This window comes from Hirundo rustica, chromosome Z (genome assembly GCF_015227805.2).
Source record: "Hirundo rustica isolate bHirRus1 chromosome Z, bHirRus1.pri.v3, whole genome shotgun sequence".
NCBI lineage: Eukaryota > Metazoa > Chordata > Aves > Passeriformes > Hirundinidae > Hirundo > Hirundo rustica.
Genome location: NC_053488.1, coordinates 38022288 through 38086647, shown reverse-complemented (window position 1 = coordinate 38086647; position 64360 = coordinate 38022288). Strand labels below are relative to the sequence as shown.

Sequence of the window (64360 nt, the reverse complement as noted above, 5' to 3'; positions counted from 1 at the left end):
TGTCGACAATTTGTGTTTACTTCCATGAGATGGTGTTTACTTCCATGATGATGTCAGAACTTGAGAGGTTTCTTTGGAAATTGAAGCATGTTCCCTGGAGAGGGGATAAAGGCAAATCCTGAGAAAAAACAAATGCTGTGTCCTTTTTTTTTGCCACAGTGTTGGAGAGGGGATCTCTTCTGGAAGAATGTTGTCTTGTCTTTTAATACATATCATGACAGGAGTTTGAGAGATGAGCTCTGCTGGAAATGTGATGGATTCCTTTGTGTGAGCTAAAATACTTTTTGAGCTACTTTAAGTTTTACTGCTCCTCTGATTTCTGCTTTAAGCAAAACAGCATCTGTGCCAATTAACTTAAGCACTGTAGCATTAATTTTCCTGGATTATTTTCCTGGTATCATCATGTCATCATTTGCCACAATGTCTTTGAGGTGTTCTCCTTTTCCACAGACTTCATCTTTCCCTGTGTATTCCAGTCTTTTCCTCTGCTGCTCCGCTGGCTCTAAATCACATCTCTAAGGGAACAACATTCATGCTTTGGGAACATTAGAAATATTTCCTCTGGTAATCAGACCTTGGCTGGGCTATCTTGTCTGGAGGTTACCGATTTGATCATCTTCTTCTAATGGGGCCTATTTCTGAAGGGATGGATACAGAAAAAGAAAAGGTAGTATTAAAAAACCCATAGTGCTTCAAGTTGACAAATATTTTGAATTTGACACCATCTTAAAATTATGTGTGATCCGTTCCTTAAGGCACTCAATCTAGACAAAGTGTTAGGCACTCAGCTGTGACAAAGTTAGATCCTTTTCAGTCTGTATCATATTTTGTTCTTTTCTGCTGATGGTTACAGTGGCATATCTAATGTGTCTGCCTTTCAGAAAAAGGTACTTCTCAATCTCTTGGAGGCACACATAGGCTGTTGATCTCCAGTGTAAGGACAATTATCAGATATCAGATGCATAATACTTGGGTCTTGTTTTGTTCTGACCACCCAGCTCAGACCCCCTTATACTTCATCTCTTCCTGTCCATACCAGAACAGAACTTCTACATGTGATCAGAGCAATTTTACAAGCTGACCTATGGTAGGAAGAGATCATTTAAAAAAGTGTTCTAAAACCAAATACTGCCCTTAGGGCCAGACTGAAGGGCCTGTGTAGCATTGCATATTCTTTCTGGTGACTGCATAGGGTACACATGTAAGATACTGAGCAACTCTGGAGTTATTAGTTGAAAAATTCTATCATCTTCCTCTGAACTGCATTCAGAGTGTGGATTATTAGGCGAATGGTCACTGTACAATCAGAAAACCAGAAATAATTCTATGAATTGATAAGGATTAATACAGCTGTGTGGATTAAAGGAAATTATGACACAATATAGTCTAAATATCTGATATCCCGAGAACCAGTGTTGTGGGTATTTTGGTGTGGGTCCTCCCCTGCCCAGCTCCCTTCTGCTCCTCTTCTATTCAACCATGGTATTTTAAATCTATCATATTAGAAATTGCATTATAATCAGAACAGTTTTATTTTAAGTATGCAGTTCTCACAGGAACTCTCTGAAACCATGTGAATACTGTAACTTTACTTAAGTTAACTCATGTGAAGCTGTGCAAATATTGACTAATTATTCTTACTAAGTACTAATTTTACAGATGGTTTATGCTATAAAACCTTTGAAATGAGGTAAGGTAAAGCCAAAGCAGTCCTTGGCCACAATGCTATACTTGAAAAGAATCACAGAATAGTTACGGTTGGAAGGAGCCTTCAGATATCATCCAGTCCAACCTCCCTGCCAAGGCAGGGTCAGCTAAGAGCAGGTTACAGAGGAATCTGACCAGGTGTGTTTTGAATGTCTCCAGAGAGGGAGACTTCACAGTATCTTTGGGAAGCTTGTTTCAGTGCTCTGTCAGCCTTAATGTAAAGAGACTTTTCCTCATGTTGAGGTGAAACTTTCTGTGTTTTAGTTTAGGGCCATTGCTCCTTGTCCTGTTGATGGGCACCACTGAAAAGAATCTGACACCATCCTCTTGGCACCCACCTTTAAGATATTTCTATGCATTAGTGAGATCCCTTCTCAGTCTTTTCTCTGGGCCTAAACAGGCCCAGCCCCTGCAGTCTCCCCTCATAAGAGAGAAGCTCCAGATCCAAATCATCTTTGTGACCCTCTGCTGGACCCTCTCCTTGTCTCTCTTGTCCTGAGAAGCCCAGAACTGGACACAGCACTCCAGATGTGGCCTCACCAGGGCCAGGTATGGGTGTAACTCCCTCAGCCTTCTGGTGATGCTCTTCTTGATGCACTTCAGGATATCTTTGGCCCTCCACGAGGGCACTGCCGGCTCATGGACAGCTTGTGAACCACCAGGAGTCTCAGGTCCTTCTCCACAGAGGTGCTCTGTAGGAGCAACCCCTGATGTGTGCTGGCACTTGGGGTTGTTCCTCCCCAGGTGCAGGACCTGACACCTGCCCTTGTTGAACTCACCAAGTCTCTCTCTGCCCAACTCTCCAGCCTATCAAGGTCCCACAGAATGGCAGCAGAACCTTCAGCTGGATCAGCCACTCCCTCAGTTTAGTGGCATCAGAAAACTTTCCTAGGGAACATCCTATCAGCAAACTTGCTGAGGGTACATTCTATCCCTTCATCTGGGTCATTGATAAACAAATTGAACGATACTGGTCCAGCAATGATCCCTGGAGAATGCCACTGGCTGTTGGTCTCCAGGTGGATTCTGGAAATGTCTTTAACAGTTTTTAAATACAGATCATTAATTGAATAATTACACATTTGAGGAGTTCTTTAACATTATATTATTTGTTCAGTTTGTAGAGCATCTGATCAACATTTGATCAACATCTGATGGTCAGATAAATCTGTTTGTTATTGTAACTGTATGTGAACCTCAACATTACTCTGTTTAGAATACATTTTGAAAAATTGTCTGCATGCATTGGAAGATACTTAATAAATACAGGGAAGCAGTAGCCTTTGTAAAGGAAATCCTTTGCAAGACAGAAACATGTATGTACATAGAAATTTCTCAGGCATCAGTTAATCTTTATCTCTTTGTGCTGCTTTTATGTTTCTCTGCCTCAAAATGAATGTCAGCATTTCAGCTGGAAACAAGTCTTTCAGTGTCCTGAAGCGATTAAATTGTTTAAAAGGGAATTTGAGCTATAGTAATAGTTATGGTACCATTTTAATAAAGTAAGTTAAACCTTCAATGGAGAAATCACATAAAAGAAGCAGAGTGCTTCAGCATTGATAATCAAAGCTGTGGAATTGCTTCAAGAAATGAAGAGAATATGCACTGATTGTTCATATCGTGTATGATGAAGGTATTAAATAGCACTACCTCCAGTGAAGATAGGAATATAAGAAGCTGTCTAACAAGGAGGATATTTAATCAGAGCTCAAGCTTTCATTAGCAACAAAAAGAGGGCATATATTTGTGATGTTAGATATAGTGTTAGACTGGAACTTGCAAAACATTATTTTTGGTTGTATTTCTGCTTCTGCTAATGTGTATTTCCTTATTACTGGCCTGTTTTCTTCACCTTTCTAGACTTGATCTTCACTGTTCCTTCTTTTTCCATTTGGTTTTTAAGTTGTTGAATACCTGTTCATGTTCTAGCATATGGTCTCTGTCAATCAGATTCAGTTTTCCTTAGGACAGCTAAATTCTGTTACAGAATATTTTTGGTGTGTTGCCTAATGTAATGCAGGAGTTGGAACCTAGCATGTAAAACAAAGGTTTGCTTGACATACCAGTAGCATGAACTGAAATCAGTGCTATTTATGTAGTAGTAGACTTTGTAATAGTGGTTTGGCTCTTGCGCTATTTTTTTATTATTATTATTATTTTTAATCTTGTAAAGGTTCTTTGCTCTGACAATTAGAACAGTATGCAATCTATGTTAATGAGTCCAGATTAAATAGAAATCAGAAAGTACTATTCTTGCTTTGAGGCAGCTTTTCACTGTGAATTTCAGGAGAACTTTTAACAACTAAAATACTTACAGAAATGTTTTCTTTCTTCTTTATGAGATATATCTGTCATTTTTCACATAAGGGTCATATACAGAACTAACTTCTTATAAAAACAGATTTGTTTGGGTATAGAACAGAATCATTTCTCTGAAACTGAAGAGCTGTATTATTTTGCCTACCGTCGACCTCCATCTCCTTTCTCTTTTAACTTGGGTAATTGGCATTCATACCCATTTTCAGTCCTTATGCAACCTCCTGAAATTTTCTTCACATATTATGATTAACATTACAGCAATCAAGAAACTTGGTATATATTGTGGGTTACTCCAGTGGCATTCTCCTCACGACACTATGAATAGAAGTATTTTTGTTTTGTTATGTTTTTTTCAATAGCTATATTAAAGCGGAGAAGTAGAAATTGTAAACATAATTTAGAAGAATTTAGACATACTGTACTGAGTGTTCAAAACCTGTATTTAGCTTGCTAAATTTTAAAAATAGGCAAAGAGGGAAATGTTAATTTGTAGCAAGTTTTTCAAGCCTGTAATTGTCCCAAACATTGTTCCAAGTAAGTGTATTAAAATGTGCCTATCTCTCTTTTTCAGACAAGAGCAGGTCAGTGTTCTGTATCAGAACATACACATAGCAGAACCAAGATTAATTCAGCCATATGAGCATGTCATTAAAAACTTCATCCAAGAGATAAAACTTCAAAGCTTAGAGATGGAAACTCTGGCCATAGCAGTAAAAAGGTATAGTGAATTATGTTTCTAACTCTGCAGTTTCTTTTTTTCTTTTTTTTTCTTCCTCTTCTCATGCTTCTTTTGATTAAACTACTGAGAGTTAATGCCAAAATATGCAACGCAAAGTATTTCCGTAAACTGAGTTCTGAAGTTAGTTTGTATGCATACCCTTGTGTATAAGTGCATACAGCAGCCTGCAAATGATAAGCTGTTCATACTTTCAGTAAATTCTGGACCAAATTATTACAGACTCTATTGCTAGTTAAATGCCTTAAAACATTTTGACTCCTCTTCCTTGGCTACTGCTTTGAGTTTTATCATACATGTTCACTTTATTTTCATTTTAGATTTTTTTTTTTTTTCTTTATGAGCTTCAAGGAGTGTATTTACCTGTTTTAACTACTTGGCACTGTCAGTCTCACATCGTAACTGCCAAAACCAGATTGGACAGAGATCTCGTTCGTATGTGTGGGTGATGCAAGTTGCTTTTGAAGTCTCTTCATAGGATATCCAGAGGCACCTTTTATCCATAGTAACTTAATTGTAAAAGTGCAGATGTGATGTATTTCATGCTAATCATCAGCTTGCAGCTATTATTTAAAATCTAATTTGCCAGTTATTTTGAATTATCTTCAAATTCCCATTCAGATATTTTGAATTATCTTCAAAATAATTTGGAATTTTGGTTCCCAGCTGCACCATTTTCAAGGTCTGGGAAATGTTAAACTGTTTTCATGTCTGTCTGTCTAATTTGTTTCAGTTGAGGTAGGCAGATGTGTTTCACACAGTATTTCTTTCAAGCCAGAGGGCAATTCCTAAGCAAATATTTTCTTTTGAATTTTAGAGCTCAGGACAAGGCTGCAGTCCAACTCAGTGAGTTAGAGGAAGAGATGGAACTACGGATACAAGCTGCAGAGCATAAAGTTAAAAAGGAAGTGAGTATTTTATATTTACAGAATTTCATAATTACTAAACTCTTAGTGGTCTTAAGTAGGATTGATGGCCATGTGTGGTTTTGATCCCGATGGACTGACTCAAAGCTGCTGTAGGCAGGGCCTGGATAAAAAAAAGGCTACCCATGAGATAAAAAATGAGTTGTCGTAATGCTTTCCTAAAGAGGAATATCTGCTTAGGTGTAATAAACCAAGAAAAAGAAGTCTTTCCCTTATGTGAGAACATGCTGGCCAGGAAGAGTTTCTTTCTGAGATCAATATTGGAAACAGACTGGAGAAAATGATATTTCAGCACTAAAGCATGCAATCTAGTTCTCCTAGTAAAAGAATTTAATGCTTGGATTGTTTGGTCCTGCTTTGTATATATGCCTGGAGTAATGATCTTTCTTTCCTCAATTCTCCTGCAACTACATTTTAGAGAGTGAAGAGAGGGTAACTGTGATAACAGTTTGTGAGGGCCTAGGCCTAGGCCTAGGCCTCTCAAACTTCATGGGAAATTCTCTTTTGATCTGCTCAATTTCAATTGTTGTTTCAACCCACCTGCTGTCTATATGAAAAGGTGTAAAAATCCTCTTCTCTTACCCAGGGAGATATGTTAGAGTCACATGTGACTGCATAATTCAAAGGAGCAAGACCTGCTCCCTGCTTCATTATGAGTTGTTACTACATTTGTGTAACAATAAGCCAAACTTTATATAGGCATAAGAATAACAGTTTGTGGAAGTGTTTTAATGTGGGCATAAGAAATGCATTAATTAAAACATATACTATAGGCACAATGATTGCTCTGTAGGACACAGTGTACTGAACATCTCTATATATTTGCCATGGGTTCTTTCGCCAGAGTATTTGCAGAACCAGAAGCAACAAAGTGCTATCTGCCAGCTTGCTGATTTTAAGTAGTTCATGGTAATTGATATGTGAAGGTCAATGGTATTCTGATAGATATACTTCAAAGAGCTTTTTTTTCCTGTACAAGAGAAAACAGCCCTACCACACCCTAAAAGCCTGTTGTGTTTCTGGAAACAAAATATAATGGCATAAAAATGTTAAAGATATCACCTCTGCCAAAAAAAGAGTATGTTTTAATATCTTTTAACTAGTGGTAATGCAGCTCTTAGTAGAGATAAATTTTCACTTCCAGAGAAGCTAAGTTGTTGATGTTTAGAAAACAAATACATTTCTCTGAAAAATTACTGTTCTCAAAAAATGGTAAATTACTGGAAAAAGCCCTGAATACCCTTATTCACTGCTTTAAAAAGATGACTGAGATGTGTGTGTTACTCTGAGAACATCTACAGTTGTGTACTCGCATTATGCAAAAGTCCATCTTCTATGTATTATCTACATCTAGTCTGTATTCTCAGTCATGGTTTGCATCTAGCCATAGGTATATGAAAGATGGTCTGTTAACTTGTTTCTCACAAGGCTTTTTTGATTTTCACTCTCCAGTGTCCCTTGTAGCTCCTAGCCCCACATACCGCACCTACTAAAACGCCCTGAGAGTAAATGTTAAATTATTTACTTTGTGGGAATGTACTAAGCTGTTAATCTTAATGTCTGTAATCAAGGCTATTGTTTGTCAGAGTGATCTCACTCACGCTACCGGGACACCTGCTTCTGCATGAGCCTATCCTGTATTTTGTTTCTTCAAAGGAAGCAAATAGTTACCAAACATATTTAGGAGTCTATGTAGTTGGCAACAGTAGGGGAATCCACCTTAAATTGATTACTTTGATTATTGTTTTAACACACGAATGTCAGTGTTACCAACAGGAAATTCTTATTCTGAATACTAAGCAAAGTCCATACAGGCCTCTTCCATGTGAAAATTCAACCTGTCTCATTGGTTCCACCTCTTATTGCTGCCTTCTGTTTTCTTGTGTTGTGAGACTGGAGTCCCTGGGGCGTGACTGGAGCAAGTGAAACATACCAGTCTACAGCACACTCTACGCACTATTATTCTTATTGTGGTTGATGCAGCCTCTTTTCAAAATCTATCTGTTTTGATTAAAATAAATTCAGAATGCTGTACTTGGTGTGATACTCAGACTGAGTACTTCATACAGATACTGGTATTTAGACTGTGCACCTGTGCTGGTTTCAAATACAGTGAGAAAATTAAACTCACTACAGTTGCCACTTTTTACCTCCTCTGTTCCTTCCATTAACAAAGGAAACTAGGAGAAATGATGAACTAGAATTTCAGTTTGCTGGAATGCTGCAATAATCGCAACAATATTAATAACAGAGAGTATACAAGGCAATGAGAGTTTTACCCACTAAAGGGCATTCACCTCTGAAGGTTCCTGTGGGCAGTACTTTCTGCAATCTCTAAACACAGGCAAAATGGTGACCATCCTGATGGGCTCCCTGTTCCACAGAGAGGAAAACAAAGGCAGCGTGCCCGGATGCTCCCAGAGCCCAGTCCCCTCCCCCTGGACCTGAAGAAAGGGAAGACAGTGAGAACCCAAAACCTGGAAAGAGAATTTGTCTGAATAAGGAGTTAATGCTTCCAAGATGCTGTTCCCAATGGTGGTGGCAGTAGCAGTGCAGTCTCTCTCTCGCCCTCTCTCTCTCTCTGTCTATCCCAGTGTTCAACAGCTGTGCAGTCCTGATTCCAGCCGACAACATACCCTTGTAAAAGATGGCACTGCTTTCTTTTTCATCCGTGGCATTTTTCTTGCTGAGACCATCCTGGTGATGTGGGTGGTACTGAATAGACAGCACTGACACCACCCCCTTTTCTCTGTTCCTGGGACAGTACCATTTGAAACTAGAGATGCTATTGTCTGATTATCTTTTACTGGCATGGGCCTGTAACGTTCCAACACTTGCAAGCAAAAAAAATTATAAGAAAAGCAGAAGTAAAAAAGTAAGTGACATTGAGAATGTTAAGCACAGGAATCATGGATGAAAAACACTGAAACACTTTGCTTTCATGCCACAATTTTATCTCTATGAGTGTTTCATAAGTGGGCTGCAATTACAGAATCAGAATATATGGATCTTAAGGAAGGGACACATTTGTCTACATGAAAAGTATGTGCTTTCCAAACTGATGAATGAATTTTTAATAAGTATTTAAACCTTGTCTCAACTTCTAATGAGACTGAAAATATTGCAGGAGAAGCAAAAAGCCGAAGAAGCACTAAATGAGCTGAAGCGCCAGTATGACATTGAAGTTGGGGACCTTCAGGTGACAATAAAAAAACTTAAAAAGGTGAGTTGAAGTCTGGTGAGTTTTTTAAGTGTTTTGAGAGATTTTGACCTTATGAAATGCCTCCCTCAAGAGGGATAATCATAATTGTAGGTTTCTAATTTAATATTTATTAGTAAATGGCAGCTGAGGATAATTTTAGGTTATGTTGTCATTCTGTGCATTTGTATTCATGCTGTGTAATTTGTTGAAATACTTAAGAAAGGGAGCAGCAGCTATTACCTAAATTCTGTAGCTTAACAATTTTCTAGGTTATTAACGTTGCAGTTACCTAGTCTTGTATTTGGTCTGTTAGAAATAGTCCAATATATTGCCACTAAGTATTTGTAATTTATACATAAAAATGTAATTAGCAGCCCAGATATAGTAATTTACAGTACTATAGGGCCTTTTAGAACCCATCTGCAATCTGATCTTGTAATTTAATAGCTAATAGTAAACTGAAATCTCAGGAACGATGTTTTGGGATATTTTGTAATTTGGGTTTAATTTTGACCTTGGTTTTTGCTGTAAGTTTTACCAGAATTATAGCAAGCAAAGTGTATATGTTTTTTGGGTTTTGTATTTAATTGCACTTAAAAGAACATTTTTAGAGATGGAAATTTTTCGCAATAAGCGTGAGATCTTTTTGTCCAAGTACTACATAGCTGAGGTGATAATAGTTTTTTTAATATATTTTTAAATTCATGTTTCTATCTTAGTAGCTTGTCTTCTGTGTCACTAGTTACGAGTATCTTATACTCAAAGAGTGCAAAGTGCATATCAATTTTCTAGAAAGCCAGTAATTTTTGAAGTAATGCTAGTCTGCTAGTACATTCAGAAAAAATCTTAGGTTTTAAAAACTTTAGTAACTGTAAAATCTTTTAAGGATTATTTATTGTGATTTACATGGAGTTGCTTTTTTTAATCAGAACAATCAAATACATTAATTGTGCATTTTTTTAATACTTTAAGCTGGAGGAGCAATCCAAATATGTCAGTCACAGGGAAGATGTAGTTGAACTGAAAAAAAGAATACATGATATGTTGCTGGTAAGAGATTATTATCATTAACATATTAATTTAGCTTCATAAAGCTTCATTGCATCTGTCTGCAATACAGATTGTTATACTCATGGGGGTTTGGATTTTGATAGGTGTTTGTTTGTTTGTTTTTTTTTTTTTACATTTAGTACTGGTAATCTAGAAAGTAAACTTTTAAAGTCTTGGGTAAGTGTATGTGGATCTTTAAGCTGAAAAAGTATGTGTTTAAATGTATACACATACTATGTAGGACATTCAGAAATGGTTTGAGATGATGTCCCATTTCTTTGTAACTGAATGGAAAAATGAAAGTTAAGAGATTCTTGCATGTTAATATACTGACTTCTCTGTTGATTTAGCATTCTTTCATATTCTTTCCCTCTCTATGCCCGATTTTATAGTGCTTCATTTTTATTTTATTTGATGATTTTTATTCTATTACTATAATATCTAAACATTTTGTGGAGGTTACTGACAGCTAACATATGTTATCTTCCCTTTTTGAAGGAAAATCAGAGGCTTAAGAAAGACCTCCTAGAAGCACAGACAAATATAGCTTTTCTACAGAGTGAATTAGATACCTTGAAAAGCGAGTATGTAGATCAGTCTTTGAACTCTGAGAGGTAAGTTACTTCTACATGATAATACTTTCACCAGGGAAAAACATGTATTTTCTGATGTAATTACTCTATATGCAGTTGGCAACTGTTATTTTCTAAATTTGCCTTAAAGGGTAGGTACATGTTTGACACTGTGTTCAATGCTATTCACTTTTCTTGTTAGGTTTCTGAAAGACCATGCTTTGGCTCTGATGCAAACTCTCACAATCATTCAAGAATATCCATTGATTTTAGTGGGACTTTATTAGGAGTAAAACACAAGCATTAGGCATTTTTTTTCTTCATGGCTTGCACTCACATGAGTATCTGTATGAATATTAGGGAGAATAGTTTTGGAATCCTTCCATGTCTATCTTAACCATTTGTTTTTCTAAAGTGAATGAAAGCTACTTCTTAGTTACTCTTTTAAAGGAGCATAAAAGGCAGTTTCATTGTGTGGTTATCTTCAGATAATATAAACTATATTTCAAGGGAAAAGGAGTTAGTCCATATGGGTATTTTGTACATGTTTCATTTTCTCATTCACAGCCTTTGTTGAGTTATAATGGCAGAGATTAATGAGACTACAAGTGATCTCTCTTTGCATTAAACTGCTCTCAGCATATTTCAGCATACATGTAAACTCTGCTAAAGGCAATATGGGGAAAATATAAGAATATCCTGTTAAGTATAACTTCAGTTAAGTTTGGTGGTTTTGTTTTTCCATTTTTTGGTTTTTTTTCAGGGATCTAGAAATTATCCGAGAGTATACTGAAGACAGAGATAATCTGGAAAGACAAATTGAAATACTTCAGTAAGTCTTTAGTAATTAGGTTTTTTTATTATCAAACTTTTTCCCAACATATTTGGGATAAGTATTTTTGTATGCAAAAGATGGGGTTGAAATTTGGGAAAAAAGTGCCAAGTGAAAAGACTGAAATTACCTAAATTATCATAGACATTGTTGTTCTTAACTGTCATAAATGTTACTGTGGTATTAAACCTACTGTGGTACTGACCCACTAACACTTCAGTTGGTTTCTTTCCATTTCTTTTCTTAGCGCCACTAACTTTCATTTCTTTATAATAAGCTGAATGCAATTTGAGTCTATGCATGCTATCGTAAAAATTATTGCCTGTCTCTTTTTTCTATTGGCTTTGCTTCTCCTTGTAACTACCTGTCTTATTGTTGTCTGGAAAGTACTAAGAGTGTGCAGTATTTTACAATAGCTACACAAGAAAGGTCACAATTAATCAATTTTTTGTATCTTTATATCTTTATTGAATTTCCTTATCTTAAACAAATTCTTTCTTTCAAGCCAGATGAATTGTATTTGTCTTCAGAATCGCCTCACCAGTATTTAAAGGGTAGTCATTTTGTACAGAAATGGCTGGACTAGTAGTTTTGTTGTGTGGGGTTTGTTTTGTTTTGTTCTTGGTTTTTTTTGTGACCATTCCTACAGTATTTTTTTTCTGCTCAATTGACCAGAGACCATGCTGTACAAGTGAAAATGGGCTTCCTGGGTTGCTGCTGAAGCCTAAAATTCACAGTGATTTTTTCAGATAATTTGTTCGAGTATCTGTCAATGTGTTTCTAGTTTCACGTTACTCTTTAGTGTTTAGCTAAAGAAAAAAAGGGTGTCTTTTAAAAGTATTTTTAAATTTTTTCTTTTTGAGAAGTTACATAGTTTTTCATGTTTTCTTTAATTCTGCAAGTTAAACTGTGTTTTCTTGTTAGATCAGCTAATAGAAAATTACATGACAGCAACGATGGTTTAAGAAGTGCACTTGAAAACAGTTTCAGCAAGTACAACAGATCATTGGTATGTATTTATGATTTTGTTACAGGGTCATGGAAGGTGTAAGAATCAACACAGCAAATTTAAATTGGCACCTCAGTGGGTACTCAGAAAATTGAGTTTTATTCAGTGGACTCACTGTGGGAATATTTCTGTGTAGTTCTGTTAGATTTTACTTATATTTTGTTAAATCATGTAAGTTTTGTTAAAACGTAACTGCTTTCCGAGGTGTTTTGCAAAGTTAACTATTTTTTTAATATGCTGTGATATTTAATGAAGTGAATAAATCAAGTTTCCCTTGCGCTGAAGAGAATGTGTTTGTGTTTTGTATGGGAATGTCCTATCGTTGACAATACGCTTACTCAGAAAACTGCCCTTTTTAGTAGCAAGGTCTTAACCTACCTTGAACTTTTATCCAGGCAAGTCACTGGGAAAATGAATAGCATGGGCTACTGTTAGAGACCTTAGTCAGACCCTTTTGGGCTCTCAGACCTGCATTGCAGTCTCTTACAACAAATGTCACCTGACAGCCTCCAAACTAGAGAAAGAAAGGCTTAAAAGTAAGAAGACACTGTCATTTTGCAGTCCTGTGAAACCTGTTAAAACTCTTAAAACTAATGATTGAGCATCATAAGGAAAGCAGATAACTTTTTTAGAAGGATAGAATAATGAGCCCACAAAGACAATACTGGACAGGAAGGAGGAAAATAGGGGTTAGGTGACTGCCTATTTTCAGTATTCATACCAGTGAATGTGAGTGCTTTTTGCTGATACAAGCTACCGGAGATGCACTACAGAGGCAACAACAGATACCATTTCCTACTGTCATACCTGGAAATATAAAATGAGCATATTACAGAGAAGACAGAAGAAGCTGTTTCCAGTGAACAAATGTATCCAGGCACTGCAGAATGTATAAAATACTTTGTCACAGTCAAGACCTTTCCTTCACTATCTCTCTCAAGAACTAGGAGGTAGCTCTCCTGAAACTATCCCTGCTACTGACAGTTCCTTTTTTTTTTTTTTTAGTTAGCATTCCATGGTCTAAATACGACATTTCACAGCTTAGCATTTTAGAGTCTTCAGGTGTAGTCAGTGAAATCATTCTCTTGGAAATTCTGTTGTCTTTTGTGGTTGAACGTGTTCAGTAAGTTCAGTATAAAGGCAGCAGTGAGGCCTAAATGCTATAGGTAGTAGGCCTTCTCACCCTCAGTAATATATAAACTATGAGGTTTAACTAAATGTTAAATGTAAGTAGCGAAATATATATATATAATATAAAGAAACATGTATTAAATACATCCAGTTTGTAATTTTGATGGTGCACACCTTTTTCTCAACAAATCTGGATACTTCCTCTGCGTTCATCAAAGTTGTAATGCATTTATTATGTATCTGTTGCAGCGGTTAGCAAATACCTCACCAGGAAGTACCATTTCTAGAAGTAGTCCGAAATTTAATGGTGAACATTCTCCTTTGAACCCACGGTATGACAGGTAAGCCAGGCTTGCTTTTGTTAATTCGAAAATGACTTGTTTTAGAAGAGCAGATGTTAAGTTAGAGACAGTAGTTCTGTCTGATTTAGAAGACATGTGTGACCATAGCATATGATCCAAAATATACTGAAGTCAATAGAAATCTTAATTACTTCAGAAAGCTCAGGATAACCCTCTTTAGTTGAAGCCATAAACTTATGGAGAGTTCAGACAGCCTCTTGTCTGGTCTTGGCCTCTTTTTATTCTAATTTGATTCTCAGTCTCTTTGTCTCTAAGAAGCTGTAAAACTCTCTTGAGGGCCTTTGTTAGTACTTGAGAAATAAAACATTTTTGGCTTTGCGTTCAGCTTGTGTGCCTTTTTCCCATGTAATAATTACTAAAAATGTGAGCCTGATTCTTCAAAAGAATAAACCACCTCATCTCATACTGACATGTGAGAGTAGTGAATGCACTTGGATATTAGTGGGATAAGAGTACAAAACCAGTAAGATACCTAAATGCAATTAGTTGGTCAGAGGTATTTATTTTTGTACTTACTGGATACAGATCATTGATCAGAATTTCCTCTCATCATATCAGAGACTCAGTGAAGACAGTGGGTATTGGAGGCAGCCCAAAGGGCTGTCATGTTATGCTGTCACACTTGGTTTTTTAAACAGTTAGATCCATCAGCAAAAATGTGTGGCCTTGCTCAATTGATAGATTATTTTGTTTTCTTTTTTCTTTTAGTGGTATTCCAAACCAGAGAGAGATCTCTAATAGAGATCTTAGGAATTAGTCTGTGTTTTACATTTTACTAGAAAGAAAAGTATCTTGGGTAGGAACGAAATTGACTTCTACTTCATGTTTATAATATCCCCATTCATTCAGTAGTGTCATTCTTACTCTGTTGTCTCCATGTGAGGTGTGTTTCCTGGCTGTAAAGTTTTGGTTGTCACATGCTGTTTTCGTTTTCAGAATGCACATAAGCCCAATTCCCTAATGCTGGACTCTGCAAAGTTTTGGAGGCATCCACTCTAAGTTGTGTATTACATTCAGTAATTTTCTGAGGGAGTAACTAAAACCTCTGTAGAGGTTTGGTAATATTGTTCTCTATGAATATTTATTAGTACCTGCCACAGTGGTACAATCCTTGCATTTCCACAAAAGTGAGAATTACAAGCTACTTTAGAAGAAAGTTTATGTGGTCGGAATAAAGCTTAATCATAACATTTGTGACTTGATAGTATCAAAAGACAGAAGGAGATGTGAATGTCCTAAAACTTTGGGAAAATTCTGTTTTCAGTACTTTGTCTCCTGACATCAGATCAGCATTAAGAGGTATTGGTTTACATACTACCACATTTTAAGGAATTTGTTGTAAAAGGTATGAGTTTTATATTTTATCTGTAGGATTCATCTTGGTCTAACCTGCTTTAAGCGTATATGAAATTCCCGGCATTGAATTCAGTGAAGTTGAAAATTGCCTACTAAAAAGCTTTATTTCAGGGAATGCCTGACAAGCTTAACTTTGTTATAGCATGCACTCTTCCTCAGTATTTCAATGATTTGATGTAGGCTAGTAAATGCATGAATACAAAGACCATGTACGCTTTGATATCCTACAGCAAAGATCACATGTGTTCTTGTGATTATTCATTAGCCTGAAGGGCTGTAAATTAAATTATTCTGAATGTTACTGCATGGGACAATGATGCACTGTCACCCCATTTGGCCAGTTGCAGGGAGGAATTCGACTCAGTAACGACTTCCTAATTTGGTGATTTTCCCCAGTGTACTCTCCTGTGCTCTGGCATCACAGACGCACCCCTCTGGGAGCAAGCTGTTATTACAAGGATTGATAATAACATTGACTGGTTTAGCAGTTCAGTGCGTCATGTCCATTCCCATCAGGGCTAAGCCAGACCCTCTCTTCTCTGCTATGACTTGAAAACCTTTACTGTCTCACTTTAGTTGGTGCCTGTCCCTGTCTTGCTGAAGAACCATGATAATGATTGTAGCTATTGTAACCTTTTTAAAAAGATTGGTATTGTTAAGATTCATTCTATTAATCTTCCTTTTCTGTGGTTTTATTTACATAAATAAAACCTTCTTTTTTTTCTGTAAGCTGTCATTACAGCATTCATTAAAATATTTTTATATATTTAAGTATACAGCATGAAAAAAACCAAAAAAACTTTGGAAGGAAGGTTAAGGGAAAAGAGAAGAATTCTGTATAAAGGTTTGTTTTGTATAGCCTACCAAACTGTAAGAATTTTTTTCAGTGACTTCTTCCACCATCTCCTGAACTTGGCTACTCCCTCTTCTACATTTATAGCTGTTTCTTATTGGCATGTGTGCCTCTGTGAGCAAATGCATTCATTTAAATGACATACAGTATGTCAAGGTCATTTTATGTCTTAGAATAGGCCAAAATTAGCTAATATGTAGTACGTATTTTTATTTTTCTGATTTCTTCATAGTACCTCACTTTCTGAATGTTTTTTTTTAGATACACTTTTTAAAATTAACAAATAGTCATCATTACTGAGATTTGGAAAGCAATCATCAGTAACATAGATTAAATAAATTTAATCAGAGCTTCCCAAGATATATGATTGAGAAAGAGAAGTTCTTTATAAAAAGGCAAGATAAGGATTGACATACACCTTAAACTTAACATTAGCATTTCTAAGAATTGACTGTTCCAGAAGGGCTCAGTTTTTGTTGGGAAGAGCAATTATTTATTATTGGAATTTATTATATGGAATAATTTGTTTTTTCCCCCTCCAATATTTTCTTATTAGGTCGTCTCATTCGTCTTGTGTCGATGAAGATTATGATTCTTTGGCCCTTTGTGATCCGATGCAAAGGATAAACTGTGAAGTTGATAGCTTACCTGAGAGCTGTTTTGACAGCGGCTTGTCTACCCTGAGAGATTCAAATGAGTATGATTCCGAAGTGGAATATAGGCATCAAAGGATTTTTCAAAGGTCACAGTGTATGCAAGAAGGCTTTGGTGGTGATGCTTCTGATACAGATGTAAGTGTCAGATTTAATCCTTCTCTGAGAAAGACCTTTGATTGGAGACAAAATTAGCTTCCTGTTTTTAAAATAAAATTTATCTTTGTCCACAGGCCAGTTAAAAGTAAATATGTGGGTCATGCACAATTAAATTAATAAGTGAAAACTTTTTGGAGAATGTAAAAATAGTTCTCTTTTTGTTTTTACATTTTTTGATAAATTTTTGAGCTAAGAACTTAATTTTTGAAGTTTGTGTGGTAAGCTCCTTTCCACATACAGTGTATTTTCTAATGATAAAAAAACAGATAGAAGTAAAATATTTTTCCATTCACTTCCTCTTACTGTGCTGTGGCAGTAGAGAAAAAAGCATGTATGAGATAGAATACTGGTAGTGCACACATGGACTTACAGGCTAAGTCTGGGAGAATTAAAAAATCTAAGGTGTTACTGTGTCCATTTTATTGTTAGTAAGATTGAAAGACTTACTGAGAACTACATAGCAAAAATATATCAAGCACAGTAGAATATGTTGTGGTTTTTTTTTTTTTTAAAGTAAATAATTTGCTGTGCATTTAGTAGACATCCATCTCTGTGGATATTTGCTATGAATAATGTTGATTGCAGTTGTTAATTTACCTTGAGTAGTAGTAGCATAGAGAGAAATGTCTTTGGGGAAGATGTTTGCAAAATAAGCTTTGAAATAAAGTATTGTCACAATTGTTTATTGTTACTGTATTTTAAGCTGAAGTTTTCATGTAGAAATCCATTTGCTGTATTTGAATACTGAAAGAATGGATGCTGAACAATGAAAATGTTAAAAGACAAAATGTAATTATAGTAAGCAGCAAAAATTAATGAGAACAGAACAATCACAGTATTTTGATTAGAATTGCACAGGTGTATCTGGTCATTTATTTCTGTTTAATCCAAACTGTTAAAATGTTTTAATTAGTCTTAGATGTGCCTTTCCAAAAAAGCACACTTTTCTCACCAGAGAACTAACTCGTACTTTCAGGTTCCAGAGATCAGGGATGAAGAAGCATACAGTCCTGCTAACAGCGCTGCAGTTTTAGACTGGAAGCCCTCACGACCAGTAAGTCGGAGCAGCTCAGTTGCTTCAGTGAGGAAACACATATCTGCTCTCACCCCTCAGGTAACCAGTATTCAGGGGGAAAATGGAAAATAATGGTAATTGATAGAGGTGGGTTTTTTAAAAGAGTTGTTATAGAGGGTTTCTTTTTATTTTCAGTCAGATTCAACTGAATTCACTCCAAAATACCCCAGTTCAGAGAAGGCTTACAAGATTGTTCTTGCTGGAGATGCAGCAGTGGGAAAATCCAGTTTTCTTATGAGGCTTTGCAAGAATGAATTTCGAGGCAATACCAGTGCAACTCTGGGTATGATTGGTGTTCTTCTTAAAGTATTGAAATTAATTTCATTATTATTTTGGAGTGAAGTGGCAGTTAAGCTTGCCTTTGTGATTGCTTGCTAGGGGTTCCTGGATATACACACGCATTTTCTTATGCAAGTTGTGAGATCTAATCGAGTACAAAGGCTTAGTAATAACATCTGTTTGTAGTGGACAATAAGGTACTGGTCTAATTTAGTTTCTCTTTACGAAGCCTTTTTCTGAAAAACACAAAGCACCAGGGAAGGAATGTCAGTGTAAGAACTTTCAGTGCGTGTATGAACTTTTCTGTATTTTTCATTGCATTCTTGTTTTCTCAACACTTCCCTCTTTTCCTTTTGTGTTTTGTACTATCCTTTGAAGTCTTTCCTACTATTTTTCCTGTTGTGATTGCTTCAAAGTGTTATTGAAACTTTGGTTTAAATACAGCTAGAAAGATTTCTGACTTCTGACTGAATTCTTGTGTCTACTAGTATAGTTTTCAGGTAACAAACTTCAGTCTTCGGAATGGTTAAGACTTAATTTTGTCTTCCAATCAAATGATACTTATATGTGTGTTTTATTGCCTCTTGTCAGGATTTTTGTTCTATTTTATCTTTTTCTTCCTTGGTATGTGAAAATCAAGTGTTTTGTAAAACATTTTTACTTCTTTGATAGAACTATTTAGCCAAATAAAGTTGCAAGAGATCTTATTTGTTGTTCAGAATGCAATTTGAATCAATTCTTCTGGGAAAAGACAAATACATTCAGGGGTTTATTGCAGTTCAGAAGTATGTGCATGACTGACTGAAATCTCATAACCTATTAAAAGAGATGAATTTTGGGAAAACTGTTGTATATAGCCCCTATCTTTTAGTTTTCTGTGTTTTCTCTAAGATTATCAATGGGGTTTTTTAGACTATACACATTTTTTTTCCCAGGTGTGGATTTTCAAATTAAAAGACTAATTGTTGATGGAGAACCTACAGTGCTACAGTTGTGGGACACAGCTGGGCAGGAGAGGTTAGTGATCCTCTGCACTCTACCTAATTTGAATTCTTTTGTTTGTAAAAGTAATTTGCCTTTTTTCATCTAGATAAAAAAAAACCCCGTTAATTGTATGGTCCATATATAAATATCTGTAAATAGATGCAGTTTTTCTCTGCTGAGGCCTCAAGACAGGTGGATTGTTTTTGTGTTAGCTTCGGTGATGCTTGAGGTGATCTTTTCTCGCCATAGAGAGGAATAGTTAAGGTTAACCACAGGATTAATTAATTAAATCTGAGTGTCTCCCCTTGGTAATTCTGAGCAATGGAATAGGTGCACATGGTTTCTTCTGTTTTTTTGATAAATTTAGCTTTCTTTGTTCTTATACCGCTGTATTTTTAAGCAGGCTTTTTCTTAGAGATTCCCTTCCCTTCCTCCCCATTTCTTATTCTTTCCTTGAAAATTCTCATCCTGATTTGCATTGTATTTAGGATATAAAAACTTCTTTCCAAAGACTTAGGAATTTTGCCAAAAATATATTTGCATATTGTTGAATTTTTATTCAAGTTTCTTCATGATTGTGAAAATCTTCCTCAAAATCCTATGATGTCTTTACTTGAGAGCCATTACTTCTTTACTGACATCTTTTAACCCTTGTTAGGAGGTTAATCTAGTGCTATGGAAGTTAATTTAATATGTTCATTGACCAAGATTTGTTTTGGGCTGTATGTAGGTAGAGATCCAATCAGTTTTCTCTCATGTAATAAATTTGTGAAGAATATTTTAATACCCTGTGTAAATACCTACTTACTATAGGTAACTAGGTTGGTTGAGTAGATTGTATAAAGTTGGTGACAATGATGATTGTAATTGATCATGAAGCCCGGGAATAGTTTTTCTGGATTTCTGTCTTTTTCAAAGGAGGTAAAGTGAGCCCATCGATTTAGGAAGTTAGGTGGATAAGTAGAATCATAGAACTGTTGAGGCTGGAAAAGACCTCCAAGCTCATGGAGGGGGTCCAACTGTTAACCTAGTACTGCTGTGTTCACCACTAAAACATGACCCTGACGCCACATCTATGCGTGCCTGTTGAACGCTTCCAAAACGATTCTGCCACTTCCCTGAACAACTCTTCCCAATGCCTGCCTACCCTTTCAGAGAAGAAATTTTTCCTATTACCTAATCTAAACCTCCCCGGCACAATTTGAGACTAGATTATCTGTAATAAATACACTGTAGATTGTTTTGATATACAAAATTTTGATTGTTGTTTAGGACAGATTCCTTTTGATCCTTAAGGAGCATTTGTAGAACTGCATCAGCAGTTTTCAAGAATACATTGTATTATATGGAGAGAATTTTTCTCAGTAGTGAAATTAAATAATGCTGTGTTCTTAATGATGTTAAACTGAACTATTATTTGATAACGTGGCCTTATACAAATAGTTTCTTTTTTCCTGAAAGATTTCGAAGTATTGCTAAATCATACTTCAGAAGAGCAGATGGTGTCTTGCTACTATATGATGTAACATGTGAAAAAAGCTTTATTAATGTGAGAGAATGGTTGGATATGATTGAGGTAAGACCCTTACATATATACAACTTACAAGTTATGTTTCACTGCATTCTAAGCCTTATTATTTATAAAATTAAGTTAGATGTAAATTATAATTATTCAGACTAGAAGCTTTCATAGAAATAAAAGCTACATGGAAGTCCTAAATATGTTCTGACATACTCAGTTAGAATTCAATCTGATACATCTTTTTGTATTAAGGGATGTTGATGACACTCTTCTGTTCACTTCCTTTTGAAATGAATGTGACAGCACATTTCTGATACCTTCTTGTATCTTGAATATTCCTTGGAGACTTTGCATTGTAAACCAATGTATTGGATTTTGAAAATTAGCTATAGCTCAAGTGAAATTTTCAGTATTTCTACTTTGTTTTTTATTTGAATATGCATTTGTATTTAGTGCAAGGATTTTTTTCTCTTATGCTGAGGATGCTTAATAGGAGGGAAAACGGCAAACAAAATACTTAGTTCATCCTCTGTGAAAGCATTTTCTTTTAATCATGGTATAGGGGTTGGTTACTTTTGCCTTAGTAATTTTGTCATTACAGCATTTGGATGCAGTAATGCATTCCATTAGATGAACTTAACACATTAATTCCTTTTTGGGAAACAATTCTTAAGGGAATGGAATCCCATCTTTGCAGGCTGATAGTTAAGCTGACTGCTTACATTATGAGCGGTTTATAAAAAGTTCCCAGCGTAGCTTTCATAATTTATCAATTTTTTCTACTAATGTGCAAGACTTTGTGGAAAGGAAATTGCTATGACATGATGATGTTAGCCACTTTGTATTCTGAGTGTTCTAGCACCAAGGAAATACAATTTTCTTTACAGGAAGCAACTCATGAGAATATTCCAATTATGATGGTGGGAAACAAGGCTGATCTCCGTCAAGATGTTATAGAGCAAGGGCAAAAGTGTGTGCCTATAAACTATGGAGAAAAGCTGGCTATGGTAATGTCCAAGTGTACCTCATTAGTATAAAATGGTCTTAGGAATTTTAATTTGAAAACCATGTGAGAAACTAGTAAACAAAAGTAATTTTCTGCTCATTTGTCTGAGTCAAGTAATGAGGATCCATGGATACTTTGCATTAAAGTATCGTGTTTTGATGGTGTTTGCTGCGTTAAATCACATCTCGGTGTCTACTGAGCAGAACTGCATTATTGGCTATTAAGGACTTCTCAGTCTTTTTCGTAAAAAAAGTGGATGGAGAGGACTGAGTTTTTTTGCTGCCAAACAGAAGTTGCCAGTTCAAATATGACACACACTATTGACCAGTTTGTGTCTGTCCAGACTTTGTCTGGAGTATTTTCGTCTTCAAGACTCTTGGATTCTGCCACACATGCAGAAAGAAAAAAGGAATTCTCTGGTATAAACAGATAAGTATGGACAAGGGTTTTTTGCATGTATTTATATGGGATAAAAGAGATGCACAAATCCTGTATTTTGTAGAATAATAGGAAGGGTCTTAAGGGTCTTGAATGTCTGAGTGCTTACACAATTGTTTGATTATACTGGGGCAGATAGCATGTCTGTTACTTATGGAATGATGTTTTTTGGTTAACCAACAATAACCAGATGCTGTAGTTATAGTGGCTAACAAGTTAGATTAAGTAACCTGTCCTGGCAAATTTCTTACTATTTTGTGGTCTTGTGCACAAGAAGATTGAGTTTGGGCATTAAGCTTATTATATGGCTTTTACACAGTTTATTAATTCAGAATATATTGATCATAAACCAGAAATAATTAAAAAACAATTGCTGTTTTATTTCATGGTACTAAAAAGAAAGTGTTGGACAATGCAAAGCACTAGAAAAAATCCTGTTCATTTAAATGTACTGTCATTCTTTGTGTCATTCAGGAAACAATTTGGAATTAAATGTTCCTATTCTCATGGGAACCATCTCAGATCTGTTAGCTTAACATTTTATTTTTACTCACAGACTTATAATGCACTATTCTGTGAAACAAGTGCTAAAGATGGTTCTAATATTGTAGAAGCAGTTCTTCATCTTGCTCGGTAAGTAACTGTGTTTCTATTTCACCTAAACACATCTGAGTATATTTTATAAAAAGGACATGGTATGTGAATGTACGTAAAAAGATACATACAGTTTTAAAATGGTTCCATTGTTAAAAAAGTTTTAAAAGAATACTCTGTAAAATCACTGTAGATCAGAGCGAGGTGGGATATACTCTCAGTTTAATGAAGTAGCATTTTTGCTTGAAAGTGTTACAGAGCTCTCTCAATAATTAATATTTAAACCAGGACTCAGTTACAAGAGCCCTCAATTTTAAGACCCATTTGCTGAATGAATTGTAATTTTAATTGTACATGGATTCATTTTCTCAACTCTTTCATAATTTATTTTGAAATGTAATAATTCAACGTGTAATTATTTTTTAATTATTTCACAAATATTAATATGTATTCAGTTTTATTACTGACCATTCTAATTACACATATTTTCTTTGACGTTCCCTTCTCTAAATTATTTACAAGACAGAAATTCTGTTTATGTTCATTTAGCACCCTGGTCTTTCTATGATGGTTTGTGAGCCACATATTACAATTTTACTACCTTTTCAGACCATTTTTGGTTGAAGTGTAATTTTGAAAGGCTAGTAGTCTGTAATCCATAATTGGTCATATGTGCACAGCTTTTAAGTTTGCATTTCCAAAAAACATCTAACAGCATGCATTTTTTTCTATGAAAGTAAATTTATACTTTATACTGAAGTTATTTGGTTTTATACTTAGAGCTATGAGCATACTCTTTTTCTGTAGTAAAATAAAGAAGCAAATAAGAAAGACTTCTCAAAAGAAAATGGAAGATAAATCAGAACATGGGAGAGTTATTAGATACTAAAAAAAAAAAATTATCTCTATGAATTGCATAAAAACATCAGTATAATTCCCAAAATTGAAAGAGAGACATGTTGATTCTGTGCTAATTTACATTGTTTTTGCCATACAATAGATGATGATGAACTCTGCAATATATACTGAGAAAAAATAAAAGAGTGAACCTGAATAGAAATATGTTAATTGAGCACTGTTTGTTTGTTTGTTTTGTTATTTTTACAGTGAGGTGCGAAAACGAAGTGATAATCAAGATGATACAAGATCAGTAACCAGCCTTGCTGGAACACCTGTCCAAAAGTTGGCACTCACGAAAAACTGTTGCAATGTTTAAATGACAGATAATTTTCCTTAATTGAATAACGTGTATATTTTAAGAAAACCAAGCCAACAACCAAACTGAAATATTTCAGTAGTGTTTTTATTATGGATTTATACATTTGTATATTTAGAAGCTACATATAATGTTCAAAATCCAGACTCTACTTTCTACTTACTTAAATTTGAGAAATTGCTTCACCCCATAGACTCTGGTTCCACTTTTCTTAAGTAATATAATTCAGTGCAATGATCTCAGAATCAATGCTACAGTAGTCACTGCGTACAATATTGTAATATATATTATTGTCTCTACTTGCATGTTTCTTTATGGCATCAGTATTTCTTATATACAGAACTTATTAATATCCAATATCGCTCACAGGTAAAGAAAAAATTTAATCTCTTTTTGATCATGTTTGCTTATCTACTTTTTGACAGCCTTAAGTATATGTTGATTAAACATTTCTTAAGAAAACTCCAAACCATTAAGGGTTGCCTAGGTTCAAGTAATCCCTAAGTTTAGGGGAACCAGAATGGTCTTTGTTAGGAGAAGACAGTGGCAGGTGCATGGTGTTCTGTTGTAATTCCTCAAAAGTTGTCTATTTAGAATGCATTTTATTTTGAGTGTTGGGGTGTGACTAAGAACTGAGAAGTAGACTTTACATCTGATCCTACACAGCTCAGAGGTAAAAGAAACATTTATCTGGACTGTTACAGTTCAAAATTCCAGAGAGATTGTAACACCTGTGATATGCAGGATTGCTGAAATTAGTTATGATCCAGTATCTATCTGCCTATTTAGGCTAGATCATTATTGCTACTACAGAGTGATATGAGTTGTAATTTTTTCCTTGTTTTTTTCAAATATCTTCAGTCAGTAATTGAAGGATTGTAATAGTACATAGGAGTCTGATTTAATAGATCTTTTTAATGCATTTTTTATCAGTTTTAAATCTGCAGGTGAAAGAATTGCTGCACATGCAAAAGCATTTATATAAATTTTTCATTAAAAGAGAACCCTGAATGAACAGCAATCACCTTAATGAGAGTTCCTTCACCTGATTTTAGAAAAGTTCTGAGAAACTTACCAGGCAGCTTTAGGTATCAACATCTCTAAACACTGAGTTATCATTGAATAAAATAGTTCCCAGGAGTTCCATAATGTAGTAAAAAACTATGGGCATTTATACAGTTAGCGGTCAAAATCCAGTTATTCTTAACTCCACTGATTTTGAATAAAATAGGGTAGGACCTCTTCAGAGCAAGCAAACTGTTGTCTCCTCTGTTTCCATTAGTAAAGCAGCTCCAGGCTGAAGCCTAGTTCAGTAAATCAAACTTGGATAAAGTTGTATCACCTGATGGAAAACCCATATGACTAGCAGCTGTTTCCTAAGCACTTTATCAGCACTGTGTGTGAACATTGTATGGCCTGTACTGTGTTATATCTTGTAAAAAATGTGGGGGTCTGAGAAACAGGATGGTTCACAATTTACAAATTTTCAACTAGGAAAAGTGTAAGTTTTAGGCATCCCTTCAAACCCGTAATCAGAGCAGCTAATCCTGGGTTAATTATCAGAAAACTTCTTAACAAGAGATAGAAATCAAATGCCAGAATGAGTAAGACATTTTATTTCACTGTATAATGGTTCAGCCTTAGAAGACAAAATATACTTGGTGAGAGTTTTTTAAGCACTGAGACATTCTTCCCATGCTGCTACCTAATTTCATGCAGGCCATTTCAAGGTTATAGCATCTTCCCACACAGCAGTACAGGAGGCCTCAATGTTGTTCTGAGACTTATCTGAAGCAAGTGCCAGAGAATGCAGGACATTCAGGTGTATCAGGAATATGCCTAATCACATACATACTGTTTGCTGTTAACCCTATATTATTAAAAGAAAAAAAAAAATACAGTTTCAGTTAGCTTCTTTGAGGAGAAAAGACAAATTTAACTGACTGCATTGGTGAGGGCCTCTTCTGTGTTCTTTGTGCGAACCCTTCCCTCTGTCAATATGAGTGAAATAGAAGTAAAATTAATTTAGGATGTGTTTGCAGTAGGGAGAAAAAGATGATACAGTGTGCTTAGTTTGTGAAGCGTGGGCTTTCAACATGTAGGCATTTGCATTTTCTCAGGATAAGATCATGGTTATAAGCTTTTACATTCCACAATGTTTCTCCTTCAGTGGTGTTGATTTAGAAAGCCTGGACTGGGGATCAGTGTTCTATGTATGTGTCCTGAGCTACTGTGTTTGACCATCTCTGTGGTCTTGGCCTGCAGTAAATGAGGTGCAATGTTTGCTTAAACATTATTGACACACATGCATGGGCAAAGTGTTTTGGCTGGATACAGAGAATCACATAAAGTGATATGAAAGAAGGATTTCTGTAAGTGGTTTTGTCCAACCTTCAAAGGACCCAAGCAGAGATGGGTCTTTGCCAGCCCTAGATTTGGGTGTCTGTGGGTTTGGGTAGCCAACCTGTGAAAATGCCCCAATAGAGAGGTATTACCACCATTCTTGGCAATATGTTCTCATACTTGTCCTCTTCTGGATAAAGATTTCTCTTTATGTCCAACTTCGGTTCCCCAAATGACTACAAATTTATACGTTTTCCCACATGATGTCATCTCCTGCTACTAGCAAGAATTTGACTACAATCTTGGTGACTTCCCTTTCAGTATCTTTAGATCTCCTTTGGCCTTCTCTCCACCAGTGTAACAACATCAGAAGTATCTCTTGCAAGGTATCTCTGGGTTCCCCGTCCCAGGATTAGCCACATGTTTGCATTAGATATGAAAGTAATTGCTTTCATATCTAATACTTTTATCATACAGAGGTTGCCATGTGAATATCCATGTTTGTAGAGAGGCTGGTTTAAAGGTGTGAGTTCAAGGACCTTCCTTCACATGTTTTTTCTTCTCTGCAAGGCTGCTGATGTTTTGGGTTTGACTTTTGTTTTTCATTTGTTTTAATAACCAAAACCTATCTTATGTTATTTAGCTAAATTATGTAGCCTGAATGAATCAATTTATTAAGTTCTGTAGTTTTTTTGTGTCATGTAAGCAACTTTAATTTGAAACAGTGTTGTTTTCTAAATAAGATTCAGGGTTGAAGGCTGTTAGCTGTTAACAAACTTTTACCTTGGAGTAAATTTATGATCAACGTCTAGATGACTGAAAAAGCACTATTAAATGGGGATATAGCTATAGCTCAGTTGGAACTCATTTTAGGAATGCTATGATGGTCAGCTCCATTGTGTCTTGAATGTTCACATAATACCATGTTGAATTCATGTTAAAGCAAAAGAACTTGGAAAAATACTTAAATCTAGAATGCATAATTTTTTCTGTTGTTTTACTTAAAAGGTTACCTTGTCTTCAACCTAAAAGGTAAAATGGCAAACATGAGCTTTATGCTTTGACATGGTTGCACTATTGTCCTTTGAATGTTTTTATGGTTTTGTTTAGTACATAAGAAATATTCATTTAATCGCACAACTTTATTTTTTTAGTTAGTAGAAGTGTTCCCTTAATATATGTATTTATTTGAAAAGGAAAGGTCTTCTATGTTTTTCCTCATGATCTGTAAATAAATTATTTTTATTCAGTTGATATGGAAAAAAATATTTTATCCTGTATTTTTGACCCTTTTTAATTGTAATTTATTACACATTTCTGAGGTAATAATTTCTGTGACACGCTCCAAAAATGTTTTGATCACGTAACTTTTTGTAAGCACTTTGTGCCTGTTTAGCATCTATTAATGGCTTCACAAGACAAACTGCAGCTTCTAAGTTCTGTTATGGCCTTACACGGCTTAAGTATTTTTCTGTGTAACTACTTTTGTATTGACTAGAAAATCTTCTTCTAGGGAAAAAAATTTACAGTTATAAATCTGCATAAGATGCTAAAATGTAGTTTAAAGAAAATATCTATAGGCCACTCCTTCAAGTAACATCGTTTATCTGTGCATACATGCAGATCTCCAAATAAAGTAATCAGTTCTGTGCTAGTGCAGGCAATCCACATATCCTTTTAAATAGGTTCTCTGGTTTTTCCCCTACCCACTGCTATACCGCAGTGGTAGGGGGTAGCATTTTAGGTAAAAATACTGCAGTCAATGATCCCCAGTTCATAAACCAAAGGGAGAAATATATTCATGTAGTCATGGTACTTCATTATATTATAAAGAAACTTATGTTCAAGATGTTTCTAGATGTGTTAGATAATTATAAAACTGGACCAATATCTCATGTACAGTTCCAGTGGCCTTTACCACTACCTCTGCCAGACTTGATACAGAGTGTAATTCTCTCTAGCCCTGTCTGGGCTACTTACGGATTAAAGAAGTTTTTTAGTTATTTTATTATTTATCTTCCTCTGTATTACTATCAGTCCTGATCCTTTCTTGTTGGTATACTTAGGATTTGTAGTATCAATATTTGTTATTATCAATTTTTTTAAGCTAGCTCTTATTTTGAGAAAACTTCCTGTAAAAGAAAACCTGACTCAATATATAAGGTGTTACTGAGTTTATACAAAGAAGTAGTTTCTCTACAATTCTGCTCCATAAGATACGGCTTCAGATAGCTGGACTACTAGGAAATTGGTAATTAAATGGCTGAGTAACAAATAAAACCAAACTGTGGAGGTTTCCCACTGAATATAAAAGGGAGTATGTAAAATATAAGTGTATTTTTATACTAGTATGAGAAAGAAATTGTGCCTATTGTGTGTTCATCTTTCAATAAAAGTCTCTATATTCTATAAAGAGGGTTCTAAATTGTGAAAAGTTTTTAAAAATTTTAGACTGTTTACAAGTAAAACTGGATTTAGTGCATCTTGTTCCTCCTTAAAACAACTGATCACTTCATTTACTGTGTTTATTTATCTATGTTTAAAACTGACACCTTTCCTGTATTACAAATTGCTGTATAGTAAAATATGCTTTAATAGCCGTTTTTCTTCAGTGTATTTTCTTTTCGTCAGTACTTAACGAACAGCAGTTCAGCATAACATCTGTGACCTGTCAGCTTAGTGTTGTTACGGTTCACCAACTTCTGCAGCCAGTTGGATGCAAGAGTGATGCAACCAGTCACTGGTATCTGGCTGTCTCCAAATTTTTAGACTCAATGAACAGTACTCAGCTTTGAGCTGAGACATGTCCCTCACTGTGATTATCAAATAAATTTTGCAGTACTTCCTTGTAGAGATGCTTTAGCTGTGCTGTCTCTAACTACTAAGATGTGATATTGGTAAAGTAAGAAAGAAGAAAAGAAAAGTAGCCCAAAATAACCAGCCTCTTGCAAATATACATAATATAGGGCTCTAGGCATCAAGCAAAATTACTTATATCAAAGTACATATATCAAAGACAAAAAGTGCCCCAAAATAAAAATTAAAAGCTGAATTAGGTAAAATTGGCCAATTTAAATGTTAACATGGAATCACAGAATCATGTAAGTTAGTAAAGACTTCCAAGATAGAGTCCCTTGTGTAAGACCAAGTCCTGTTCTAAGCTCACACCACTAGTGATTGGGTCTGGAGCTAGAGCATGAATGTATGCTGCTTTCTGAAGCAGAGCAGTAAGCCCTGGAAGGATGGGATGGGGGTGAGGAGAGTGTCACTGTCAAAATCCCATTTTCAAAACCATATTTCCTTTCTTTTAGAACACAAAGATAGTAAGATATCAAATTTAATTTTCATGTCATTTTCCTCTTAAGGTATTTTCTGCTTTTATTTTTGTAGCCTATTCTTCACCAGCCACAAAAGCAGTAAGAATTAAAATATGATTTTACTTTCTTTAATACTTGCACAAATGAAAAATTGTTGAAATTGAAACATCTAGCAATATTTAACACCTGATGTTATCAACATGTAATCAGAAACAATTTTTATAATCTTACACTGGGGGCTATATCTTCTTGCTGATATAACCAGCAGGGAATTCTTGTTCACAAGCTAGCGGTGTGATCCAAGGAAAATTTTGTTGTGCAGCAACAAAGGCTGTTCTTACTGCAACAAAAAATACACACCTGATAGTTTTCTAGTTAAACTATTATGTTACTTTTATTCTAATAATCACAGATTTGTTTAGAACATGCTATTGTTTCAATTTTGAAGAAGGCATTAAAAAAAAAAAAAAGACAATCAAGGATGTAGTCCTTAAAATAGTGGAAAAAATACTCCATGCATTGCTTATTTTTCTTGCTCCCCAGAACCAAATGAGACTTGTACAAGGACAAAAATTTGAAGTATTTTCACCAGAATAAAAGACCAATGACAAAATGTACAATACAGGAAAAAAACCCAGGGACTATATTTAGTACACCATACTGACTGCCTCATATTTGTTTTTCCTGAAAGTAGCTTTCCACTTCAGTCTGTATCCATTCCTGTGGCGTGCTTCCTTTTTGTAGCTTTTAGGGAATTGTTCTTTATGTGTCACAAACATATTTTTAGAGAGAGAACTGTAGTTGGAGAAAATCTTCAGGCATTTTGCAGTAAATTTATCTAAGTTCTCTTTATCAGTTGAATAAGTCAAAGTGCCCGAGATTTGCAATGGTTCCACAAAACAAACTCACTTAACATTTATATACTGAATAGATGCACATTCTAAGATAAAATAGAAAGCAAATTAACTGTGAAAGATGTCAAACTAAAACCAGGTCTGTGAGAGCAGATGGTACTGTGTTAAACTCTATGTGTAAGTGACAAAAATAAAAATAGAAGCTATTAATTGAGTGAAATGTTTTAGATTAATCTAAACCCTAAACTGTGAATTATAGTAACAGTTTGTGAAGTAGTTCATATTTTCCAAAATATTTCTGCTAGTGTTTATGCTAAAGTGAAGACATTGTTCTGGCACTATCAGAGCTGTAATATTAAACTTACCCATAGCTGAGTTCTGGGCCGCAAGAATCCTAACTGAACCATACACAGCCCTTGCCAGCTCTTGCAATTCTTATTCATTATGCTTGATCAAACTGGTGGCAATCTGTACCAAAGCTGTATAGATTAAGTAAATTCTACTAAAAGATTTCTGGAAATGCAAAAGAATCCACTTTCGCCTTTGTTTCCAAGTCATCAGAAGTGACCAAACATGCATGATAGTGTAAGGCTAAGCAGTGACTAGTAAACTTCCTTTGTATAGCAATGTTGCAGTTCTGGAAAATTAGGTTTAGGGAGGTATATACCTATACATACCTGTATACACATAAACATTAGAATATATACACTATTTCTTCTTTTTGTTTATATACAAACATGCACATGTATATGTATATATGCTGCATGTATACCTGCATGTGAAACAATGACTACTGTCTTTCCCTTAAAAAAATTAAAATCCTAGATCACAGGAGCCTTCCTGCAGTGGTTTTCATAAAAGATAATGGTGACATCAGTCATCTTGTCATGTTTTTCTCTCAGTATATGTCTGCTCTATATCCAAGGCTGTGTCTTGCTAAATGTGTACTGGCAACTACTTTTACTTTTGAAACCTAGAGAATTTTTAGTGCTTCATTACAAAGTGTTGTGGGCTGCTTTATATAGAATCACAGATTCATTGAGGTTGGAAAAGATCCTAAAGCTAGTCCAACCGTTAACCCAGCAGTGCCATCACTAAACTGCAAGTGCCACATCTACTTGTCTTTTAAATCTTTCCAGGGTTGGTGACTCGACCAGGTTCCCGGGCAATGTTGTAATAATTTTTCTATCCCATTCTCTATTTATCTGGAATGTGTATCAAAATTCGAGTATAGAAGTGCCTTAGAATGAATTGCTCTAAAGATTTAGGTGGATAATTTACACTGCAAGGTGGTCCTAAGGAACAAATAGTGGCTTTTCTAAAGAATTCATGGGCCATTTGAGCATTACAGCTCTCATAGAATAGCTGTGTTTTTTGAAAAGGAACATGAATAATTATAGCCTCAAAGTGCTGTGATGGATATAAAATCTGTCCTCCTAAAATGGGGAAGATACACAGATCATTTTATCTGCATAATGGATAGTCCTGGAGGGTTTTTTTCCTGCTAAAGAAAGTCTTGTGTCTTTTGATTGATTGATTGATTGATTGATTGATTTTCCCCCTCTCTCAGTGTATTTACAAATAATGAAGTACTAGGGTGGGTAGAAGTCATGCAGCCTAGGTGTATTTGCTTTCCCAGAAGAATGATGATAAATCAAGGTTTTATGTGAGTTCAAAAGAAATATGACACTCAGAGTCAATGTAGGGCAGAACAGATGGGAGATGAAATAGAGAGCGCAGCTGAGCTTATGGATCGAGATATTCTGGCCTTGGTCAGGTACAGACCATGGGATAAGCAACCACAGGTATGAAAAGAATAACTCGAAAAGTACAGCATATGCAGCTATCAAGTTTTTTAAAACTGTGTCGTTTTGTAAGGCAAACAAGTAATACAAACTGGTTGTGTAACTAGTGGGAAATTTCTGCTTAAGGATGTGACTGCTTGGGTCTGCAAAAGATCTGTGATAACAATAAAGTGACTTCTTTTTGCTTTGACTTCTTGCTTGGACTACTTCTTGCACTCCTCTTTTGAAGGCTCATCTCTCAGTCACGGCAATAATGAAACAAATAGGTACTTTAGAGTGTGAAATTATCTTTGGTGATTACTTACTGATAGGATTGTGTTGAATAAAAGTAGTAAAATTTTACTCCCAAAGAATACATTTGAAGCTAGATGAGGAGCCTTAAAACTCAACCAGTGAAGCATAGACATGCCTATATAACTTTGAATGAAAGATGTATAAGCCAGGTTTAACCTTTATCTTTTTCTTTAAAGAAAAGTTCTATAAACATTTTGTTAAGTCATGATATTTTTTAATTCCATCTTTTCCTTAAATTTCCTTTTTTTATCCTAAATTTGAGATTTAGGATTTAGGCAAGTGAGTACTTTATATATCAACAGTTTAAAGTAATTTCTTTTTGAAGGAAAGTAATTTATTGAAAAAAAATAAGAAAACATCTGAAGACCAAAAGCCTACACAGTGCATGGAAAGACTTTCTGTTCTGTTCAAGTCCTGGAGGTTTCTCATTCTTATTTTAATATTTTTATTTTTTGCTTTGTCCTGTGTCTCTACCTGTCTGTCCATTCCATACTCACTATCCTCTCTCCATGCTTTTCCGCACCTTCGATTCATCTACATGCAATTACTCATCTTTTCCGATTTTCTTTCACCCATAGTTATTCTTTTGAAAACATCCATCCCTTCTGTTTAACAATGCAAGGAGTTTTGTCTCCTGACACTCCCAGACCTGTGTCACAGCAAATTTTCCCAGATCATTGTGGTAGTTTCTTTGCCATGTTACTAAAAAGGACCCTAGGTGGTAGACAATTCCTGAGATATTTCAGGTAGGCAGATTCAGGTAGGGACATTTCAGATGTTTTTATCACTACTTCTTTTCAGATCACAACTTATTGGTGAAATAGAAAAGTGCAATGTAGGAGCCTAGAAGAGTGCATTTATGTGTCCCAGAGATTGTTTATAAGTTAGATAGCTGTTTAGGATTTAGCACACTTTGTTCTGCCAGGTTCATTGCAGAACTAACTAATGACAGAGGAAATAGTTTGCTGCATTCATCTGGAGCATTGTAGTTCTGAGTTAACAAAAAAAAAGGAATGTGTTCTGCTTGTCAGAGCACAAGTGCATGAGAATCCAAAAGCTGTTGGCTTTGATAAACTGAAAGACTACAAGTGTATGATCATGGAACTTTTTAAACTATTAGTCTGATTCAAAAGAGAATTTTGCTGAAGCTAGCTACAGAAGATAAGTCTGCAAAATCAAAAGAATGTTATGTTGTCAGGACTGACTGATCTGTAAGGCCTGGGTGTGTGTTCCAATCAGGTTCCCCATAAAGTACACACCTGTTTCCTGGTGAAACAGGTAGGTTTAAGATTTTGCATCTAGAAACTGCATCAAAGGGTAGGATTTTCATAATTTTTTGCTATATGGACAAGGCCCCATCAAAATGCAAATCTATAAGCTAAACAAAGAGAAAATAAGTCACAAAATACTGGAAATTTGGAACTACAATATTAAAGACTATCAAACAACTTGTCTACCATATGACACACTTTTTGTAAAAAAATGAAGGTTAATTTTTAGCAAACATGAAAGCAGTCATCTGTTCTGCCTGAAATGCTGGGCAATCCTGCAAATGTGCAATTTATGGAATTGAAATGATGCACATTTTTGATTTACACTGCTTTTTGTTGATATGTCTGACAATGCTTATTGTGAAAGTCCCTGGTAGTGTAAACACTGTCAAATTCATAAGAAGTTTCATACCTAACTTAGACCCATTTGTTATTTAATTGTCATGTAATATACATTTCTTGCTTTCAGCTTTTCTGGAATGTTTGTCATACACTGTTTTATTGCAATATATAAGTATATTATAAGTATTGCTGATTGTAATAGTATTGCACTACACATTCCATTTGCAGAAATATGTATTTATTTACATTCAAATGCTTTGTTTATTCAAACGATATTTTAAGGCTAAGGTTAATTAAGATTACGGTCTCATTAAATTCTGTCATAGTTCAATGGTCAGCTGATCACTTACCTTGATAAAAGAGAAACCTTTTGCAGCAAGTGCTCTCTTCCCCAGTTGCATGTCCTGTGTCGTCACTGGAGGGCAGCAATGTCCAACATGAAACTATTTTATCCCTCAGATTTGGCTCGTGTTGCAAAAGCTAGCACACAAACCTCCCACTTCAGAAACACATACAGTTCAGATGTTTGTATAGCAGAACATTTGCCCTATGTTAATTAAATTCAGTTCTGTTTTCAGTGAAACAGCCTTTCTGAGCAGTGTATTACTTGCTTTTGGAAACTCCCCCAAGCCTAAAACTTCACATTCAAGAATCCTACACCACCTTACCACTCTCCTTCCCACCCCCATCACATTAGGTTTTTGCTATAGGCTGGTTTGGCTGTTCTCTTGTTGGAGTCTGTGATACAGCAGATACTTTTGTGACTATGGGTGTCAGCTGCTGCCTTGCAAAAATGTTTAGATGAATTTTATTCTTTGATTTTTTTCTGTTGTCTTTTAGGCAACTATTATTATGAAAAGAACATTGCTTAGGGCATTTTTCTGTAATGACAAGCATTTCATTACAGCTTTGAATGGAAGGAAAAAGAAACCCCTTTTATCTCCTCTGACTGACATTTCACAGAATGAAAGACATGTGCTGCATTTTGTGTCACAGACCAACTTGTGAGCTTAAGAGATCACTTCTAAGAATCTCTTTATATGTGTATCTCGATAGCCTTACTATGTTAATTTTGAGTAAGCAAATTATAAAAATGTCGGAAGTAGAAGACATTCACTTTGAGATTATCCTGATTATTTTTTGTAGCATAGAGTCATGCATTAATTGACAATTAATGCAATTCAACTAAAACAACTGTAAATGTTGAGACAGGCTAGTCCCAAGGTATTTATTTATTCATTTTTCCATTTAATTGATGCAGAAATGTTAGTTCTTTACCCTACTGATCAACCTAGGATAATAAACAAATGTTTGCAGTCAGAAACAAATAAGCTCCATGCTAGCCTTATTGTGTGCACTGGAAAACACTTGCAAATATAGAAAAAATGACTCATTAAGTGGTGAATCTCCGACCCTGGAACAAAGAGACTGACCTGATACTACAGTAGCTTTTGCCTTTGCTGTGGATGCTGTGGGCTGAGGTGACAACTATCCCACTGCTACTCCCACAGCCCCTGCCAATGAGGTCTAGGCTAACTGCCTGCAGCTGTGGATGCCCTTGTGGGATCATGGTATCCTTGAATTTAAATTTTCCATATGCTGTATAAACAAAAGAGAAAATGATCTGCCCAAATCACATTTCTGGCTACCTATAAGGTCCCAACCCTACAAGGTGCTGGCCAGTGCTGGTGGGCTAAGGTGGGCTAAGGATCTTGGGAGCTGGAGAGTGAGGGTGAAGCAGGATCCTGGCTCTTGGGGCTCGCCCAAAGTTCCCCCTCACCAGAAGGCCTGCTGGATGGGGGTGGGAGGGTGGAGCTGTAGGGCTAGGCTACCAGCCAGTACAAAACATTGTCCCCTGGCCTGAGTGGTGTGGTGAGGGATGATATCTACTGCTAGGGATAAGCCCCAGGATGTTTTTTTTCTAAGCTAGTCCTCTCCCATATTGTGTGTAGATGCCCTTTCTGTGGGAGAAGAGCGTGAACATTGCTCTGTTGCAGATTAGTGGGGCTATGGTAAGTGTGGAGAGGAAATCAGTGTAATGAATGAAATAATTTCATGATTAATGAAAGGGAATAGGCTCAGAGGCTTGAAGAGAGATGGGAACAGAAACCACAAAGTGGCTGAGTGGAGGCCTTGAGAATGCTGTTAATATGGACAGCCTGCAACAGCACCACTTTTGAGAAGATGTCAGGGCTGTAGACTCTAAGCATGCTTTTCTGCAGTGCTGGGTGAATTGCATAAAGAGGGATAATGTTTTGTTCTCGGCCAGCCTGTCTATTACATGTGTCCTTGCCACACTTTGGGTGTTGGTGCTGCCCTGAGGTCTTGCAGAGCTTGTGGGGGAACAGGGCACAGCCCTTCTATGGGACTCTGCTGTATGGTTTTTTATATACTCCCAGTGGTTTATGTAAATTTTGGATTATTTTTTCCAACAGAGAATTTCAAGATTGTTTCATGTCCACTATCTGGAAGAGGCCCAGATCTGACATCATCTACCTCTCTGAAGGACATGTTGGTGGCTGCAGCTGCTGGGGACTGGGAGCTGGGGCATTTGGGTTTAAGTACTCAACAGACCTCTCCAGTCATCCTGGGGAGCAAGTGCTGAAACAATATACAACCTTGGGCATAATCTTGATGGTGTGAAGGTAGGGTATAATCCCGAATCAGATGCTAACTGAGTAGAAGTTGAATTAGAAACCCCTTGGACCCCACAAAGAGTTTGTAAGATGGTGGGTGCTGAAGCTACTGTGAGGTGATAGTGTTTCCTGAGACAAAATGGGTTGTGAATTGTTACTTTTCCTTTGCCAGAACTTAAACCATGGGAAAAAAGGTGCCTTTTTTTTTTTTTTTTTTTTTTTTTTTTTTTTTTTTTTTTTCTTTTCCCCGCCCCATAGAAAGCCTAAATTTCTGCCTTTTTTTCCCTGTAGTTTTTGGGAGGAGTTGATTGAGATAACATTATTTTGAAGCAAGTCCAGGTTGTATCTCCTGTGGAGTTTTGATGTTAAATGGCATATATATGTGTGTGTGCCTATTGATATATTTGCACACACACTTTTTTCCAAAATAAGTTTCTTATGAGGTTTCAAAAGCCATGTTTCTATGATTGTTTTTGTGTTGCTTCAGTAACTCTGGAGCATTTATCCATGTAATAGCATGGTCTTCTGCTTCACTGGTTATATAGAACTCATGCCTCAATAACTTTGATAGGATTCAGATGAAATGTTGCTTAGTATATCTTTTGTTTAAAAGCTTACTTCTAGCAAATAAAGAAAAGCAGGCATTTAAAAAGTCATAATCAGGTTGACTTAATAGGCTAATTAGGTTTAAACATATATATTAAAATAGATGGCTGAACCACTTGTTTTTAATTGATGTAAATGTTCCTTTCTATTGTGGTACAACTGAAATGTGGACTACTGCCAAACACAGTTTTGTAAATGAAGAGATCTTAATTCCTGTATAAATAAATAATTTTTAAAAATATCCTAATTGGCAGCATGTATTAGGAATTGACTATGAAAATTGTTTTAGGAAGACAAATATCCATGTGACTTTCACTGAGTCCTCACAAGATGATAGTGGAACAGTTACTACAGGGTATTGTGATTCTAATTTAAATTAGCCTACAAGAGCAGGCTTAACCCTTATATTACCAGTACCCCAAGATCAATAATCTGACAGAGCTGGCTGTCAGAAAATTGGCTGTCCTAGCAGATAAGTGAAACTCCATCAGACAAAAGTTAATCAAAGAGTGGGAGATACAGAAGGGTAGCCCCCATATTTCAACTAACTCACTGGTCATTCTCCAGTCACTTTCTTGCAGGTTCTTGCAGTTCAGGAGTTACTTTCATGTGTTACAGCAACAGATAAAAGTTGATCTGGAACAAGTAAGAAAGTAGTTTTTTTGAATGTGAGATGCTTACCAGCTGTGTCTTCTCATAGTTCATTGAAATTTCATCTCAAACTCTGGTGTTAGTAATTCCTCAAGTATGGCAGAGCAGAAGGGTTGTCTTTCAAGTGAGTTCCATAGATAAGAAGTTTAATAGCTTAAATTTCAAACCTAGAATTCAATCCAGATGTGAAACAACTATTGCACCTAAGGAAAGAGGGATATGACAAGTATTTCGGTAACTATTTTTGAGTGCTGGACTCCATAGAATCTATTAGATAATGTCTAAAAGATTGTTAAATCCACTTGGCTTGTTCCCTCAAAACTTTATAAGAGACTAAGAATGCCTGGCAGAGTTTTTTCCTAACAAGCAAATAACTATCAGTTAGAGAACTTATTGGGAGAAATGTGAAAAATCGTGGTTATTACACTGTAATACCCACTGTACATCCAGAGTACTCTCCAGAGGCTATAAGAGGTAGCTGTTTGACAAAATGGATAGAAATCTACACTGGTGATTTGCTTCATCCCTTTTAACTAGCAGGAAATTTCCTACTCAGTGGATACTGAACTGGCTGGACGGCCACACTCAGAGCATTGCAGTCAATGGCTCAATGTCCAAGTGGACACCAGTGATGTCTGGTGTCCTCAGGTATTGGGGTCAGTGCTGCTTAACAGCTGTTTAACAGCTTTGTTGGCAACATGGACAGTGAGATGGAGTCCACCTGAACAACACCAAGCCATGTGGTATGGTTGACACACGGGAGGGAAAAATGTTATCCAGAGAGACTGAGAGAGGTTTGAGAGATGGGCTTGTGTGAACCTCATAAAGATTGACAAGGTCAAGTGTAAGGTCCTGAACTGAGGTCAGGAAAATCCCAAGCACAAATACAGGCTGGGCAGAGAATGAATTTAGAGCAGTCATGATGAAAATGCCTTGGGGGTGCTGGGGGATGAGCTGCTGGGCATGAGCTGGCATCCCAGAAAATCAGGCTGTATTCAAAGCAACATGACTATTTAGCTATTTTAGCTAAGGGTTAGAAGCAATTTATATTGATCAAGATGTAAGTTAGTTAGGTAGGTTAATGATTATTAGATGCCTAAGCTAGAGCTAATTGTTATATTTTGAGTATGTTTATAGAAGAAAGTGGAGTAAGCAAACCATTATAATAACAGATTGAAACCAGTAAGAATAATGGCCACCACCTGGACTTCATAACAATCAATCACAAAGCAGGGGACCTTGGATCATGCCAGAGGGTCACAGAGACCTGATGAAGACTCTCCTGACTTCATCCTTTGAAACCACTGACCCAATTCAAGAGAGGAATTGCACGTGTGAAGGACTAATAACCTCATTTTAATACAGAGCGGGGATGGGAGGTGCTAGGGTTATGCATATGTATTGTATGTAAGATCTTGGAAAATAAATAGAGAGCAAAGAGCCTTGTTTGGGGCGGCCACGCCTTTTGGAGATGACTCCCGTGCTGTCCAACGGTGAATAAACATACCACTTTCTAACTTTAAAGAGTTAGAGGGTCTTTGTCCATGACTATATCGGTTTTCAACAACTAAAAGAGAATTTGTGGGTGACCTGGAAGTATTCAAGGCCAGGCTGGATGGAATTTTGAGCAACCTGGTCTACTGGAAGGTGTCCTTGTCCATGGAAGAGGGGTTGGAAGTAGATAGACTTTAAGGTCCTTCCAACCCAAACCATTCCATGATTTTACGAAATACTGACATCAGATGTTTGCTATTCTTTTTTTCTGTGGTAATCTTGGACTTGCCATTTCAAATACTTTTCCATTTATGATTGAGAAACATTTCCACAAGACATGCATGTATACTTGAGCTACGGAAACTAATCTTTTGGCTATATACCATGAGTAGGTGCACTTTAAACACCTGGAAAAAAGAACTTCCAGTTTGGTCACTTAACTCTGCAGACAAATAATTCTTCCTTATTGTCGTGGGTTGGCACGGTTTGTTTTTTAGTTAGGGAGGAATGTGGGGTGTTGCCCTGTCAGGATCTTGGAATAGTTTTAGAAAGGACAGGGACCTATCAGAGGCTAGTTTGGAATATTGGCATCCGCTTTGACCACTGAGAATGTTGACTGCAACTTTTGGGAAGCACCTGTATAAATCCTGATTTTGTTCAGGTCCACACTTTTCCTCCTAGCCAGTGGAACAGGTAACATCAAGTTTGGGCCTGCTGCTCTCCCTGCCCCCTTTTGTTGGAGGAACCGGCCCTGAGGCCTGGCCGGGCTCCATCGGCTCCCGGCGGGGGAGGAGAGACTGCAGCTTAGCATCAACTACCCTTCAAAACCTCCCCTGTGTCCTGGAGCCCCCAGAGCAAGGAGTGATCTCTGCCAGGCCCCTGATAACAACCATGGGCCTGGCTGGGCTGGGGCCATCCCGATTGTCACCGAGGGGTGGGCAGAGCTCTCCCCGTGTCCCTCCTCTGGTCATTCCCGGGAAGAGAGAAAAAGAGTGGAGAGGAGAAGCCCAGCTGATCCGAGATGCAGCAGGGGCAGAGAGCCTGCTGCCCAGCAGAGAGCACATGGCCACTGCGGGCCTGGGCAGATTTAATCCTTTCCTGGCAACATGAAGCTCCCAAGGCCTAACCCTTCTCTGAGAGAGAGGAGAAAGAGTCAGAGTGTACGTAGAAAAGATACAGCATGAAGTCAGTGGAACAAGAGTGAAAGGACTGATAAAGATTACTGGAAGAAGGAATTGAGGATGTGGACATTTTTAACTGGACTTCTCTGGTGTAAACTATGGAGAAATGGACTGTTTCTTGTAATATCTTAATGTTGTTTGGAGGAATGCTGGTTCTGGTGAAAGTTGGGGATTAATATGATTGAGATTTAAGTGGGAATCTTAAAGCCTCTGTTGTGGTTTCAGGCAGATTTTGGGAGAAATCCTCCCAGGGGGCCCCTTTCCCTTCCCCCAACCCCTTCAGGAAAAAGACTTCCTCAGAGAGAAGTGGAAAAAACCTGTTTATTAAACAGGCAAAGCACTCCCAGCACAATACCCGATGACAAGAGCTTCGTGCCACTTACGGAGGGATAACAAACTTTAAAAAAGTCTCCCCTTGAGGGTTGTTACTGTGCTCCACTGCTCTGTCTCTGCTGACGTTGGGAGAAAAGGAGATGTGCAGGGCTGGTCTTGGTGGGGTGGGTCCCCTGTGGAGGCCCCCGGTGCTTCCCCCAGGTCCTTAGTCCGGAGAGGTTGGAACAGTTCTGAGGAGAGGGCAAAAAAGCAAAAAGGAAGGAAAAAAAAGGACCAAAAAAAAGAAAAAAAGGCAAAAAGCTTCAGCTATTCTACAGTGTCTAACTACGCTAGCACTAAACTAACTAACTGCTGGGGAAAGAAACAACAGAGCTTCTTTCATCTTGCCGTGTTCCAACTCCCCCACTTCAAGGTCACTCCGATGAGCAGAGTTTTCCTGGAGAAAAATAAACCGCGCTTGCCCTCCCCCCTGCACCTAACAGACGATTGGGGATACACAGTCACCCCAGGACCTCTTCTACTCTTTATCCTCATATCGTCAACTTACAGACAGAACTAATGTATATTCTACATAAAACTTCTATTCATTCTCCCCACAAAAAAAAAAAAAAAAAAAAAAAAAAAAAAAAAAAAAAAAAAAAAAAAAAAACCCCAAAAAAAAAACCAAAAAAAAAAAACCCCACCCAAAACCCACAAGCAATACTCATTATGCTTTTGTCACGTTTTACATTGTGCTACTGAATTTAGGCTCCAGGCTGCAGGGCAGCAGGATTTTTCTCTTACTTACTCATACTTTCAATACTTGCTCATACTTTTAACACTTAACACATACTCTCTTACTTACACATTTCTTTCTATTTCATTCTGCGTGGTTTAATGTACAGACAATGGCAATACCATTTAGTAGACAGTGATGTTTATAAATGATCCTTACTTAACAATTAGATCTTTCTGAGGTATACATTGTGTTGTTCTATCTTTTTGCATTATCTACTATGTGCAACTTGGTTCTTGAGCAAAGACAACCTCACGAATGGGTTTGTCTATACTTGAGGCAGACTTGATCTACACTGTCTTTTTTAACAGACTTCTGACATGCACTACTGGGACTTTATCTCTGTCTATTGTATGCAGAGGCTTAGCCTGGGCAGGGCCTGCTCGGTTGGTGGAGCCTCGGGTGTTGACTAACTAGGTGGCCTTTGCTAAATGCTGCTCTTAATTTTTGAAAGATCTCTCCCCTAATGCTTTTAACTGGGTTTTTAACAATGCATTGTGCTTGCAGCTGGTGCATGGTAGGGAATATGGTACACTTACTTAATGCTATGTTCCCTAGCCTAGGTGTTAATAAGGCTGTTCTTGAAATGAGTCCTGTTGTCTGACTCAGTTCTCTCAGGGGTACTATGCTTCTACAGGATTTGTTTTTTAAGGCCCAGGATAGTGTTCTGGGCAGTAGCATGGGACACAGAGTAGGTCTTCAGCCACTCTGTGGTGGCTTTCACTATTGTGACTACGTAGTGCTTGCCTTGGCGGGTTTGGGGAAGGGTGATGTAGTTAATTTGCTAGGCTTCCCCATACTTATACTTGGACTATCGGCCGCTATGCTATAGGGGCTTTACTTGTTTGGCCTGCTTGATTGCAGCACACATCTCACAGTCGTGGATAACCTGAGAAATACTGTCCATGGTTAGATCTATCCCTCGGTCCTGGGCCCACTTATAGGTGGCACCTCTACCCTGATGGCTTGAGGCATTATGGGCCTATTGAGCTAAAAACAATTCTCCCTTGTGTTTCTAAACTAAATCAATCTTTGACACCTCTATTTTTGCTGCCTGATCTACCTGCTTGTTGTTTTGATGCTCCTCATTAGCTCTACTCTTGGGGATGTGGGCATTTACGTGGCGGACTTTCACAGGTAGTCTCCCTACCCTGGTAGCAATGTCTTTCTACTCCTTAGCAGCCTAAATTGGTTTTTCTCTACACTGCTAATTAGCCTCTTTCCACCTCTTCAGCCATCCCCACAGAGCATTGGCTACTATCCGTGAATCGGTATAGAGGTAGAGCCTCGGCCACCCCTCTCTTTCAGCAATATCTAAGGCTAATTGAACAGCCTTGAGTTCTGCAAGTTGACTTGATCTACTCTCTCTTTCAGTGGCTTCAGCAACTTGTTGTGTGGGGCTCTACACGGCTGCTTTCCACTTCCAGTTCATCCCTACAATACGACAGGAACCGTCAGTGAAAAGGGCATAATGCGTCTCTTCTGCTGGCAATTGGTTGTATGGTGGAGCTTTTTTAGCCTGTGTCACTTGCTCTTGTTCTTCATTTGTGAGGCTAAAATTTTTATTTTCAGGCTAATTGGTAATTATTTTTAAAATCTTAGGGCGATTCAGTTTACCCATACGGGCGCGCTGCGTAATAAGAGCAATCCACTTGCTCCATGTGGCATCAGTGGCATGATGGGTAGAGGGAACTTTCTTTTTGAACATCCACCTTAGCACAGGCAGTCGGGGTGCTAGGAGGAGTTGCGCCTCTGTACTAATCACCTCTGAGGCGGCTTGAACTCCTTTATAGGCTGCTAAGATTTTCTTCTCAGTTGGGGTGTAATTGGCTTCAGACCCTCTGTAGCTTCGACTCTAAAATCTTAGTGGCCGGCCTTGAGTCTCCTCAGGCACTTTCTGCCAAAGGCTCCAGGACAGGCCATGGCTCTCAGCTGCTGAGTAGAGCACGTTCTTTACATTTGGTCCCATCTTCACTGGGCTAAGGGCTACTGCATGAGCGATCTCCTGCTTGATCAGGGCAAAGGCTTGTTGCTGCTCAGGGCTTCAGTGGAAATCGTTCTTTTTGTGGGTGACTAGGTAAAGAGGGCTCACAATCTGACTATATTCGGGAATATGCATCTTCTAGAAACTTATAGCACTTAGGAAAGCTTGTGTCTCTTTCTTATTGGTTGGTGGAGACATCGCTGTAATCTTGTTGATGACATCAGTAGGAATCTGCCGCTGTCTATCTTGCTACTTCACTCCTAGGAACTGGATCTTACAAGCTGGTCTTTTAACTTTACTCTTCTTGATAGCGAAACTGGCTTCCAGGAGGATCTGGATGATTTCTTTTCCCTTCTCAAACACTTCTGCTGCTGTGTTCCCCCACACAATGATGTTATCAATGTACTGTAGATGTTCTGGAGCCTTACTCTTTTCTAGCGCAGTCTGGATTAGTTCATGGCAGATGGTAGGGCTGTGCTCTCACCCCTGGGGCAGTCGGTTTTAGGTACTGCACGCCCCTCCAGGTGAAGGCAAACTGAGGCCTGCATTCTGCTGCCAAAGGAATGGAGAAAAATGCATTGGCAATGTCAATTGTGGCATACCATTTTGCTGCCTTGGACTCCAGCTCGTACTGGAGCTCCAACATGTCTGGCATGGCAGCACTCAGTGGCGGTGTCACCTCATTCAATGCACGGTAGTCCACAGTCAATCTCCATTCTCCTTCAGATTTACGCACAGGCTAAATGGGGCTGTTGAAGGGTGAGTGGGTTTTACTAACCACCTCTTGGCTCTCTAGCTCTTGAATCATCTTATGGATGGGAATCACAGCATCTCGAGTTGTTCTATACTGTCAGCGGTGCACTATAGAAGTGGCAATTGGTACCCGTTGCTCTTGTACTTTCAGGAGTCCTACTGCAGAGGGATTCTTAGACAGTCCAGGCAAGGTGTTCAATTGCTGGATGCCCTCTGTCACTACAGCCGCTATCTCGAATGCCTACTTGAGTCTTTTCGGGTCTTTGAAATACTTACTTTGGAGGTAGTCTATGCCTAAAATGCATGGGGCCTCTGGGCCAGTCACAATAGGGTGTTTCTCCCACTCTTTTCCAGTTAGGCTCACATCTGCTTCCACCAAAGTAAAATCTTGTGATCTCCTTGTCACACCAGCAATAGAGACAGATTCTGCCCTTACATGTCTTGATGGCATTAATGTGCACTGTGCACTAGTATCAACTAAGGCTTTATATTTTTGTGGTTCTGATGTGCCAGGCCAACGAATCTACACAGTCTAAAATACACGGTTTTCCCTAGCCTCTACTTGGCTAGAGGCAGGGCTCCTCTAAGTCTGGTTATTTTTTTTTCCTTAAGCATATGTCTTAGAGGTTCCTTTAAGGGGGTCAGACATGTCATTATTGTCATACTTGGCAGTTCGGCTACGGGCAACTGGAGCCGCTTCCTTTTTGGTGGAACTCTCTCTTTGAGTCTTGACTTCTTTCAATTCATGCACCCGTTGTGCCAGGGCAGCTGTAGATTTTCTGTCCCATCTGTTTATATTTTTTCTGCAATCTCGCACGAAGAACTACAGCTCAGCATGTGGAGTGTATCTTCTCTCCCTAGCCGGCGAGTGTCTCTGTTGGGTACTAGAACTTTTGATCTGTACTGCTGAGATTTGGAGAAGGTCCGTTCTAATCTCCTCCCTGAGTTTTTTATGATTCTCATCTATCTTATCTTTTAGTTTCTGTAGACGTGTTTCTACAGCTGCGATCCTGGCGTGTGTTGGGCCATGCACAGCATCTGCATATGCTCGGAGCTTTTTTGCTGTATTAAGCACCGTCTCTTCTATGTCCTCCCGCTTTATTACTGCTAAAGCAGAAACGTATTCTAATGGCCTGAGTCGTATAAGTTTTCGCCACATCACAGATGTATATGATACTAAGTCTGTGTTCTTAGTGTTTATATCATCTGAGAAAACCATCTCTGCCACTGCCATTTCTCTCAAGCGTTGAATCCCTTGTTCTATGGTCTTCCATGGGGTTTGCTCATATAGAGATCATCTGCACACAAGTGTTTTTCTGCCACACTTCTTAGGACCCGTATCCAGAGACTGCAAGGACTAGCCTCTCTCATCATCTCCTGGTCGATGGCGGGATTATGTGACAGGGATCTCAGATGCCTCGCTTCAGTGCTGTCCAGAATTGTAGCCTCGCCTGCAGCATCCCAAAGACAGACTAACCAACTAATTATAGATTCATCAGGTTGTCGCCGGTAATCTTTTCTTAGGTCCCGAAGGTCCTTCAGGGAAAAGGAATCAATATTTGCTTCTGATCCTGTGCTAGAAGCTTTGGCTTCTGATTTTGGTGAAGGTCCTTCTCTTGGGTCATCATCGTCCACTGGTCGATTAGTTTTGACGGTGTGCTTCTTTGCCCGAGCAACTGCCTGGGGCTTAGGCTTACTGTCTGCTTTAGCTGCCAACTCAGGCTCAGGTTCTAGTTTAGCTGCTGGCTTCATAACTGGGGTGTTGGCTGCAGCCTGAGTGACTGGGGTGGCTGTTGATTTGTATCCCTTCCCCCCTGCCTCTGTCTGCTGCCCTACAGTCTCTAGCAATGTGCGATAAGCATATGCCAGGGCTCAGCTTACTGCAGCGATCTTTTCCCCCTTAGAGCCATCATGGTACTTTTTTTTTAGGTATTTCCCCAGCTCCACTGGATTCTGAATTTGTTCCCGTGGAAAATCCTAGACTACAGGGTCAGAGAATTCCTTGAGGAGTTGGCCCATATCTTCCCATTCTCCACACTACTCAGGATTTCTTCTGCCTGGGTCAGGAGTTTCATCAGCTCTTCTAGAAATCTCAGCTCATATTTTAGAGAAGCTGCAGACTGTATAGAGGAGGCTTACCAGATGACATACCAGAAAGATGGTCTCTTTAACACTCAGGGGAAACTCAACATTCTCCAGCAATGATTTCACTAATTTAGAGGAGAAGAAGGAAACAAAAGACTGCAACCCTTCATCTTCTGCTCTTCCTCTCACAAACAGGGTGAATAACTAGAACTATGACCCATACATAGTAGGAAAAGATCCCAGCACTTTTATAAACTTCTTACAAATTATTATCATTAAACTAAGGCCAATAGCTACTCTAATCCGTGTCCCTCTACTGTAAAAATTGCGTATTAATGACAATATTGGGGCTATCTCTGGATATGCAAATAAACCTAAGGACCACAAAGGTATTAAGACTTCAAAGAAGCCTAAGAATCCAAAACACATCAAGGCCCCCACCTTAAGAGACATGAGGTCAAACAGCATAGTTACTGACTGCTTAATACTAATCAGTACAGGGTTTTTCCACTCTCTTGAGCCCCACGTTGGGAACCAGGAAGTTTGTGGTGGTTTCAGGCAGATTTTGGGAGAAACCCTCCCAGGGGGCCCCTTTCCCCTCCCCCAACCGGTTCGGGAAAAAAGACTTCCTCAGAGAGAAGTGGAAAAAACCTGTTTATTAAACAGGCAAAGCACTCCCAGCACAATACCCCATGACAAGAGCTTCGTGCCGCTTACGGAGGGATAACAAACTTAAAGAAAGTCTCCTCTTGAGGGTCGTCACTGTGCTCCACTGCTCTGTCTCCACTGACGCTGGGAGAAAAGGAGATGTGCAGGGCTGGTCTTGGTGGGGTGGGTCCCCTGTGGAGGCCCCCGGTGCTTTCCCAGGTCCTTATCCGGAGAGGCTGGAACAGTTCTGAGGAGAGGGCAAAAAAGCAAAAAGGAAGGAAAAAAAAGGACAAAAAAAAGAAAAAGAAAAAAAGGCAAAAAGCTTCAGCTATTCTACAGTGTCTAACTACGCTAGCACTAAACTAACTGCCGGGGAAAGAAACAACAGAGCTTCTTTCGTCTTGCCGTGTTCCAACTCCCCTGCTTCAAGGTCACTCCGATGAGCAGAGTTTTCCTGGGGAAAAACAAAGCGCGCTTGCCCTCCCCCCTGCACCTAACAGACGATTAGGAATACACAGTCACCCCAGGACAGCCTCTCACTCCTGGGGTAAAAAGGAGGTCTCAGCCTTTGAGACAGAGATAATTTTAGAGAGAAAGTGAATTGAAGCCCTTGGCTTCTGGGGTAAAAGGAGGTCTCTATTTCTTTTGAGATCGAGATGATTTTAGAGATAGAAGAAGAGAATCCTTGTTTTGTACTAGAAGAAGCATTCTTAAACAGTACTCCAGATACACTGAGAAGCCCATGAGTAGCCAGGGGAAAGGCTGCTAATGAGTGGAACTGCACAATCTGCAAAAATTCCGGGCGGTTGCAGATTTGTGACATTGGGAGCCACAAGACTGTTTCTGTCTTTTGGCAAATGTTTCCATAAGACCCCAGAGAGACTTCTCTCCCAAAGTGATGAAAGATGATGTTTAAATGGTGAAACTGACTGAAAATCAGAGGTTGTGTCTCTCTGTGTTGTTTGTAAGAAAGTTAACAGTTTGTAAGGGGAGGGAAAAGTGTTTTGAAGTTTCCTTTTTTTTTTTTTTTGAAAAAAAATTTCCATTCTTTTAATATGTGTTAATAAAACTATTTGTTTATTTTTAAGCTTGAGCTTGTTTTGCTTCTCCTGATCCTCTCCTACACTACACTAAATTTGGCAAAGAGAATTTGGCAAATGTGAAACCACTACACTTATTGAGTCTCATGGATTTTATTTTTGTGAGTGTGTGCAAAAAGGTAAAGCTATTCTAGCACTTTGAAAATCATTGCAAGACAATTTAAACTGGAATACTGAAAGTCTAAACTTAATTTATAACTTGTTTTATTCTGATCCTTTTTTTCAGTCAGTGCGTGTCATCTCCTCCCCCCCCTTTACAGTTTCAGTATGAAACTACACTGGTAAACGAAGCATAGAGCAGGAACCACAGCTTGTATTGCAAAACTGTTTATTTTGAGAAAGCCCTAGGCTGTGTGCCTCTGTCCAAGTTGTTTTTCCTGCTGTCTGGGTAAATCAGGTATGGGTGAGGCTGTGTCCATATCAGTCAAGCTCACCAAACAACTGCTTAAGCTAAGGTTTTCTTAATTAAAGCTTGAATAGCTTCAATGAAAGACAGATGAATGCCTAGCAGTGAGGAAGCAGAAGCATGTGGGTTGTGAAGCTGGTCTCTACTATATAGTGCAAACATGTATAATGGTGGTGCATAAGATCAAAAATAAATTGCCTGAAATAAATTATTCAGAATAGTAAGCCCTCCTCAGTGGTAAAACCCATCTGTCTAGCAGAAAATGTGATTTTTAAACCTTGCTTAGAGTGCAAGTATATGTTGTGAACCACTTAGACTACTGCAGCAGTGGTCTGGGTGTTGTAGTTTGATTTGATTAATCTTTTTTCTTCCATTGTTTCAGGGGATCAAAGGAACCCAAGAGGGCCAAAGAGCCAGTAATACTCATTGTTTAAGCTCAGCCTTGGATTCATCTTGCACAAGAAGAAATTCTTACATTTTATTGCTTATGTTGTTGACAAACTAGAGATTTGGTGTTGAATCACTAGGGTGTGTTACCTGGAAACCATGGGCATGTTGATATCTAAAATTTCTGCAGCTGCTCCCTGACTCTAGGGTCAAGAGTAAAACATTTTTTGAAAAACTCTTGCAGAAGATAGAAACACCAAGTGTGGGTTTAATCTTTTCATCCTAGATGCTATAGCTCTGTGTGGCAGAAAACTTAGTTCTCTTTTGGTTTTACAAGAAGATATTGCAAGATGCATAGTATTATCTCTGATAAATAAGTGTATTTTTTCATAAGAGTCCCATGTCAATAAGTAAAGAATGCCAAGTTGCTGGCTTAAGGAGATTTGGGAATGTCAAGGAAAGCTAGAGCTTTCAAAGAATTAAAATACAAATCTCAGTATGAGCTTGGACAAAAGAAGATTTTTCTGGTTTCCAACTATTTTTTCTTTAATCTGTATACTCATACCAAAAAAGAAAATGTAATTTTATGATTGTTTTCTTATATTCTGCAGAATGTATGTTGTGATGTGGTTAGTACCATTCAACAAGCCACCTGATACAAATGGGTAATTTCATTTTTTTTTTTTTCCAGATGACTTTTCCAGGGAAATGGTTGAGTAATTTCTGATGATACATTGAAATAAATTAAATATAGCCTTAAGCAGAGAGAAGCATAAAAATTTCATTATTAACTAGTAAAATTTGCTGAAATCATAAGCAAGGGATAGAATTATAATAAGCATAATGCAATCTTCCTTTTTCTTGCAACACAAAAATAGTAGAACTGAAGTGAAAGTTGAAGAGAAATAGATTATGTATCAGAGTCATTACTTCTATACTTGGTGAAAAATATGTAAAATCATACCTGTGTGTGTTCTGTTACTGCATCAATATCCAACATGTCTAACTAACATCAATATCCATCTGTCTAACTCTCTTAGACAGAACCAGCCACCAGGAAACAAAACAAAAAGATCAACTGAATTGCCTGTTGTCCCCCAACAGACAGAAGGCAGTAGGGTAGAAGGTCAAAAAAAAAGAGTGAATGTAGACAATAGATACAAGGGTCTGTATGTGGAAGGCCAGCCAATGGATGATGAGGATGGATAATTCCATTGGAGGTGTTACCGGCATCTGAAAACCTACACCTTGTACCACAACCACTTCCATAACAAAAAAAGAAAGGATGTAGTTGTAGGCAATTGCCTTGAGATTGAAATGGAGATTAATAGGCTGTATGAATCTGGGGACAAGGTAAAGGACATCATCAGAAGGCTTCCTGGTAAGGCCCTTGGGCTACTGCTCTTTACTGGTCTGCCATGGGGGTAGTGATGAAGTTGCAACATATAGGTTTTGGGTGATCAAAAGAGCCTTCAGGATGTTCAAATGATTGGGTTGGAATGATTACTATAATGGATGATGAAAGGGCTGTGAATGTCACCTATCTGCGTTTGTGTAAGGCCTTTGACAAGGTTCTCCACAACATCCTTCTCTCTAGATTGGAGAGGTGATTTGATGCGTGGAGTATTTGGTGGATGAGGAGTTGGTTGAATTAAGTTGGTTCCCCAGAGAGGAGTGGTCAATGGCTGTGTCCTTATTAACACTGGTGACAAGTGGTGTCCCTCATATGTCCATATTGGGACATACTGTTTAATGACTTAAACAATGACATAGAGAAAGGGAGCAAGTGTACCTCCAGCAAGTTTGCAGATGACATCAAGCTGAGTGGTGCCATTGACACTCCTGAGGGATGGCTTACCATCCAGAAGGGCAAGGTCAAGTTGAAAGAGTGGGATCATGGGAATCACATGAGGTTCAACAAGACCAAGAGCAAGGTGCTGCACATGAGTCGGGGCAACCGCCAGTTCCAACACAGGCTATGAGATGAACAGATTCTTCTGAGAAGGACTTGGGGGTGCTGGTGGATAAGAGGCTGGACATGACCCAGCAATGAGTACTTGCAACTTGGAAAGCCAGTTGTGTCTTGGGCTGCATCCAAAGCAGCATGGCCAGGAGGCTGAGGGAGGGGATTCTGCCCTTCTGCTTCGCTCTGATGAGGCCGCACCTGGAACACTGCATCCAGCTCTGAGGTCTACAGCACAGGAAGGACATGGACCTGTTGGAGCAAGTACAGAGGAGGGCCATGAATTCTAGTAATAGCACAAGGTGTCCAATCAAATGTTAATGCCATAATCTCAGGAAAATCTTAAAGGTATAGCCTATTGAAGCTAGGGAAATTCACCAGATAAATATCATGTTTCATGCCTACTGTACAGTATCTATTTGAGATAGAGGGTTTATTTTTGGTTGGTTGGTTGTGGGTGTGGGTTGGGGTTTTGGTGTGTTTTTAAATTTTTTTTTTCTTTTTTTCTTTCTTTTTAAATTGCAGGCTGTATGGTGTTGTTTTGAACTTGTAACTGAAACGCTGTTGCCAGCACACTCATGCTTTGGCTGTTGGTGAGTATTCCTTGCCCATCATCAAAGTTTTCGCTTTTTCTCTTTCCTCCCTCACCTTCCCCTCTCAGGGACTAGGCTGTATGTGAGCAGGAGAACTGACCCCAAAACACCAAAGAGATGTTCTAGGCCGTACAACATCATAGTCAGCAATGAAAGCAATACAGGCAATAAAAGGATAGGAGGATGGATTAGGAACATTTCTGGTCTTTGGCTTGTGTTTCCTCAAGTAATCACTGTGTGTGCTAAGGCTCTGCTTTGAAAGATGTGGCCATGGGAAACAGTGGAACTTTTCTGCTTCTACATGTAATTTTTCTTCCCCCATTAAATTGTCTGTTTTAATCCATGAATGGTCTTGTCTCTGTTCTGTTTTCTCTTCTTTCTAAGGGATAAGAGAGTGACTGTCTGGATGTGTAGGCACTTTCCCTACCCACTACAGGATTTTTTGTTGCACAATGGGGCTTAAGAGGTGCAAGATAATATCAGATTTATTGTAGTTTGAATTTATAGCTGTTATAACTGCTTAGCTGTTTATTGGCAGGCTCTCCTTCTTGCCATGAGGCTCTTTTACTTAAATGTGTATTGGAACCTGTGGCTTGCTGATGACTGTTTTTGATTTTTGTTGTTTGATGTTCTGCTTATCATCTTACTTTGCCATGCCTGGTAATATTATGATAACAATATATTCCCATATGCCTGGGCTGGTGTATGACCCTGGCAATGCTTCCATTCCTGTACTGCTATACCAGACATGAACGGAGTCAATTATGAACTGCATCAAAAACCCCTGAAGTGACTATGGTTCATGAATAAACCCATATTGGAGTGGGCACACCCTCAGAAGAACTGCAACCCTTGGAGGATTCATGCTGGAACAAGTGCAATGTGTAGATGTTATTTCAAAGGTAATTCTATCACCTGGTCCAAACGGAAAAGGGGTGCAGATTGTAATGGTCATACAATTAACCTTAGCATTTATATATGTTGTAACTAATGGCTTGAGTTGTATGTTGTAGGAAGTGATATAGCAGGAACTATATCACTTCCTACAATGTGATGGAGGACCAAGATCAGAAGAAACTGGGCAAGTGAGCTGGTGACAGCCTGGGCTGTCTTTACTTCTCAACAACATAACAAGCCTTGTATTCTATTCTGTATTCTATAGAAGGAACCCCTTCTATGAGCTGAACAAACTCAATGGACTTTTATCATCTTTCTCCTACTTTCTCTTCATCCTAAAGGAGAGATGAGTGAGCAAGCAGCTGTCTGCATATTTGTGTATTGGCTGGGATTAATCATCACACTTGTCTATTACAAGATATATTTAAGAAAATGTCTCCCCAGAAATGTGTGTCATTTCTCCCTTGCAAAACCTTAGACTTCTCCCTTCTAGGCAGCTAGAAAGAAATTAACTATTGGATGTTATTGGAGACAGAAACTTAGCCAAAAAAGGACCTTTCATGTGACCCAGCAGAGTGGGTTTTGTTATTGATAGAGAAATGCTCCTTCTTGATCTCCTTTATGTTTTAATTGAATTATATTTGTTGGTTTTGGTATCTTTTCAGCAGAAAGACATGTTGAGTTAAAACTTAAGCTAGTACTTAAGATTTATAGCATGTGAGAAATCGCTCAAATTCCTCACAGTTTATAAATGGACAGTGAATGTGTTATTTATACAGAGACTTCAGTTTTTGCCTGAGATGCTTTAATTTGCAATTAATCAAGAGATTAAAACACCATCAAAGAGAAATTGTTTATGTTTACAAATGAGCTTTATGGTGATTGTCGAATGGGAATTTGAAAAGAATTGCTGACAGCCCTCCACTAAAAGTTGTATGAATTTACAGGTATGATTAGGACTAGACCTCCTTTTCTGTTCGGTAGATTAAAAAGGACCAATGTTGCAACACTTTTGAGAGAACAGGTGTCCATCAATGGCAAAAGGCAAGAGTCTGCTCTTTGTCTGGGGGGAATTATGGCTTTATTTGCCCAGCCCCTTTTGAGTCCAGAGCCCAGTCTGCTCCCATCCCTGTCCCCGTGCCAAAGAGACTGCCCGTCCTCCTCTCAGGGCTTTTTCCCAGGCCCAGAGGCAGAGACAAGCCACTACTCAATCAGGGACAAGGTGGGAGTGGAACAGAGTTGGGTTACATTCCAGTGTTGGAGGATGGGCACGGCCGAGCAGGGACAAATCACATGATACAGTTTCCAGGGAACAGAAGAAACATTACAAAACCCAACATAAAAATGAAATACAATATTGTCATAGGTTAGTACAGTTTAGTTTTTTAGTTATAAAAGAATGTAGAATAATTCTCCAGGTCAGGACCTGGGTATTTTTTTGGAAGAGACAGCAACCTATCAGAGAGTTAGTTAGAATATTGGCATCTATTCTGACCACTGAAATTGTTAGCTGCAACTTTGGGAAGTACCACATAAAAACCCCTTGATTTCCTGTAGGTAGGTCCTTTTTCTTCTTCTTTTGGCCAGAGGGAGACAGGTAACATCGAGCTGGGCCTGCTGCTCCCCCCTTTTGGGGGGGGAGCTGGCCTGAGGCCTGGCTGGATTCCATCGGCTCCCGGGTGAAGGGGAAGGGAAGGAGAGGTTGCTGTTTTGCAACAGCTACTTTCTTCAGACTTCCCTGGAGCAGGGAGAGATCTCTGCTGGGCCCCTGATAAGAGCTATGGGCACCATTTGGGCCGAGGCCACCCCCATTTACACTGAGGGGTGGGCTGAGAAGGCATTTATGATCCTGCCTGGTTTTTTGTGATTCTGGACTGCCTGAGTGCTCCAATCTCTGATGTTTCTGTGAGTTCTTCCTCCCTCATCAGCTCGGCCTTGAACATCTAACACCACGAGCTACAGAGAGAGAGACAAAGACTCCAAGCAGATTTAACTCTTTCTTAGCAACATGAAGCTTCCAGAGCTTGGCCCTTCTCTGAGAGAGTAAGAAAGGACAGAGTGAACATAAAGAACAACAAGATGAAGTCAGTAAAGCAAGAGTGAAAAGACTGTTGGGACAGAGGGTTGAAGAGCTGGTTGTTCTATTCTTACTTGAGCCATGGAAATGAACTCTATATTTAGGTCATTCCTTTAAATCATGGGAAAGATAAGCATTTGGGGAGATGATTGTTTTAATTTGTGTGTGGATTTGAGCAAAGGTGTTTGTGATGTACTAAGTAATATGCTATAAGATGCTTAAACAGAGATAAAGATGAGAAGACCCCTGCACCAGTGAAGAAGTAAGAAGATATCTCTGTACTTTTGAGGTGAAGAAACCTTTGCTTTGGAGTTATTCATCTTTAAAAGGTGACACCCCAGTATGCAAAACTCTAAGACCCATGACCCATAAGCAGCTTGGGAAACTGCTCCTGGGAGGGTCACAAGGCAGGTTTCTCCGGGCAGTTGTTTTTGTGACAGATCAAAACCCACAAGAGAACTGTTCCAAGTTGTCAGTAGGATCCATGACTCGAAAAGATACTCTTCCCCTAATGAATTGATGAAAGACTATTGTCAGATAGTGAAACTGACTGAAAATTACAAGTTTTGTCTCTTTATGTTGTTTGTAAGAAAGTGAATAGTTTGTAAGGGGAGGGAAGATTGTTTTTGAAGTTTCATTCTGTTTTAGTTTTTTTTCAACTTTTTTTTTCCTATTCTTTTAGTGTATGTTGATAAAACTCTTTGTTAATTTTAAGGTTGAGCCTGCTTTGTTTTTCTCCTAGTCTCTCTCTCACAAAAAGAGTAAGTACTAAGAAGAAAATTTAGTGAACATGAAACCACTACAAATATAAACCCAATTAATGCACTACAACAGACCAATACTGAACAACATGACTAACACCATTAAAATCATGCTACCTATAGGACTAAGGACCATTCATAAATGGATGTGAAGTCAATGAAACTTAAATCAGTTTATCCTTTTTTTCCACTTGTTTTGGTTCTGAATAAATAATGCTTCAATTTAGAGTATGTATAGTAAGGACCTTAGCCACTCTTGAAGTATGTTCATAACTGATAGGACATACAGAATATCTTTATACATTTTAGACAGCAAAAGAGAATATGATAGATCTTTTTTCCTTGTGAGAATATGGCAATGTCATTTAATCACAGTGTCTGATTCTACTGATTATCCTTCTTTTTGTCATGAAAAAGAAATATACAAGGTCCAGCCAAACAATTGTACAGCTATCAATTTGACATCAAATTTTCTAATATATTTATGGTCTTTTTTGTGCCTGTTTACATCAAGAAGAAAAGTTTATTCTGTGCAAAAAGTGTCTGAAATTCAAGCTCTTTGACAGACAAAGCTCAGGCTGATGCATACAATTCTTTTCTGCTTAAGTATGAGAATTGTGGAGCTTAGTTGGGGTTTATTAGGTGCTTCTTTATTCATATATATTGTTTTTAAAAGGAGATTGCTAAGTGACAGATATTTTAGGTAATTTTTTTCTACTACATCAGGTAAAAGAATAAGCCTTATGTACTTGTCCTAGGGTAACTGTGTATCCCCCAATCATCTATTGGGTGCAAAGGGGAGGGAAGCGCCATTTGTTTTTCCCCAGGAAAACTCTGCTCATCGGAGTGACCTGGAAGCGGGGGAGTTGGAACACTGCAAGATGAAAGAAGCTCTGTTGTTTTTTTCCCCGAGAGTTTGTTAGCTAGTTTAGTACTAGCGTAGTTAGACCCTGTAGAATAGCTGAAGTTTTTTTCCTTTTTTTTCCCTTTTTTTCTCTTTTTTCCTCTTTTTTTCTCTTTTTTTCGCCCTCTCCTCAGAACTGTTCCAACCTCTCCGGACTAAGGACCTGGGGGAAGCACCGGGGGCCTCCACAGGGGACTCACCCCACCAAGACCAGCCCTGCACATCTCCTTTTCTCCCAGCGCCAGCGGAGACGGAGCGGTGGAACACAGTGACTATCTTCAAGAGGAGACTTTCTCTTAAGTTTGTTATCTCTCCATAAGCGGCACGAAGCTCTTGTCATCGGGTATTGTGCTGGGAGTGCTTTGCCTGTTTAATAAACAGGTTTTTTCCACTTCTCTCTGAGGAAGTATTTTCCCAAACCGGTTGGGGGAGGGGGGCCCCGTGGGAGGGTTTCTCCCAGAACAGTACTCTTTACCAAGATAATCCTTCTTTGTGGCTTTCTTGCTCAAATCTCTTGGTTGAAGAGAGAGGGATTTAGCCTTTTGGACGAAATGTAAGCATCTGCTGACCTGGATTTAGAAACAGCTGATAACTAAGGCGTAGAGTATCACACCTTAAACTCACTCAAACAAAGCTGCCAGTAGTTAGTGGTTCAGAATTACCTTAAAAGGCAAGACCGAATAAATAAATAAATAAAAGAATAAAAGAAGACAGGACCTGCTGGCCATGAGGTAAATTTTCTGATTCATGTTCTAGCAAATAGGGCAGAGTTGCAATCAGCAACAGCAGAACACATGCTGGAGCAGTCATGGGAGGAGAAATTCCATGTTGGTGGGTTATCTCTTTCAAATAAGAAAGAAAAAATTAAGTAGTGTTAGTAAATAGTATTTTTTTTTCTAGTTGAGAGACTGAATGAGAAAGCATTGATTTACTTTCAAGTATGAATCATATCTTTGGTGCGGTAAATAATCCTAGACTCCTTTGCATAGGTACACATAGATTCTATATTGTAGGCAGAAATATTTGGTTAAAACCTTCACTGCTCTCCCTCTGTAGTGTCTATGTCTTTTCACATTTAACTTGACATTATTTAATTGCTTTACTCTTTTATTATCCATTGATACATTTGACTTGTACTGACATACTTGAAGGTTCTTTTAATAGGATTTTTTTGTGCACAAAATCCACTGATATCTCCCTAGACTGCCTTGTTTTTCATAATGGCTTTGTTGTCGCTTTCTTATGTTTGAATATAAGAGCTATTACAGAGCTTCTGCATTTGAACTTCATGTCCCTAGTAGTAAGTTGACAAGCCCTTCAGCCCAAAGAAATGTTGAAAGTTATACATCCTTCCACAACACGTAGGGGAATATTTCAGTAGAACAGACTACTTGAAAAAACAAGCAACTGAAATTGATTAATGATGATACTTACTAATTATACAGTAGTTTTCCTCTTCAAGATACTTCAATCATTAATTAATTTTCACCACCTTGCTACCCTCTCATTTGTTTCACCATTTGCTACTTCACACATTATTCCTATTTTCTACCATACCTTAATTTTCCGTTGTAGGTAATGCAACCTCATTGGTTTTTTTCATACATCCATTTGGTGGTTATCTGTAAGCATCACTAAGCATAAACTATAAACCTATAGAACATTTAATTTGCTGTATTTGAATGTGCATCAGATTCTAGCAAACTTACCATAAATTGATCTGAAATATTTTCAGTGGGTTGAAGATTTAGCACTGCTGATTCATTGGGAGGTTGTCATATATAAAAATTGGTACTATATAAACAAGTAGATGATAATAGCTTCAGCAGTGTAAATAAATACTTACAATTAATTCTCCCTTCATTTTGAGAACTTAGGAGTGTGGAAATATTAATAAAGGTATTATGAAACTATCAGTTTGCATCATAAATATGAATTTTCATTCCCTATATATTAGGCAATATTACAGAGAAACAGCCAAAATTTATTTTAAAATTCAGTAATTCAAGCATCATAAATCTATAGCAGAGCCAAAATATGGGACACAGGAAGATAATGCTTTTGGGATTTTGTGACTGGCTACAGAGAAAAGCATTGTTTGCATCAGCTCTCCTGTAAAAGGGATGGAACTGAAATGCAGATACACGTGACTTCAATCTGTATTTAGAATCATAGAATGTTTTGGGCTGGAAAGGACTTTAAACATCATCTAACTACAATCCTCCTACTGTGGGCAGAGTCACATCCCACTAGACTAGGCTGCCCAAATCCCCATCCAATCTGGCCTGAACACTTCCAGGGATGGAGTATCAACAACTTCTCTGGGCAACTTATTGCAGTGCCTCACCAGCATCACAATAAAGAATTTCTTCTGTATACCAAATCTAAATTCCTCTTCTCTCAGCTTGAAGCCTTTCCTCCTCATCCCATCTCTACAGTTCATGATGAAGAGTCCCTTCTCTCTGACTTCACTGTAGGCTCCCTTCAGATACTGGAAGCTTACTATGAGATCTCCATGTAATCTCTTCTTCAGGCTGAACCTCCCAAGCTTTTTCACCTTGTCTTCAGCCGAGAAGTGCTCCAGTTCCCTTTGGGAATCCACTAAGCCCACAATGGGCTTTCTTCCCCTTTTTGTAGGGAATGTTAGGTGTCCTTTAGGATAAGGATCCATTTGATATAATTGACATTTATGATAACATGTTAGTTCTTATTAAATCTACTTGAGAATCACTATCTCTGGTCATTTATAATGTTATGAATACTGTGAAAAGTAATCAGATTTTTTTTTCCCCCCTTTTTCATTGACTTCACTTACAGAAGCTGTTATTTCCAACACTTTTAAGTAGTCAGGTTGTTGTTTGTCTTCATTCCAATTAGTTTATTACAGATATATAAACGCATGCATGCTATTCTGTGTACCTGGCATTCTCCTCATGCCCAAAACATGAACAGTTCCAGAAGGTTTTTACTTAGAGGTAACGAACTACTAGAGAGTGACACTTTTTTTAACTCATGACTTCAAAATGGGGAAAACTGATCGTTGTCCTGGACGCTTGCATAACCATTTCGGACTTTGTCTTGGAGGCATGTTGCTTATATACTGCATATAGACAAGTTGTGCTGCTTTACAATTTCTGAGGCTGTTCCACATGGGTTTATTTGGCACTGAATACTCAAAAACTGCTTAACTTTGGTTTTGAATTCAGAGTTTTGTGATCCCTATCTAACTGCATTTACCTAATCTAGATTATGTTACATCTATTACCTTTCCTTTACTTTGCAACATATTGATCTATAAAGTATTATATACATCTATGGTGACAAAGGCTAATTGATTAGATTTTTTGTGTTTGAATTTTTCCTTCCTTCCCAGCAGTATGGGAAGGATTTTGTGGTTTTGGTTTGTTGGTTTGGTTTATTTGTGGTTTTTTGTTTTGTTTTGTTTTTGGTTTGGTTTGGTTTTAAGCACATGTTTAATTTATTTTTAGCAGCTGATTTGCTTTAATGAACCAGTTGACTTGAAGTCTTTAAATATAAAAGCTCAGCCCTTCTGCATGCTTAAAAAATATAGATAATTCTGTTTATTGGTTATTTATAACTGAGAGTTTTTCTAAACTGCAAAGAAGTGCTTTATAACCCAATCATATCATCAGAACTGAAATAGATCTTACTTCTGTGAAGATATCTATGACACAAGATTTTAATTATTCTATCAAGTAACAAAACACCCATAAGGTCTTTCTTTAGATTACAATAGGAAGCTAGCTGAAATCTTAGGAAGTAAAAGGTTTTCCATCTTTTACTGCAGCTAGAAAACTGTCCCTTCTTGAAGTTCTTTTCCAGTATTGATACTGATAATTCGCTTGAATAGTTTGCCTACTGATCTGAACCAGAATCTTTATTTTTACCTAAGGTTTCTGTAATAAGGACCAGTAGCTCTGGGTCACGGAGTAGATGTTATCTTAAATGCTTGCTACTACTTCATTTTGTGTTTCACATTGCCTTTTCTACAAAAATAAGTATTTCTCTTCCAAAATCTGTTTTTTTTCTTATCAACATGTCCAATTTCATCTTTAGATTAAAAACTATTAAAAACTAGTTCTGAATTTATGTACTCAGAAATTCTTGGCCTACCAGAAAATCTTACTACAGAGGTGTATTGGTTTTGCACGGGCTGGTTTTTGGCAGCAGGGGGGCCACAGAGGTGGCTCCTATGAGAAGCTGCAGGAAGCTTTTACCATGTCTAGCAGAGCCAGTCCCTGGTGGGTCTGAAGATGGACGTGTTGCTGGCCAAGGCTGAGCCAATTAGAAAAGTTGGTAATGCCTCTGTGATGACATATTTAAGAAGGAAATAAAGACAAAGTCACAGGATTTTTGCTCCTAGTCAGAGAAGAGAGAGGTGAAAACATGAGGGAAACAACATGGAAACACCAAGGTCAGTGGAGAAGGAGGGGCAGGAGGTGCTCCAGTCCCCGGAGCTGAGATTCCTCTGCAGGCTGTGGTGAGACCATGGTGAAGCGCTGTGCCCCTGCAGCCCATGGGGATCCACGGGGCATGCAGAGATCCACCCACAGCCTGTAGGGACCCACAGGGCATGCAGAGATCCACCCACAGCCTGTGGGGATCCACGGGGTGTACAGAGATCCACCCACAGCCTGTGGGGACCCACAGGGGATGCAGAGATCCACCCACAGCCTGTGGGGACACACAGGGGATGCAGAGATCCACCCACAGCCCGTGTGGATCCACAGGGCATGCAGAGATCCACCCCCAGCCCATGTGGGAGGTGCTCATGCTGGAGCGGGTGGATTCCTGGAGGAGGCTGTGATCCAGTGGGAGACCAGGTGGAGAGAGAGGGCCCTTGCTCCCAGGCTGGAGCAGCCTGTCCTTGGAAGACTGCACCCTGTGGAAAGAAAGACCCAAACCACAGCAGTTTGGGGAGGAGTGTGTGCCCATGGGAGGGACTCACATTGCAGCAGTTTTGGCAGGACTGCTGCTCTTGAGAGTGGAGCCATGCTGGAGAAGTTCACGGAGAACTGTCTCCCATGGGAGGGACCACACAGTCTCACAGGGGAAGGACTCCTGAAGCTGTGGAAGAAAATCTCGGTGATGAACTGACCAAAACTCCCATGCCCAGTCTCTCTGTGCTGTCGCTGGGAAGGAGGGAGTGGCTGGGGAGAAAATGTGTTTTAAGGGCTTATTTTACTTCTCATTATCCTTCTCTGACACTGTTAATAATAAATTCACTTTGCAACTTAGAGTTGAGCCTGTTTTGCCCTTGAAATAGTTCCCCTGGTCCTTATCTCACTCATGAAACCTTTGTTAATTTTTTCCCTCCTTTGCCCAGCTGTAGCAGGAAAGGGTGAGCAAGCAGCCCTTGCGGGCACCTGATGCTGGGCCAGAGTCAAACCACCATAACAGGTGATAGGCATGCAGCTGGAGAATGCTTGGTATGGTCTAAATAGGTCCATTGCTCAACAACAAATATGAAGAATAGAAATATTCCTCATATACTTCTAGTGTAAATGATCAAGGCCATTCAATTTTTCAACAAAAAACAACCCAGAAATATAGTGTTCTACCATTTTATTTCCTGGGCCTGAAATGCTGTCCAATGGTAATCACAATTGTTTTGCTTAAAAAATAAAATTATGATAAAGTTACAATTAAGAATCTCTTAATAATAAAACTTTCTGGAAAGATTATGCAAGACTGAATAGTGCTGATCTAAAGTGATGAATGAGATGGCCTGTGATAGACATAGAAACTAGTAAAGAAGATTACAGCAAAATCACTGTCTGTAGTAGTTGCACGTTCACTAAATTTTGGTCTTGGTACTTACTCTTTTTGTGAGAGAGAGACTAGGAGAAAAACAAAGCAGGCTCAACCTTAAAATTAACAAAGAGTTTTATTAACATACACTAAAAGAATAGGAAAAAAAAGTTGAAAAAAAACTAAAACAGAATGAAACTTCAAAAACAATCTTCCCTCCCCTTACAAACTATTCACTTTCTTACAAAACAACATAAAGAGACAAAACTTGTAATTTTCAGTCAGTTTCACTATCTGACAATAGTCTTTCATCAATTCATTAGGGGAAGAGTATCTTTTCGAGTCATGGATCCTACTGACAACTTGGAACAGTTCTCTTGTGGGTTTTGATCTGTCACAAAAACAACTGCCCGGAGAAACCTGCCTTGTGACCCTCCCAGGAGCAGTTTCCCAAGCTGCTTATGGGTCATGGGTCTTAGAGTTTTGCATACTGGGGTGTCACCTTTTAAAGATGAATAACTCCAAAGCAAAGGTTTCTTCACCTCAAAAGTACAGAGATATCTTCTTACTTCTTCACTGGTGCAGAAGTAAGTAAGATAAAGCTCATCTTTATCTCTGTTTCAGCATCTTATAGCATATTACTTAGTACATCACAAACACCTTTGCTCAAATCCACACACAAATTAAAACAATCATCTCCCCAAATGCACATCTTTCCCATGATTTAAAGGAATGACCTAAATATAGAGTTCATTTCCATGGCTCAAGTAAGAATAGAACAACCAGCTCTTCAACCCTCTGTCCCAACAGTCTTTTCACTCTTGCTTTACTGACTTCATCTTGTTGTTCTTTATGTTCACTCTGTCCTTTCTTACTCTCTCAGAGAAGGGCCAAGCTCTGGAAGCTTCATGTTGCTAAGGAAGAGTTAAATCTGCTCAGAGTCTTTGTCTCTCTCGGTAGCTCGTGGTGTTAGATGTTCAAGGCCGAGCTGATGAGGGAGGAAGAACTCACAGAAACATCAGAGATCAGAGCACTCAGGCAGTCCAGAATCACAAAAAAACCAGGCAGGATCATAAATGCCTTCTCAGCCCGCTCCTCAGTGTAAATGGGGGTGGCCTCGGCCCAAATGGTGCCCATAGCTCTTATCAGGGGCCCAGCAGAGATCTCTCCCTGCTCCAGGGAAGTCTGAAGAAAGTAGCTGTTGCAAAACAGCAACCTCTCCTTCCCTTCCCCTTCACCCGGGAGCTGATAGAATCTGGCCAGGCCTCAGGCCAGCTCCCTACAAAAGGGGGGAGCAGCAGGCCCAGCTCGATGTTACCTGTCTCTCTCTGGCCAAAAGAAGAAGGAAAAGGACCTACCTACAGGAAATCAAGGAGTTTTTATGTGGTACTTCCCAAAGTTGCAGCTAACAATTTCAGTGGTCAGAATAGATGCCAATATTCCAACTAACCCTCTGATAGGTTGCTGTCTCTTCCAAAGCAATTCCCAGATCCTGACCTGGAGAATCATTTTACATTCTTTTATAACTAAAAAACCAAACTCTACCAACGCATGACACTGTCCTAGAATTGATGGGGTAAAATACAGATTAGATTATATTTCTGTTTTAACCCTTTTAACTGGGAAAACGGACTGAAAGGAACTGATGGATGTTATTTTAGTAAACTGATAAGGTAATTACCCACAGGGCTGTGCTGTTCTGATAGACTTCCTGATGAGCAATATTCGTATCAAATTAGGTGTAAGAAAAGTCTGGTTTGGTCTTTATAAAGAAGCATTAACATAAAACATTTTACTTTCACTGTACAAGTTTAGAACTTAATAACTTGGGGGCTAATTTACCTATCAATATTCTGTGGTGATTTTAAGAAAGATATGCCATGTCTAAATTGTGGTTTATGCTGTGTAATTAAACATAGTTGTTGTTTGGAAGAGTAACTATAGATTCCTCAGTGTCATAATTTCACCTGATTGAAACTCTATCAAACCCACAGGTAGTGTTTAAATGGGTAGGTTTCACTGATGTTCTTTCTAGGAAATTGACTTAAATGAAAGGGAAAAAATTGGTCTAGCAAAATTGTTATGTAATGGGATAAAACTCCTGAAAAATCTCAATGTTTAGAACAGTCTGTGAAGGAGAGAGTTCT

General features: G+C 38.2%; 1 protein-coding gene across 1 annotated transcript; it reads left to right on the top strand.

The window, feature by feature from the left end:
* Window positions 1-4601: 4601 nt before the first annotated feature.
* RASEF (RAS and EF-hand domain containing) lies at window positions 4602-27459 on the top strand. The gene is made up of 16 exons (XM_040090137.2): window positions 4602-4744; window positions 5580-5670; window positions 8816-8911; window positions 9863-9940; window positions 10439-10554; window positions 11276-11344; window positions 12269-12353; window positions 13734-13825; window positions 16612-16846; window positions 17844-17981; window positions 18078-18225; window positions 19157-19238; window positions 20667-20781; window positions 21615-21734; window positions 22728-22804; window positions 23873-27459. Exons 1-16 carry the CDS (start codon window positions 4716-4718, stop codon window positions 23979-23981), a joined length of 1680 nt encoding a protein of 559 aa, XP_039946071.1. The 5' UTR covers window positions 4602-4715; the 3' UTR covers window positions 23982-27459.
* Window positions 27460-64360: the final 36901 nt, after the last annotated feature.

What these genes read in the sequence shown, in the direction of transcription:
- RASEF (XM_040090137.2), top strand. Translation starts at nt 4,716, where the DNA reads ATGGAAACTCTGGCCATAGCAGTAAAAAG. An exon ending in CAGTCTTTGAACTCTGAGAG is followed by an intron (nt 10,555 to 11,275) that starts GTAAGTTACTTC and finishes GTTTTTTTTCAG; the next exon opens with GGATCTAGAAATTATCCGAG. An exon ending in AGACAAATTGAAATACTTCA is followed by an intron (nt 11,345 to 12,268) that starts GTAAGTCTTTAG and finishes TTTTCTTGTTAG; the next exon opens with ATCAGCTAATAGAAAATTAC.